The sequence below is a fragment of the Gobio gobio genome (assembly GCF_949357685.1).
Source record: "Gobio gobio genome assembly, chromosome: 23".
NCBI lineage: Eukaryota > Metazoa > Chordata > Actinopteri > Cypriniformes > Gobionidae > Gobio > Gobio gobio.
The window spans coordinates 11,153,250-11,214,197 of NC_137119.1; the positions used below are offsets into that span (position 1 = coordinate 11,153,250).

Consider the following 60,948-nt stretch of genomic DNA (forward strand, 5'->3'; position numbering starts at 1 on the left):
AAGAATATATAAGGTATGTGAAATTTGAGAGTTATGATATCAAATCAACAAAAAAAATCCCACACTTTACCTGACACCAACATACCTGCTTTCATTAAAGTCCTGTAGTTGATTCATAGACTGGTCATTATTCTTACAGACGGGTGTTGTTACGGCTGATCTGGGTGGTGGGATTGACCTTAAACATCATGAAGAGAATCAAAAGTAATACCTATCAAATTATTATATTTTTTTTTACAAAACTACAATTTTCCAACAGACATTATACAAACAAAAGCACAATATAACTTAAAAAAAAAAAAAATTAAATGAAAATAATTTTATTTGGCCATCTTATCTTTGGCCTATTATGCCTACAGGCATCATAATCAAATCATAATCAAATGTTGTTTGTTTGTTCATGAGAGGTTTTGCAAGCCTGTATAACTCAGCACTAAATAAAAACTCTGGGCTGCATTTCCCGATAACGTTGTCCCTTAGCACGCTACGAAGACTCTAAAGGTATAACTTAACTAAAGGTATACCATTTCTAGGTGTGTTCCTCGAACTATACCTTAGGAGGTTGCTTAAGGTAAACCTTCTTAAGTGCGACGTTAGCAGGTGCTGTCCGTGGCGGCGGTGCTGAAGTGGCTTATATCGATAGCTCAAGAATCGATTATTTACTCTATGTGTAATGGGTAGTAGCTACACAGTAGCAGTCAGAGTTTTGTTATATATATAATTCTAGTTTAACATTGTTTATGGTTAAAGGAGATGGAAATGGTAATTAATTAATGAGTTTCCTTGTTTTTATTTGGTCATGTTTATGTTAAGGGTTAAAATGTTATAGCATAGTAGATCCGTTAGGCTTGGCTCCATTGCTCATGTCTCGCTGTATCGCGAGAGTCGCGCTATACGCTCCATTGCTCATGTCTCGCTGTATCGCGAGATTTGCGCTATAATGTTCTCAGGTGAGATCGCGTCATCGCGAGAGGCGCCTCATACGAGTAAATGCCATCACTGACAAAACATCACTCAATCTCTTTTCAATCTCTATTCTCCCTGTCTATTCTCAGGTAACGGATCACTAAAGTGATTATAGTGCATTTAAAAAATGAGTTTAAATGTTGAAGACATGTATAGAGATATATAGTTGATAGAGAATGGAAGTTTTATTGTATGATGTTAGTACGTTACATATAACTTACATGTGGAGCACATGGCAGCCGGGGCTAACGAATAACGTTAATATGGGTTTTACCACCTGGAATAGTTCAAGGGCATTTATATATTTTGGAGTATGTTTCATACGGTTTATCTTGGTAACTGTTACCAGCTTTTGTAAGAAGATACATAGCTGTATTCATGTGTTAGTCTCTAAAGGTGACAAATGAGATGTTGTTTGAGAACTCTTTGCGTATGGTAATACGTTTATATTTCACAACAAAAAGGAGTATGTATAATATATATATATTACTGTGACCAATCTGTATGTGAATGAGATGTGTGTTCAATATGAAATATACGAGTAAATGCCATCACTGAGAAAACATCACTCAATCTCTCGTGATTTATTCTCCCTGTCTATTCTCAGGCGTAACATATGCAGGGGCTGTTTCACTGCTTTATGCGAACAAAAAATGGCAGGGAGAAAGTGTGTATGTCCACAAAAAAGAATGAATGTTGTGTGGTTGCATAAAAAGAAATATAGGGTGAAAAACACATTAACCAAAAACAGTGTGAATGATTTGCTGCCTTGTTTGTACACCAGCAGCGTGTAGGGCATCTCTTAGTTGAGGTGGGTTGTGGACTTCTTCTTCTTCCTCCTCCTCCTCCTCCTCTTCTTCCTCCTCTTCTGGCAAGGCTGCACCTCCACTGACTGCAATGTTGTGTAGCATGGCTGTAACTACTGCTACTGTACAGCATCTTTCTGGCTTCAGACGCAACCCTCCAGGCACCGAAAACGCATCTTCCAGCGCCCGATTGAGCGCTCCACCAAGTTGCGGGTACGGATGTTGTAATCGTGCTCGGCTTGTGTGGTGGGGTTGGTGACTGGATTTAAAAGATAGGTTCTGAGAGGGTAGCCACTGTCTCCTAAAAAAATGCTCTGGCCGAAAACCCCTATTTCTGCATCTTCACCCACCGCTGAATCGGCCCACACAAAGCTGTCGTGTGTGCTACCAGGCCACTTTGCCACCACGTCCACGAACCTCCCCCTGTGGTCCACCACCACCTGGACATTGATGGCCGCAAAGCCCTTACGGCAAATGAAGGCCTGGTCTAGTGCAGAAGGGTTGGTGATGGGTATAAGTGTCCCGTCGACAAGGCCTATTATTTGCGGGATACCAGCAATGGCATGGAAGCCTTGGTGCACCTCCATCACTTTGTGCCTGGCGGAAGGCATGCGATTATACTCATGGCATGACGAAGCAGGATGTTCCTTACTGAATGAACGCACCGCCACACCGAGGTGTTACTCAGCCCATATCCATCCCCAACCACCTCCAGAAAACTCCCCACGGCATAAAAACGGAGAGCCGCCAGCAGCTGGATTTCAGGGCTGAGAGGGTAGCTCCGTCCAGTTTGTCTCGACAAAGTTGGACCAACAAGATCTAAAAGCTGCTCAATTTGCTGTCGTGGCAGGCAAAATTTATTTGGAATAGCGGCTTCTGACATGTTAGCCAGGGGACTAAAGTTTTCACGTATGAAATAGTGCACATACACTAAATGGCTCCGCGGACGGCACCGTCTTTGATTTAGCACAACTATTCGCTGTCTCGCTGCCATAGTTTGACCAAACTCCCCTCCACAATCATTCCCTTTAAATAGGCTCCTAAACTTTTCCTGTCTAATGGTTTGCCAGCTGATGTATCCTACCTTTGGATAATATAATTAAAAAGCTAAAATTAGTGTAATGACAATTGTAATCCTTGCATTAAAAAAAAATTAGCCTGATTGAACATTGGGTGTATATTACAACTTCAGAATTATATTCGTATAGACTGACATGTAAAGAAGCTTTTTGCACAGTGGTGGCCACTAGTGGAATGAACTGTCAATAGTGATAAGGTATAGCTAAGAGTGGTCCAGACCAACCTTACGAAAGTAATACTTACAGAAGGTATTCTTAACTAAGATAGTTTTGGGAAACACGTATTAACGTTAAGGTACACCTTAAGGTATAACTTAAGAACGACGTAGTGTTAAGAAGGTTTCGGGAAATCCAGCCCTGGTGGTTTGAGCAGTGAGTGGAGTCTGACTAACTTACAACATATTGGCCATTGCGTACAAGAGATCAACAACTATGTCATGTTGTAAATGGATACATTTGATGTTCTACAGACACAAATATGCACTGGAGCATTTGCCAATATATTATCACAGTATCAACTGAGGGTGCGCATCAGGTGAAGACAACAATGTCTATTATGAATATTATAAATTCAAATACACCATAATATCAAAATGCCAATCACGTCTTTTAGAAATGTTATACCTGAGATCAGTCTCATCACTCTTAAAATTCACTGGATGACGCATAGACCCGTCACTCTTCATAGACACACAGCTGGGCTCTGGTTCTGATCTCTCCTGCTGAACTGAACTATAACAAAACAAATTTAAATATGTTTGATGATAATCATCATAATGTAGGCTAATCTTCAAAACGTTTTTAATGAAAAGCATTTGAGGAGGGTTTAGACAGTATTTTCAAGAAAGGTAATTTAATACAGACATCTTTTTTATTATATAAAAGGTTATTTAATGTGTTTATTCAAAGTACCTGCATCCAGGAGAAAAATCTTCATCTCTGGATGTTTGTGTGTCATCCATGATGAAGCTGAACAGTTGAAACAGTCTCCACTGACTCTGGATGGAAATGACGAACAAACACAAAACTACAGTAATTAAACATCTTTATCATTGATCTGGCCAGATCGGAGAGTTGGAGACATAATAATTTCACTCAAAACATCAAGTAGTAGCACAAGACTTCACATCTGCTGCACATATAGCCTACACCACGATACACAACAGAAACCTTGTTAATTTGCTTTATGATGAAAAATCCTTTCAGAGAAAATATGAATGTGGAAGACACCTGTAAAGAGTCTCGAGACGCGAAGTCACCTTCAGCCAAATGTATCTACATAGCCACCCGATTCACAAACATCAAGTAGCTACACATACATTCCTGTCTACGATTTTATAAAAGTTTATATTAAACGTTTTGTATTTTGTATCGGCTGTCTATTTAAAATGGCGAAATTCTGATTTTTTTTTTTTTTTTTTTTTTTTTTTATATTCAATGCCAAAAGAACATGAGGTATTACATACTCATAATATCACATTAACTTTAGCTGTCAGGAAATGAAAAACAAAAAACATAAACAAAACATACAAACAAAAAATTACATAAAGTCAAGTGCTTTCAAAGCATTACATGTTTTCATTGCTTTTTTGTTCTTTGCTTGTTCCAAGAGATTTACATACAATGTAAAGTCATTTACAAAGTGTGAAAAATTTGGTTTACATTGAGCCCACTTTTTTTTATGTATATGATATTTTCCTAATAAAATCAATAACTCTATAATATGTTGTTCTTTGCATTCTAAGTTATCATTCTGAGTATAAAAAAGGACATCAAATACACATATTTCTATCATACAATTCATTTTTCTATTAATAAAGTTTTCTAAATCTTTCCAAAATAATCTTGAGTAAATGCAGTGAAAAAACAGGTGCAAAATAGTTTCTTTTTCCAGTGCACAAAATTCACAGGTATATGAAATTTTTAACTTAAATCTTTCCAAAACGTGCTTAGCGGGATAAATTCTGTGAAGTATTTTGTAAGACACTTCCTTAATTTTATTATTAACACAAAACTTATTTGGCAATTTCCATGCTTTGACCCATGAGATATCACCAAATAAAGATGACCAAAAGAATCTTGCTGCAGGAAAAGACACAGAACAAAGAGCATTTCTTATATCCTTATTGCAACATTTTTGTTTTAAAACATTAATATTACCAATGAAAATGTTACTACAAAGATTGTCTATACTGATTTCTTCTGAATTAGAGTTCTTTAAGAGTAATGTCACACTCTTTGGAATCGCGTCAAGAACAACAGCAAATTCTCTCGGTTTAACTGGTAATTGAAACTTTTGTAGAAATTCAGTGTATGATAACAAATATCCATTGGCATTAAGCAATTGTCTTACTAATATAATCCCTTCATTATACCAAGTATGATAGAATAAAGATTTGTTTTTAAATAGTATGTCTTTGTTATTCCAAATGAAATAATTGTGTGGTGAAAAATTGTGCTTATATACCAATCTCCATGCTAGCAGGGCTTGTCTATGAAAATTGGCCAATTTAACAGGAATTTTGTCAACAGAAAAATTACATTTTAACAAAAAGTCTATGCCACCAAGAGTATTAAAAATATAGTTAGGAAATACATTCCAAAGACTATTTCTATTCTTCAAAAAATCTATTAACCATTTAATTTTGAAAGTGTCATTAAGTGTACTATAATCTAAGACCTCAAGTCCCCCTTGCTCTTTGATGTTACATATGACCTCTTTTTTTAAATAATGTGGCTTTTTTCTCCATATAAAATCATAAAGTAACTTATCTAACTCCTTAATCACTTTAGGAGGCACATCTAATGATAAGGAAGTATATACGGATCTAGATATGCCTTCTGCCTTTGACAATAATACCCTCCCAATTATTGATATATCCCTCATTAACCACAAATTAAATTTCTTTTTTGTTTTCTCAATAATTGGTTCAAAGTTCAACTGACTCCTCTGTTTTTCATTGTTACAAATTATTACACCTAGATATGTTAATTCGTGTTTAACAGGGATGTTTTCTATTTCTTTAGAGGAGCAGTCTTTAAGGGGAAACAATACAGATTTATCACAATTCATTCTAAGGCCTGATACAGCAGTGAATGCCTCAATATAACTAATAATTTTTCGTACCTCAAATTTATTTTTCAAAAAAATCACAGTGTCATCCGCAAACTGGCTAAGTTTAAATTCTACACCTAAAGCTGTGATACCATTATATTGATTTCTCTTTACATGCATTGCCAAAACCTGGGTAACTAATAAAAATAAAAAAGGAGAGAGAGGGCATCCTTGCCTAATGCCACGATGAATATCAAACCTTTGTGATGTACCATAAGCAAGTTTGACAGAACTATTACATCCATTGTACAATGTTTTAACTGCATTTAAAAACACATCTCCAAAACCAAACAATTTAATAACTTTGAAAATAAAAGCATGACTCACTGTGTCAAATGCTTTATAAAAGTCAATAAATAAAATTAAACTATCATCATCTATAAAGTGATTATAATCTATCATATCTAATACTAATCTAATATTATTTCTAATATGACGGCCTTGCATAAAACCAGACTGTTCTAAATCAATAATTTTATCTAAACCATGTTTTATTCTTCTAGCAAAAATCATAGCAAACAACTTGCTATCATTATTGAGCAAACTAATAGGCCTCCAATTTTCAATAATTAACTTGTCCTTGTTAGGTTTAGGAATCAATGTTATAACTCCTTGTTTTAATGTGGCAGGCAATTCACCTTTTTCTATAGCCTCTACAAATACTAATAATAGAAAAGGAGAAAGTTCTTTAGAAAATGTCTTATAAAATTCTCCTGTTAGCCCGTCATTGCCTGGAGATTTATTATTTTTTAGCAAGTTAATGCACTCTCTCAACTCATCAATGTCTATTTCTTTATCGCATACATTCTTAAAGGTCTCATCAATTTTGTTGGTATCACGAAAGCTATTTAAAAATGCATCAACATTGGAAGTAGCCAAAGTGGAAGAATACAAATTACTGAAAAATTGAGCAACAAATTTCGAAATCTCTAAATAATTATCTACTATTTTGTTGTTAATCATTAGTTTTGACACTGAGGCAAAATCACTGTTTCTTTTTTCAAGGCCAAAAAAATATTTTGTATTTTTCTCCCCTTTTTCTAACCATTTAAGTCTTGATCGAATAAATGCTCCTTTTGCTTTCTCCTCATAAATATTATCTAATTCAATATGTAGTAAGTTTAATTTTTTTAATTCAAAATCAGTCATGGCTTCTTTTTCCCTTTTATTAATATTTAATATTTCCTCAATAATTGAATTTTCTTTCATTTTTTTATTTTTTGCTTCCACTTTTCCTTGGTTAATAGATGCCGTTCTAATATTAAACTTCATTAATTCCCAGTACTTTCCATATGATTTTTCTATACTTGCAATTGTCCTATATTTTTCAATAATATTCTTAATTTTTTTCTTTAAGCATTCTTTCTCAAGCAATTTATTGTTTAATTTCCAATAACTGTAAGTTTTCTTGACTGGTTTATCCTGCACCATATTTATTCTTATAAATATTCCTTTATGATCAGTCATTATGCAAGGTTCTATCATTACAGAAGCCACATTATTAGTTAAATCATTAGACACTAACCAATAGTCAATACGAGAATGAAGAGATGAGTCTTTGTTACTCCATGTATATTCTTTTCTATCTGGATTCTTATATCTCCACACATCAGTAAGGCCCAATCTTAGACACACATTATCCAGCTCACTCGTAGGGTCAGGCCTGCTTTTTGGGGGCCATCTATCAATAGCTGCATCAAACACAGTATTAAAATCTCCTCCCCAAATAACTTTGGCAAAAGGATACAAGAAAATAAAATGTTGGATTCTAGATTCAATTTTTGAAAAGAGTATTTTGTTGTTCAAATGGTTATTGGTGGCATAACAATTAACTAATAAAAATTGTGTAGTATCTTTATCTATCACAAGTAATATCCATCTACCACAATCATCTTTTTCATAATGTAATATCTGCCCTGTAAATTTATCTTGTAAAATAGCTACCCCTGCTGATCGATTACTGCCAAATGACAACCAAATCTCTTTCCCCCATTGATTTTTCCAAAACATGGCATCTGAAGAACATGCATGCGTTTCCTGAATTAGACAAAAATCTACACATTTCCCTTTGCAGTACAAAAATAAAGCTTTTCTCTTTAAAATATCACGAATACCTCTGGCATTGATAGAAAACAAAGAAAGAGACATCAAATGTAAAAAGTATCAGAAAAATAAACCACAAGAGTAAGTAAATAGCCTAAACTTTAAACTTTAACGTAATGGGGTTCCCACAAACGATCTTCAAAAAAGAAGCTGCAGTTGCAAACATTTAAACCTTAAAGTGCATACATGAACCACCTGATTAAGAACTTTCGTTCCGTTGTCTTCTTCAGGATGAAGCTCCCATCAACGAAAGACAGAAGTATGCATACTCCGCTGAAGTATGCTTATGTCCTCCTTTCTCGTCCTCTCCACAACAGGCCAAAGACGATCCCGTGCTTCTAAGTCGAAGCAGTCAAGTCCTCCGAAAATAACATCAGTTGAAAACATTTAAACCTTAAAGTGCATCCATTTATGAACCACCTGATTTGGAACTTAGACGCAACTGCGTATTGTCTCTAAAGATAAATGTTCTTCATTATCCGGATATCATCAATTGCAAACTCCATAAACGACCACAGTCTATGACGTTCCGTTGTTTTCTTCAAGATGAATCTCTTTACCATCAATGAAAGCCCTCGCTCCGCTGAAGTATGCGCTTTTTCCCTCCTTCCTCGCTCTCTCCACAGCCGGCCAAAGACGATTCCGTGCTTCTATGTCGAAAGCAGTCAAGTCCTCCTTAAACCGTAGCCCCTTGGCGGTCATATACTCGTTGTTTTTTGAGTTTTTCCAGATTAAATCCCTGGCAGTACGGGATATGAATCGTATGATAACGGGTCTTGGTTTCACTCTTCTGGCATCATCCGCGGTTTTAAGTCTGCCAAGACGATGTGCAACATCCAGAGCATCTGCTACCAAGCGCCTGTCTGTGTCCGAACTTGAAGCCACCTCTTTGCATATTTCCATGACTCTTGTTTTCACGTTTTCGTTAGAATGCTCGGACAGTCCGTATAAACGCAAGCACCATCTGCGGCTGTAACGTTCCTGATCGTGAATCTTCGAGTTCATTTCCTTGACCTTTCTTTCCAGGACAGCATTTGCATTTCTTAAGACTTTGTTTTCTTTCTGCAACTCCATTACATCATCATGAACTGAGGTAAGAGATTTGCCCAAAGCTTCAATATTGGAAGAATTCTCCTTCACCATTCTTTCAATCTGGTCGGATCTCTCATTAATCTTCTCAGAGAGAATTCGGATGATATTCTCCTGCACTTCGCTTAAAGAGAGTTCACTTTCTTTGGCAGCGGAGGCCACATGTTTTTGCTTTTTGGAGGGTTGATTTTTACTTGGTGTGTTTGGACAAGAATCACAACTTCCTCCGTTTTTAACTTTACAGGCATACGAGTGGGTATCGTTGAAGTTTCTCTTCTCATTTACAGTCTCAACTTCCATTTCTACACCAATAGTAGTCTCCTCAGCCATTTTCCAAACTGTACGACACAATGCGTTTGTAATTTAATACTGTTTACAACGCTCCAACCTCAAAATTTAACCAAATACCGTATCCTGTATACTAATTAGCAACTTTTACGAAAATTGTATCATCATTTGTGAGAAATACCCGATTTTGCGTCTCAGCTTGCAAAACCACGTCCGATCACGCCGCCATCTTGAGCCCCCCCTCCGAAATTCTGATTTATTTTACTTTCACTCTTATCTGTGACGAGGCAGTACGTGATTGGTTGCGTGATTGCAGAGAATGTCTAATATGGCGAGAAGTTTCACTCTCACTGAACTTCCGGCTTCTGAACTGGTTGCAGTTCCTCTCTGATTCCATATGAGGGCGCTCACAGGACGAGTGCAGAATGAATGGAGGTCTATGGCGCTATACCAATAAAAATCCACTTTTCTCAGGATATAATTTTTTATCTAGTAATTTGAATGTTGTATTCGAAAGGAAATGCAAATAAATTACACATTGCTGGGTGTTAGATTTTTTAGAGTCACTTATTTGCTTTAAAAAGTCTTTTAAAGTGTCAATGACGTCATACACATGTACGACCAGAGATACTGCTTAACGGCAATCCTTCAGTCGCTCTGGTGCTTTCGCGCTCTGCACTTTCTTTTCTCTCGAGGCATCGACAACACAGCTGACACAGGTAAATACACGCGCTAGAAGAGTTTTTGTTTTGTTTGTTTCTGGTCCCGCTTCAGATGACACGATGCCATCAAGCGGGATCTCTGGTCGTAATCAGTCCTTCACTGACCAATCAGCGTTCATTAGCAGAATGCTAGCGTGTTATGGACAACAACAACTCAACCTGTAAGAAATCAAAAGGACATAAGTACTCGTTCATTCAACTTTCGACCTAAAACCCATGTTGAACTTGCAAAATCTACAATCATTTCTGAGATTTCTCAACGGCAATCGGGTGAAAGAGACAAATTTAGCCGTCAAGCCCCATTGACTTCCATTCATTTTGCACTCATGGCGATCGCCCCCAGTGGAACTCTGGTGGTACTACAACCAAAATTCTGTACAACAGGGCTTAATAGGGAGTGGGCAGGCTCTCCGTAGACGGGCTCTGGTGATTGGCAGATAAGGTGAGTTTAATCAGGTAAAAGTTTACAGTTATAACTCCAGTCAGTTTACTGTGCTGAATCTGATAAACTCCAAGCAAACATATGTATGACCACTGATCTATATAAATGACATTTTAATGTCATTTATATAGATCAGTGTTTATGACACGGATTATGCATTTGTAGGAGCCATAGCAGATTATTCATATTTAGCCAGTAGAGGGCGGTGTGACGTGTAGTGAAAGCGGGTGAACGTGACAGACGTGCAGGTCACGTGTCTGTTAAATGTCAGGTAAGCGTTCATCACCCTATTATTCCACGTGCATCTCACCTAAATATAATCTGTCTAGCTTCCCTTGTTATTCAATAAGCTCTGAACCACGCCAACATTCCTCCTCTTCTTCACATCCTATAAATAAATGAACTATAACTGGACATCACAACAGGATTGACCACAAGGATCCTCACCTTCAAGTCTTCTCTTATAACTAAGTTTTCTAAAACTATTGCCTGAACATGAGCATAAGAGGACAGAGACAGTAAAAAAACAATAGTGTATAAATTAAGTGTAACTTAATCATTACCTTTTGAGTACAAATGCTTTATTTCTACATCCTTTCTTTTGAAATTGTATTTAGCCAAAACAGTTTTGTTTGTGTGTTTAAAAAAAAACATTGTGTGCTCTGTTTGGTTTATTGCTAGTTCTAATTACTACAATGGACAGCATGCGTCTGTATCCCACTCTTAGCACAAATTAGTTAACTTTACTATAGAAAATTGCATGGAAACTGTTGCCTTAAACCATTTAAGTTTTTACACAGGGTAAACACTAAACAGATGGTCACTTATATTCCAATGATGATGAAAGTGAAATAAGGTGTATTAAACAAACTCTAACTAGAAAGCCAACTGAGACAGCTAGTGTGCACACACCAACAACAATACCAAACTGAGAACATGAACACAGTGACATGGATCAAGATGTATTAATATAAAACGTTAAAGCAACACTGTGTGATATTTTCCCCCATCTAGCGGTGGAAGAGTATATGACCATCAAGAGTATTTGACCATCCAGTGAATAATAGTTTCTGTTCCTCTCAATTCCGATTTCGTTTTAACTCCTACGGTGGCCGATTTAGTTCAAGATTAACATGGCTTCCAGTTCGACCTCGTCCACATTCGACACGGTGCCATCGAGTGTTAATGTCTTACTTAATACTATTTAGATTTTGTCACATATATTGAATCAGTTATAATTTATAGCGCGCATACATTTCCAAAAAGACAAAAAAGTCCCGACCATAAATGGAGCATTGGTGTTTTGAGCCGATGAGCGCCCTCTTGCGGAACATAGAAAGGACTGTGTGATATAGGAAACAGTTCTGACGTTTTCCTCTAGTCACGTGATGTAATGAAGTACATGATACAAAAAGTGAGAAATTGATGTCTGTGAGTTTGATGTAATGACAAAACATGGTTTCACATTATTTGTATTTTTCTCAGTCGCCGCCAGTGCTACATTTACGGACGAACAAGAATTCTGTGAGAGTGAAAGTTGTAATGATATAGAGTTTGATGCTAAACACTGTGGAGAAATACCACTGGAATTATCACATAAACTACTGGGTAAGATACAAATATGAGTGTCAACATGCTATTTTACACGGTGACTATAATTTAATCACTATCTGTGTGTTTTACAGATGTCCTGCCTGTTGATGAGGTTGATGGTCATTTCATTCGTACTGTGAAGGGATGTGTGTTTTCAGAGTCTCAGGCCACCCCTCTGAAAGAGCCCTTGACACTGGCTGCTGTTTCACAGGTCAATAAACCCATACACTCTTCATAATTTACTGAAAATGTGTGCTTCAGTGCGGTAAAACCTGGACAGCTATTGTTACAGTAACTGTGTATTTATGTATTCAATTTAATAAACAGAAAAATACAATGGAACAGGAACACCACCAGTCAAAAGTTTGGTCACACCTACCCATTCTTAATAATTATATAACAATAACATTGTTGTCATCAGCATCATTCTGAACTTATTCGGGCTAGCGTTACAAAGAAGTAAGCTTCTGCATACTTTTTTGTGTGTAAATAATATAGCCTACTTTAAAAGAACATAGTACTTAGGTGCAAACTGAGTATAATGTTTTAGACGCTTGCAATTAAATGAACATTTATTGTAGTTTTAATGTATATTAAATGCAGTTAGTTGAACTTATGAAATTACTTCTGGTGTCTTTGAAATATGATTAATATCTTGTGGTATACTAAAATATACTTTGATATAATTTCTATTGAAACTTTTACATTTAAATCGTGGAATTAAATTGATTTGTAATTCCACATTTGTAATAATAAAGTTGCAATTTAGTACATTATTTAAATGGAACAAGAACACACTGCAGTTCAAATTAAAGTACTTTTTATGTACTTTAGTCAACACATCAAAATAAGTGTACTTCTTTAAAGCACAATAAAATATTATTAGAACATAATGATGCAAAATATACTTAAAAATAAAGCTTTTAATTGGACATTATTACAAAGTGCACTTTTTAAAAGTGTACTTAAGTTTGTCAAGAAACAGTCATGAAAGTGTACTATTTAAGTGGTCTTTTATTTAACTAATATTATATTATCTGCAAGAAGTTTTTTTAACATTAACTTGTGGTCCACTTGGACTTCTTCACAGAACCACCTGCGGTTTGCGGATCAGTTTTAGAAAACTGCATTAGAACAAAACGTTTTTAAGCTCATGAGAAACATTAATTCAGTCAAGTTTGTTCAAACATTTCACTGGTACTTTAAATATCATCATATTTATGAGAAAACCATGGCATTATCATCTAATACATCACTGGACCATGGTACCACCACAGTACATTTTAGCAAATGTTGTTTTTGCATATATTTAGGCTCTTTTTGTGTATTTCAGGATGTGTTGAGGAATATTTTGGATCTGAGTGATTCTGTGATTCAGAATGAAGAGTTTGTTCGTTGTGTCAGTGGTGGAAAACTGTTTCCTGGCTCTATTCCACTTGCACACAGATACGGGGGCCATCAGGTAAAACTGACAGTCATTTCAAACCTGCGGCGATGGCATAAGACAACCAATCATGTTTTATTATTATTATTATTATTATTATTATAGTTTGGTTACTGGGCCGGACAGCTGGGGGATGGAAGAGCACATTTGCTGGGTGAATACACAAACAGGTAAAATCATCCGTTCCATCAGTGTTCAACTGAGATCATCTGTTGTTATTGCCATGACCAGAGGCGGACAGTAGTGAAGTGTTTTTACTCTGCTTAAGTATATTTTTCAAGTATCTGTACTTTATCAGAGTGTTTATAAGTATAATATTGTACTTTTTACTGCACTTTTAAAATCATTTACATTGAAGTACTGTGAACTTTCACTCAAGTAAAAGTAATCCAAAGTTTTACTTGAGTAAAACAAGTAAGAAATAATTTATAATGTAATTAAGTATAACAGGTTAAAAAAAAAAGCAAAACTTTTCTTTATGAAATGTAGTGCAGTGAAAAGTATGACATCATATATTATGGTTTGGTTTGGAATGTAGTGAAGTAAAAGTTTTCCAAAGAAGTACAGTGATAAAGTACATATGCTTGAAAAATGTACTTGAGTAGAAAGTAAAAGTACTTCACTACTGTCCGTCTCTGGCCATGACATGATCACTTTTCCCATAATGTTGTTTAAGATTAAAGAATGGAAATTGTGATCTACACCTCTTGTTTTTTTAAGTAAATAAACAGATACTGTGATTTTTAAACAATGCAATCTCACTTAATGCTTAAACATGCATCTGAACAGAAATTAAATGTGACAAGTGTTAACCGATAGAATAGACAGTGCATTAGAGCAGTATACAATCTTTTTTTTATCCAGAAAAGGTGAAAGATGGGAACTCCAGTTGAAAGGCTCAGGAAAGACACCATACTCAAGGTGAATATCAGTTCCTGCTGCGCAATATTGTTTATATGATTTTTAAGTAAGAAAGTCTGAGATATACTTACCGGGTTCCTCCGCAGTTTGGAAAAGTATGGAATTTGAATTGAATAATTTAATAAAAAATATTTGTTTCCCCTATTCAGTTTTCTAAAATAGAAAATTAAGAATTTCTAAAAATAAATGTATCATAAGCAGAGTGAATTCATGGCAAAAGTTTAGTGATCATTAAGTGATTTTTCACAAAACTGTTTGTATAACGGAGTCTCTTTTGAACTTCTCTAAACTAATGTGCATGTGCTATTCAAACCAGCCACAGATAAAGGAGCAAACAATCATTTTATTCAGACTGTACTTTGCTGTTTGGTGGTCGTGCAACGTCAAAACACAATGACAGCATCAAACTGATGTTTCAGAGGTGAATACCTGCAGGTTATAAAGCGTTTTAGATTCTTCTCATCATGTAAGTGCATGTTATCACCACCACCACTATATATCAAATTTTATGCTGCATATATCATTTATGTTAAATATAGTCTGAAAAAAATCTACAGAGGTTTGGAAATTTGAGTTTTGGAAAAGTATAGAGATTTTGAAATGGAAAATGTGTAGGAACCCTGTATTTAATTGTAAATTGTCTTGCGTTGTGATTCATAGTGTGTCATTGTCTTGTCCATTGTAAGACTGTATGGCAGTAGTTTAATCGTTATACTGTACATGATGTTTTGTGTGCAGGTCTGGTGATGGACGGGCTGTGATTCGCTCCTCTGTGAGGGAGTTCCTGTGCAGTGAAGCCATGCACTTTCTGGGAGTTCCTACCAGCAGAGCCCTCAGGTACATATATATATATATATATATATATATATATATATATATATATATATATATATATATATATATATATATATATACCGATCATGCATATTATCACCACCTTCCTAATATTGTGTTGGCCCCCCTTTTGCTGCCAAAACAGCCCTGACCCGTTGAGGCATGGTCTCCACTAGACCCCTGCAGGTGTGCTGTGGTATCTGGCATCAATATGTTAGCAGCAGATCCTTAAAGTCCTGTAAGTTGCGAGGTGGAGCGTCCATGGATCGGACTTGTTCAGCACATCCCACAGATGCTCGACTGGATTGAGATCTGGAGAATTTGGAGGCCAAGTCAATACCTCAAACTCGTTGTTGTGCACCTCAAACCATGAACCATTTTTGCTTTGTGGCAGGACACATTATCCTGCTGAAAGAGGCCACACCTCCAGGGAATACCGTTTCCATGAAAGGGTGTAGATGGTCTGCAACAATGCTTAGGTAGGTGTTACGTGTCAAAGTAACATCCACATGGATGGCAGGACCCAAGGTTTCCCAGCAGAACATTGCCCAAAGTATCACTGCCTCCGCCGGCTTGCCTTCTTCCCATAGTGCATCCTGGTGCCATGTGTGCCCCAGGTTAGCGACACACACGGCCATCCACGTGATGTAAAAGATCAAAACATAGCACACCAGGCCATCTTCTTCTATTGCTCTGTGATCCAGTTCTGATGCTCATGTGCCCACTGTTGGCGCTTTTGGCAGTGGACAGGGGTCAGCATGGGCACACTGACTGGTCTGTGGCTGTGCAGCTCCATTCGCAACAAACTGAGATGCACTGTGTATTCTGACACCTTTCTATTAGAACCAGCATTAACTTCTTGAGCAATTCGAGCTACAGTAGTTTGTCTGCCTTTGCTCCCCATGTGCATCAATGAGCCTTGGCCGCCCATGCCCCTGTCGCCGGTTCACCACTGTTCCTTCCTTGGACCACTTTTGATAGATACTGACCACTGCAGACCGGAAACACCCCATAAGAGCTGCAGTTTTGGAGATGCTCTGACCCAGTCGTCTAGCCATCACAATTTGGCCCTTGTCAAACTCGCTCAAATCCTTACGCTTGCACATTTTTCCTGCTTCTAACACAAAATGTTCACTTCCTGCCTAATATATCCCACCCACTAACAGGTGCAGAGATGAAGAGATAATCAGTGTTATTCACTTCACCATCATAATACATGCTCAAGAAGAGTAATATATGTATTTACCACATTCAAATTTTGATGTTGATTTTTATTTATTTATACTTTTGCCATTTTTTGCCTTTATTGTTTGTCAGTCTGGTTGTGAGTGAGGAAACTGTTTGGAGGGATCCGTTTTATAATGGCAGTGTCGTAAAAGAAAGAGGTAAAATACAATCAGAATTGGAAAAATAGAGTAACTAAGTTCTTTAGTTCTTCAGCTTCATAAATCATGTGATTGTTCTCTATATCTATCAGGTGCAGTTGTTCTGCGTCTGGCCAAGTCCTGGTTTCGTATCGGTTCACTGGAGATATTAACTAGAACTGGAGAGTTAGATGTCCTACGGTAAATTAACTTTAACTCGGGTGGATAGTATTTTTTTCTCATTCTCACTGTTATTTGCTTTTAAATGTATTTTAATTTTTTATTTTCAGGACATTGTTGGACTTTGTAATTAAAGAGCATTTTAAATGTATTGCAACAAATGACCCTGACAAGTATGTGGTGAGTATCTGTGTCTCTGCTGTTTAGTTGTAATACAAGATTATTTTATGTTGTCTGACCAGTCTCACTATATTTGAATGGTTTTCATGTTGTGTGAAGGTGTTTTTCTCTAGAGTGGTGAATGAAACGGCACATTTAATCGCCCACTGGATGTCGGTTGGGTTTGCGCATGGTAAGTTCACTCTGCTTTACTAATTTAGTTATCACGTAGATTTATCATTATAGATTGAATTTAATACACAAAATGCACAACCATATGATTTGCATCTTCATGCAGGAGTCTGCAACACAGATAACTTCAGTCTGCTTTCTATCACTATTGATTATGGCCCATTTGGATTTATGGAATCATATGACCCAAGTAAGTATCTCTTTATAACATAAACTGTTTATTTTTTTAAGCTTTTTGTCGTAATAACTTTAATATCATTACACACACACACGCACGCACACACACACAGTAGTGGCCAAAAGTGATATGCCACCTAACATTTTTTTAAGCATATTGTGTAGTTGTGCTTTTTGTCAATTGATTTATTTGTGATAATGAAATGACTTCATTTTTGTCCAAGCTGTCATACAAAGAAATCATGAACACATGAACAAAAAAAAGAGAACCAATGAAATATTAATAACAGATTATGTTGTAGTCAGTGTATGCATTTTCCTGTGAGCTTTTTTTTAAATGTTTTTTTTATTTTTTATAGTAAAATAATTCCTGTAACTGCCAGGGTCCTGTCACCTTGGTTGGTTTTATTTTTAGTTCAGTAAATTAAAAGTTTAGTTTTAGTTTCAGTAACTTTGAGTTTGCCTGACTGTTCTGCATTTGGGTTCTATCAGAAAAACCTGATAGTAACTGTAGTTTGCCTTTTTTGCCAAATAATTTTGTCAGATAAATACCTTAACCGTGTTTAGTGGTTTGTTTTTCCCTTATATTTCAAATATTTAACAAATATCTAATTATCTAATATCTATTGCTCATTTTATGATGGTTTAATGGAACTTGTAGGGCCATTAAAAACAAATATCACCTCTGGACATCACTTCTACACACACACACACACCCATTACACTAATAGTGCGAAAGTTGTATGAATAGTAAGCTACTTTAAAGGTGCAGTGTGTGAATTTTAGCGGCATCTAGTAGTGAGGTTGTGAATTGCATCCCCCAACGCTCACCTCTCCCTTTTGGAGCACATAGAGAAGCTACGGGGACCGACACAGGACAAAAATGTCATCGTCTGAGAGAGCAGAGAGTGACTAGTGCTCTGTAGAGAAGTTTGTCCATTTAGGTCAGGGGTGTGTCCTTGAGGGCCACTGTCCTGCAGAGTTTAGCTCCAACTTGCCTCAACACACCTGCCTAGAAGTTTCTAGTATCCCAAAGTAAGATTAGCTGGTTCAGGTGTGTTTAATTGGGGTTGGAGCTAAACTTTGCAGGACAGTGGCCCTCCAGGATCAGGATTGGACACCCCTGGTTTAGATCAACTGTAGAAACATGACGGCGCAAAATGACGATTTCACTGTAAGGGGACCCGCGGTGTGTGTAGATAGAAATGGCTCATTCTAAGGTAATAAAAACATACTGGTAAACATTATTTAAGGTCTTTATACTTCACTGTAAACATAGTTATGTATATTATATTGCATTTCTGTCAATAGATCCTCATAAATACTACACACTGTACCTTTAAATCTAGTATAAATTATATATAAACATATATAACACGGGTCGAGGGGCATGATTAATTTCATAATTGTTTGAATGCATTATTTTATTTTATTATATTCTAATAAATTAAAGTGAAACTGACAGCCATAATAATAACATAATCATTTTATTGTTATAAAAGCATTATGGCTACAGCATTGTTTTCTCTTTATAGATTTTGTCCCCAACACGTCTGATGACGAGGGCCGGTACAGTGTAGGAGCTCAGGCTAATGTTGGCCTGTTTAATCTACAGAAACTTCTAGAAGCTCTGAAACCACTCCTGACCTCAGATCAGCTGTCACAGTAAGAGTTTGTCTTATTTTCTGTTGGTATTGATCTGGAATAAAGCAGGTGATTCATGTTGTTTTATTCATTTCAGATCTCAGCAAATATTGAGAGAATATCCACAAATCTACCATCGAAGGTGAGCATGTCATTAGACAATAAAGAATACTGTATTCATCTCTGATTCATCTCTAATCTCATTTCACCGTTTCTGTTATAGATTCCATGAGCTATTCAAAGCAAAGTTGGGATTTCTGGGAAATGAAGAAAATGATTCATATGTGATTGCATTTCTTCTGAAGGTAAATATTATCTGGATAGTTTTTTTCTCTAATTTCTGACCCATATAATGTTGTACGGTATATGATGTGTTGATTTAAGCTAATGGAGGACACTGGAGCAGACTTCACTATGACTTTCAGACAGTTGAGTGACGTGACCCTGTCCCAGCTTCAGAAGGGATCCATTGCTCCGGTACATTTCCTCTCCATTCACACCCACAGCAGCTGAAATATCCATAATCATGATTTCAGTCCATTAACTGTGACTGTGTCTCCCTTGACAGTCATTGTGGGCTCTTTCAGACCTCTCATCACATGAGTATTTCAGAGACTGGGTTCAGCTGTATTTACAGCGTCTGTCAAGGTAATGTTGCTGTACTGTAAACTCACACACTTAGAGGATTAAAAATGAACATCACTTGATGTTTTAATGGTATTTTACAGGCTAAAAAGTGACTCGGATGCAGCGCGGCAGCACAGAATGCAAGGTATGTTTCGGTATAAGTTATATGACGCAATGTTACATTTGATGTTTTTGCATATTGTTACAGTTCGCCATGGTACAATGTTTGAGATTTGAAGTCTCTTATACTCACCAAGGCTGCATTTATTTGATCAAAAAAAGAATAAAAACAGTAATGTAATATTGTATTTTTTCAGCATCATTACTCCAGTCTTCAGTGTCACATGCTGCTCAAGAAACATTTGAAAACAGTTGTGCTGCTTTTTGCGAAACGCTGATGCATTTTTTGACTAATAGAAAGTTCAAAAGAACAGTGTTTATTTTTACGATGTGTTATGTTTTATTAAAGTTATTTGTAATGTTTGTTGAACTGATTGTTTCTATTGTTCAGGTGTAAACCCACGGTATGTGTTAAGGAACTGGATGGCTGAATCGTCTATCAGAAAAGCAGAGAAAAATGACTTTTCAGAGGTATTACTACATTTGATGTCAAACTAGTATGCTCTCATGATCATGCTTATGTTCATCTTATGGTAGTATTTGGTTTAATATATTACTTTGAAATGAAGACTTGACAATTATACATACAGTCAAACCAAAAATTATTCAGACACCAGATATAATTTTTTTTAATAGTGGGGGAAGGACACTGTAGTTCATTTATGTAAGTGAGGATAGCAAAATAAAATAAACTGTGACATATTATACCCAAAAATTCTTCATACAGTGGACTACCAGTAAAATTTATTCAAATTTGGGACCAGAATTATTCAGACTCTTTGACCTGACCATGTTTTGCTTAAGTGTTTTTTTTTAAGATGAAGCATTGCTTGGTCATTGGTTGACTTCAAATGGTATTATCTAATTCTGTACTTTAATTTAACAGCTGACCGCTGATTGGTTTATTGTAATCCATTACATACCTTTCTATCAAAGTTATCCGAATCTGACATTATATAGTTCTTGTCATATTCTATTAACATTTTCTAAACTATAGCGGATAAACTGGGATAATGTGAGAAAAGGTTGAAGATGTCTGAATAAATTTTGGTTTGACTGTACAATGTAACATCTTCAGACAGACTATTATGGCTTGTCCTTTTCTAAGGTGACAGTATTGTTGATGTATTTCTAGGTGGCGCTGTTGCAGAAGACTCTAATGGAGCCATTTATGGAGCAGGATGAGGCTGAGAGAGCCGGATATGCCAGTAAACCTCCATCCTGGGCTCAGCAGCTGAGGGTCAGCTGTTCTTCCTAATCTACTCAGGGACGAATTTCAGCATCATTTGAACCAAAAATATTGTTCATAACATTGTGAACACATCTGAAGAACTGAAGCACCTAATCGATAATCTGATTGGATAATGAGCCACATTCGAAATTATATATGCACATATGCATATTATATGGACATGGATGTCTTTTGTTTTGTCACATGTCTGCATTTCTACATAAAGTGCAAAAAACTTTGCATCATGCATCTCCTGTTTACTGTATAAAAAAGAGAACTCAACAATTAGGCATGCCAGAATCTGTTTAACAGTTAACTGCAAAACCTTATTTATTATGAAATTTCATTAGCAATTATGATTTAATATATATGTAATACATACAGTATATAATCTGGTTAGAGGCATAAGAACAAAGTATTTACATATTTTAGTTTGGTGGTGTAATACAAGCATATTGAACAACAAAAGAATTAAAAGATGTGTGTCCTAATGTCACGCCAATAACTGGGTTGGTGGTCAGTTCCTCAGTCCAACAACAAAAGCATGTCAATAAGCTCTGTCTTCAAGATCATTGTTGACTGCGCTTTTTCAGCATTGCTGTCATCAGTTCTGACATGAGGTCTCCACCTGCGGGCGCTGTTAGTTGAGGTGTAGTTCTCTTTGGTGGAGGTGGAGCCGTTTTTCTGACTGAGCCGGTAGATGGGTTGGCAGCCGGTGCGGGAGCTGGTGGTGGAGGCGGGGGCGGAGGTGGTGGTGGTGCTCCACCTGCAGATGCAAAGTTTTGGGGACCAGGAGGAGGTGGTGGAAGGGACGCAATGGGGTCTGGAGGTGGTGGGGGGAGCGATTCTCCTCCGTAAGATGCAAAACTAGGTGGCGGTGGAGGAAGAAAGTCCGGGGGCAGCTCGGCTTCTTCTGGAGGAGGTGGTGGTGGAGGCAAGTCATCCATGGGTGGGGGTGGTAAAGAGGATTGTGGGAATTGAGGTGGAGCAGGAAACTTGTTGACTTTGGCTGGGATGGAAGGAGGAGCAGGGGGAGGAGGAGGCAACATGGGGTCGGGTGGTGGTGGAGGCAGCATTTCCATTGAAGGTGGAGGTGGTGGAAAAGATGTTTGGTTGCCAGGACCCTTCAAAAACAAACCAAAAGTGGCATTCAGGTGCATTTCAAATAAATGATGAAATTACAAGAAGATTAAAACAACTCTCAATGAACTGTCACCCTTGTGAAAAAGTAGTGTGCTTAATTGTACAGAATGTGCTCTTGAAGTATACTGTAAATGTGAATATACTAAAAAGTATATAAAAAATATTTGCACACAATATAATATCAATTAAATAAGGCCAATAAAGGCCACTTAAGTGTACTTAAAGAGAGTACACTTTCATGACTATTTCTTAACACAGTTAAAGGGGCTATATGCGTTTTTCTGAAATTTAAACTCGCGACTGACACCTGTGGCCACCTGTGGTATTTTCTGCTCGCTCTCGCAGCGGTGGTGACGTCACATCCGCAGACAGCGTGGGAAAAAACGACCCGCCAGAAAAATAGGATACAGGCTTATAGGTGCACCCACTGTGAGCGGACAAGGTGTCAGTATGCTCATCAGGAGATGTTTGAGTCATAAATGGTAAAATAAAAAGGGATATTGTTACGTTTATTTTGGGGAAAAAGTTGCATATAGCCCCTTTAAAGGGTTAGTTCACCCAAAAATTCTGTCATTAATTACCCTCATGTCGTTCCAAACCCGTAAGACCTTCATTCATCTGAAAAAACATTGTCCATTGTCCATGTGACTCTAGTGGTTCAACCTTAATTTTACGAAGCAATGAGAATTATTTTTGTGCGCAAAAAACAAAAATAACGACTTTATTCAACAATTTCTTCACATCTGTGTCGGTCTCCTACGCAGTTTACATTGTTGATACTGTGCAGCTCCCGCGTCATCATCACACACGTGTCGTGGTGCTCACGTGAACAGCATCGCCTGCCGTAGAACTCGAAATCGCTGCAGTATTTACAGCAGAAACTGCGTAGGAGACTGACACAGGCTAGAACGAAATTGTTGAATAAAGTCGTTATTTTTGTTGTGCTGTTGTGTTTTTTTGTGCTGTTGTTGTGCGCACAAAAAGTATTCTCGCCGCTTCATAAAATTAAAGGGTTAGTTCACCCAAAAATGACAATTCTGTCATTAATTAATTACCCTCATGTCATTCGACACCCGCAAGACCTCCTTTCATCTTCAGAACACAAATGAAGATATTTTAGTTGAAATCCGACAATAACTTCTGGTTCTACAATAAAAAAAAGCGACGAGAATTGTTTTTGTGCGCAAAAAAACCCTAAATAACGACTTGTATAGTGATGACTAATTTCAAAACACTGCATCATGAGGCTTCAGAGTGTTATGAATCAGCGAGTCGAATCATGATCCGGATCGCGTGTCAAACCGCCAAACTGCTGAAATGCGTGACTTTGGCGATCCAAACCGCTGAATCGACTCACTGATTCATAACGCTTCGAAGCTTCATGATGCGGTGTTTTGAAATCGGTCATCACTATATAAGTCGTTATTTAGGGGTTTTTTGCGCACAAAAACTATTATCGTCGCTTTATAAAGTTATTGTAGAACCACTGTAGTGAGAAGCACTTTGTAACGACGTCTTTAGTACCTTTGATGGGTCTTGTGCCAATGGAGGCCTTTCTGAGCCATCGGATTTCAACTAAAATATCTTCATCTGTGTTCCGAAGATGAACAGAGGTCTACGGGTGTCGAACGACATGAGGGTAAATAATTAATGACAGAATGTTCATGTTTGGGTGAACTAACCCTTTAAGGTTGAACCACTGGAGTCACATGGACGATTTTAACGATGTCTTTACTACCTGGTGTTAATTATGTTGCTGTTTATGTAGGGGTCAGAGATCTCTTGGATTTCATCAAAAATATCTTAATTTGTGTTCTGAAGATGAACGAAGGTCTTACGGTTTTCGAACGACATGAGGGCGAGTAAATAATGACAAAATTTTAATTTTCGGGTGAACTAACCCTTTAAGTACAATTTTACAAAGTGCATTTTGTAATCATGTCAAATTAAGTTTTACTTTTTTATAGTACATTTTAAATTATGTTTTAGTAACCCTTTGCAGTACATTTCAATGTTTTGACAAGCATACTAGAGCACATGTTAAGTTGATTATAGTTTTAACTGTAGGGTTTTATTCATTAATACATTTAAAGTCAATATATTTTAAATGTACTAAATTGCAACTTCATAATGATAAATGTGTAATTACAAACTTAAATGCATGACACAAGTTTCAATATAAATTATATTCAAGTATATTTTAGTTTACTATAAATGCTTGTCAGTACATTTCAACCATATTTCATAGACAATATAAATTATTATGAAATGTCTTAAAAAGATGTACTTAAGTGTGTCAAGAAACGCTCTAAACTAATTGAACTAAATTTAAATGTAAACTATATTTCATTTAATTGCAATTAACGTATTAAGTGTCTGAAAGCATCCAGTCTCTGTAATAAGCATTATTTTTAAAAGTATGCTAAAGTGTACTTTTTCACATTGGAAGCTCTTTTCTGAGGAAAAGTTTAGTAGCGTTTACCCATGCAAAAGTTTTTGCTATAGGGTCTTGTGTATGGTTGCCAGTGTGATGCTACAATATGTGTTTGATATGGTGTTATAGGTGGTTGCTAGAGACATTTTAGATGATTGGTAGGGTGTTCTGGGGTTTAAATGTCAAGTCAAGTCAAGTTTATTTATATAGCGCTTTTAACAATGTAGATTGTTTCAAAGCAGCTTCACAGTGTTAAACAGGAAAATAATGCAACAGAATTTTATCCAGCCGTATAGCCATTCCGGAGAAAACGGTGATGTCATCAGTTCATTTCAATTATCATACAGTGACAGTGTGGGCTTTAGATCAGTAATTAGATCAGTATTTAGTTTATATGGTTAATTTAGTTTAATAATTAGATTTATTTGGATATTTAGTTGAAAAATTTAGTGTCCCCAACTGAGCAAGCCAAGCCAGAGGCGACAGTGTCAAGGAAACCAAAACCCCATCAGGTGACCTAATGGAGAAAAATAAACCTTGGGAGAAACCAGGCTCAGGCAGGGTGCCAGTTCTCCTCTGGCCAATTAACAAGCAGCGTATGATTATTATTCTGGCAACTTTACAGGTCAGAGGTCATAATAGATCGGAATATTCGAAAGATCGGAGGCAACACGCCGGAGGGGTTTATTGAGGATGACATATCGATTTAACAATTATTAAATTGTAATATTCGAACAATCGGAGCCATCACGCCGTAGACGGGTTCATTGAGGATGCCGTGTCGACGAGGCAACTTCATGTGTTGCTATTTGGTTGCCAGGGCACTGCTATGTGTTTTCTAAGGTTTTTGACATTTTTTGAAAATCTTTTTCTCATCAGACCACACAATTTGCAGTATATTCATGTCCAGCTGATGCACACATTAGAAATTTTGCCGGAAGTAGTAGGTCATCCAGGTACTTTTCGCCTACTGTTTTATGAATACTATGATTTCGGACATACTTGGCTCACATACTGCTTTTCGCCTACTAGATAGTATAGTATAGGCATATTCAGATGCAGGCTGAATTGCCACCAATAATTTAATAATTTAAAGTAATATTTCATTTTCTTTTTACATCATGCCATATTTTTATATTCACAATATATTCAAATCATTAACCCCCTTGTGACTTGATCTTAACAGGACTTGACTTGATTGAGCTGAGCCGCTGACGTAACTTGCTTGGTTTGTGAGCACTTGAGAATTGAGAATTGACTTGAACATTTGTGATTTGCTCTCACCTCTGCTACTTTGGGTTTAGGTTTTGTTCAAATCCTTGATGTAGTGACACATGCTTTTGAAAACACCATTAATAATGTAAAGCTTTTTGCTTTTTAACAGTGTCCTTAATTACTAAGGCAACTAATAGATTGAGCGGTACCTTGGTGTCCTTTGTAGGCTGAGGAGCATGTCCATTCGCAGCTTTGGCTGAAAGATAAACACAAACATGTCATCAAAATCCTTTTATATATCAAGATCTGATCCATTGATGATTTATTTAGCTCATTACCTTTAGGCGTAGGGGAGGGTGTCGATGCATTGGAGGAGGCCTGGATAGTGCGGCTAGTCCAGGTTGCAGAGCCTGCGGCTTTCCTCACAGCGGACTTGTAGTTTTCATATAACTGCTTACCATACTATGACAAAGTCATGACAAAACAAGACCGTTAATAAGGGAGAAGAACTTAATACTTTTGACAATGTAGACAGCTCACAATAGGACTCAAACAATACAGCTGCATACATACAGTAAACTACAATTTACTTCATTTAATGTCTTGTTCATACAGTCATTATCTATATTATAAATATTTTGGCAAAAAAATTGTGGCTTGGTTTTTGCTCACCTTTGCAATGCGTATCCCAGTCACCCACAGAGTCATGCTCAACTCATCATCACAACACAGATACTTGATGTATTGTGATTCTTTCTGAATCTGAGGATGCTGAAAGCAGATCACAGCAACCATGAACATGACACAAACCTGATATATACATCTGAGAAAGCCAAGATAATCATTTGGTTGTATTTTGTTGTTTCCCCTGTCATTCCCTGTAGATTTGTGGAACCACTTATTTTTCAGGGGTTGTATCTAATGTTTTTGTTTTGTTTTGTTCTCAAAACAACAAAGGGTTGGGTAACAACTTACTAGGGTATTCAAATTTAGTTCATGCTTTGCTAATATAATTTTTTTCTTCAAATAGACAGTTGGTGATATTAACATTGTTTGCTGACAGATGTTATTGAGCTGCAGTTGCATAACAGAGACAGTAGATGGCACACTAAAATCACAGTTTGATTGCCAATGCCCCTCTAGTGCCACACTTTAAGATTAGTCATTAATATTGGTATAATGGACCAAAACAATATTGTGCTTTATTATGTTGAATTATTGCATACATGCAAATAATGCATTTTTCTGTTGGAGTCCAGTGCATGTACTACATTTATTGCTTGACAAACATAAAACACGGCCCATCCTAACCTAAACAGCCTGAAACACCCTTGATGATTTGTCGTGCTTTATTAGCAAAAGATCAGCATGTCAGTGGACCTGGTTTTGCTATAATCCTATAAGGTATTTTTGTTTCCATTGATGTTGGCAAAATAGCTTTTTACAGTTATCATTACATAGTCCAAAACAAGTCTATAGCTAGTGATATTCTTTCCATGCATCGTTTTAAATTTGGTAGAACAATAACCCAGTATTAACACTTCCACCACATTCATATTCTTAAGAGTTTGTAGACTGAAAAAAACTTGTAATTGTGTGCAAAGACTTTAATTAAAGGAAGGCTCTGCCAACTGCATAGTCTGAACACAAAAAATATCCAGAATGGTTTTTTGACCTTTCACTACTTGTGGCAGGCTACTAAACCATAGTAGAGCGCATGGTCTAAAGCGCACGGCGCAAGTGCACTTAGGGCGTGTCCGAATCCACTTTACTAGTTTAAAAATGGTCGGTGCACCTGGTGCATGGTCCAAAAGGGTTGTCCCTATACTCTTAATGAGTCATTTGCGTGTTTTAGGCGTAACCTGCAATAAACCAATCAGAGTCTCATCTCCCATTCCCTTTAAAAGCCAGTTGTGCTTGCACCGTGGCGGAATCGCTATTTACATGATGGAATATAAACACCCTCAACCTGACAACTCAGTTTAAATACAGGTGTGTATTGCCAAGATTGGTAAAATAAGTAGCCAATTTAATTTGCCATTACTGCAAACAGGTAATTCTAATACATGCAATGACTATCCATTATGACATGGAGGCATTTTTTATCTTTATGTACACAATAATAATATTTTATATTGTAAAATATTATTTTTATTTTAAATATTTGGCATGTTTGTGTGCTGCTGCCCTGTGTGTAATAAGCAGAGTGTAGTACGCATGTTGTACACTCGTCTATAGGTGCATATTACTAACACATCCTTTAAATAATTTAAAAAATACTGCGCTATTGACTTTAGACCAGGTTACTGTTGAAATAGCAACGCACCAACAATGCGTCTGAACACACCTTGTTTTCAGACCAGCATGCCCATGGGCGAACAGATGGATGCGAGTGCATTTGCTATTTAAACAACGGGGCGTTGGACGTGAAAATGATAACTGCGTCGGGCTGAAACTAGCAAAAAACACTTACTTCGTGCCTGGTGCCGCATTGCGCCAGGTGTATGATAGGGCCAAAGTGTCTTGTTCAAACTATAGACTATAATATCATCAAAATCATTTGAAAAGGTTTAAGAAACATGAAAGTATTCTTAGAAGTGCTTTTGATTAGGCCTATATTTATCAGCATGCTACCACCTTGCATGCATAAAAAGATACTGTCTGAACAAATACATATAAGGTAGCAGTGAGTGCCACAAGGCTCGCTCTTAGGCCCACTGTTCTTCACACAAGATGTTGCATTTAAAGTTCTTTACCAAATCTAGAAAGTTTACAGTTATTTTAGTTACACTTTATTGTAAGGTGTCCTTGTTGCAGTGTAAAATTAACTATAAAACTATACAATTATTCAATTAAGTACTGAGTAATATTAATAAACAACTTGTACTTACTGTAGGGTTTGGATTAGGGTTTGGTTTATGGTTAGTTGCTTGTAGCAAAACTTTATATTTAGGAAGACGGTGCACTCTGATTACTTATCAATGGAAGAAACTGCAACGCCCAATATGGCAAATAAGCCCCACCTTCTAAATGAAAGAGCCAATTGTTGATAAGTAAAGTCATTGCGTCACTGCAGCTGCCAAGCTCCGGTTGCTATAGAAACAGGCAGTGTTCTGAGATGCACATTTAGAACTGCGCATTAGCTTTGTCAAAACTGAAAAATGCAGTCATGATTCGAGCGTTTAGAAACAAAATTTATGAGACAGTTGTTGTCATATTTCATTGGTGATTTCAAATATGAACTGAGTGAAAGAGATTTTGCTTGTAGTTATAGTTTACTGTTATTACTATGTAGTATGTATGTAACTGATAGCAATTTAGGGAAATTGTCAGAGTAACCAATAACCAGTATGTAACGTGTAACAAGGACACTAAAATAAAGTGTTACCGGTATATTTTATAAGATGCTGTTTTGTATAAACTATAAAATACTGTACCATTTCTTGAATTTAGCCCCTTGCTACTGTATCTAAGAAAGATTCACTGTCTGGGAATCTTCAAAACCCCATTATGTCCCTTATGTTTCATGTGTCAGCAGCTAACGTCTGCTCTCATCCATGCACTCTAAACAGGAAAAGATGCTTCCCCAACCACTTCCTGCATTCTGGATGTTCAAATGCAACATATTGGCTTTTATCTTTAGGGGTAGTCATTTGGCTAATTATATATTATAGCGCCAGGCATAAAAGAAGCACACACCTTGAAATAATTATTGTACAATTTATGTTTAGCAGCCCAGGGTTTAGGGGTTACAACTACCAGCTTCAGTAGGTCTTTGAGTGGACACTTATGAAAGAGAACCAAGCAGATTTATGGTGCGTAAATTTCAGATAAATGCCCTACAAATTACTTGAAATTCTGGGGTTGCACCTTAACACTGGCCCGAGACTAGGTTTGCCATTTAGTAATTAAATAGGAATATAATTTGGGGGATGTAGTTTTGGACCAATGGAGCATTATGAAGGGTTGCAGAAAGGTCGTCTTTAAGGTTCTAACCTGGTCACGCTATTGTACCACTCCTACTTGCTAAGGGGAAATGGGTGCTTTTTAGAGGGGTGTAATTTACAGCTTCTTGTGCTCTAAGCCTCACGTCTTTTATGTCTGCTTTCATGTCCATGACTAGCCTATACTGCTGATAGAGCAGCATTTCATTGCGGAAATGATGAGAATTCACTTTATGTCCCAAAGTTCAGAAGCAGTTTTTTTTTTGCATTCAGAATGAGAACAGAAAGCTCTTTTCCTCTATTTGATTTCAAGTTAGTAAGCATCTCAACATCTCAGCTGAGACTCTGGAAAAACAACAGGGAAGCAAGTACAACTACAACTACCCTTGTTCTCCTGTTTCTCTCTGTCTGGGTTTTAATAATATCCAACATCAAAATGTTGTATATTTTATAGAAAGAGAACTGTTATTAATATATTAACGTAACTGTTGACTTTTCCCTAACCCCTAAACCCACCCTTAAACCTATACCATCAACCCCATCCCTAACCTGACCCATATCCCACCTCAATAGCAGCAAGAGTGTTTTATAAAACAATATTAACACAATACGTGTCGCGGTTGGGATCTGGTTTGAGTTTGTTCATGTTTAGTGTTTGTTTTGATCTGTTTCTCTGTTCAGTTCATGTCTGAGTTTTAGGCCCTGTCCACACGAACAAGGGTATTTTCAGTCACTGAAATCAAACTTTTTTGAAAACTCATGCCAGGGTGAAGATTTTTAGAAACTCTGGTTGCAGTGTTGTCGTGTGGACAGTAAAACCGGAGATTTTGGCTTGTTACGTCAGAACCTGAACCGGCAATAACCTTTTTTCCAGGCTTCTGATTGGCCAACATGGCTATATGGTTAGGGTTATATAGCCAGCTGTTGGTCTGGCATGCTCTTGACAGCGCTTCATATCGTGTTTTTGCTTTTTCATGTGGAAGCTTTTTTTTTTTTTTTTAATGGAGGAGGAAAAACTTTCATAGTGTTCCTTTGTGTTTGCCCATGTGTTTGTTTGCTATTTCCCTGTCAAATCAAGTCAAATCAAGTCAAATCAAGTCAACTTTATTTATATAGCGCTTTTTACAATGCAGATTGTTTCAATGCAGCTTCACAGTGTTAAACAGGAAAATATTGCAACAGAATTTGATTCGGCTGTACAGCCGCTCTGGAGAAAACGGTGGTGTCATGTCATGGGTAGATCAGTAATTTAGTTAATGTATTTAATTTAGTTTAGTAATTAAATTTATTTGGATATTTAGTTGAAAATGTAGTGTCCCCAACTGAGCAAGCCAAGCAAGCCAAGCCAAAGGCGACAGTGGCAAGGAACCAAAACTCCATCAGGTGGCATAATGGAGAAAAATAAACCTTGGGAGAAACCAGGCTCAGTCGGGGTGCGAGTTCTCCTCTGGCCAATTAACAAACAGTGTATGATTATTATTCTGGCAACTTTACAGGTCAGAGGTCATATTAGATCAAAATATTCGAAAGTAGCTGTCACCTGTGTCTGTTAATTAGTTCAGTTCTCCTCCATTCTCTCCCTGGCTGTGTCCGAAATCGCCCCCTAAACCCTTAAATAGGGCACTATGTGAGGGGACAGCCATTTGTGGTGGAGTCCGAAACCATAGTGGACGTTATCGAGTGCACTCATTAAATTCCAAAATTCACTGCAATAACGAGTGTACAACTGATGTACGCTCAAAAGCTAGAGAATACCCATAATGCACTGTGAGAGTCGCGGATCGAATGGATTCCCACGTTTGAGCACAAGATGCCGCCCGCAGCTTTTCCAAACCGTTTTTCCAATGTGGCTACAGTGTATATACAGGTATACATTTATTTTTTATTGATTATTAAATTGTTTAATTGTGTTTTATACATGCTAGTTTACATAAGAGCTCAATATAAATCTTTTAATTTATCGGAGCTGCAAATTTGCTACGTTTCAACTGATTATTAAACACTAAGCAAACTTTGCAAAAGCGGCAGCCCTTCCGGCACACTAGTGTCCGAATTTACTCACTCGTTTTCATTCACTCCTTCAAGTGGACCATATTCCATGTTCAGTTTGGTTGTCTGTTAATGATGCATTTACCCGGTTGCTTTGTTCCAGTTTCTGTTTAATATCCAAGTGTGTTTTTGTTTCTAGTTCCTTTTCTGAATAAACATTTGACTGCTGCACTTAGATCCTCTCCACTTTATATTTCAACTGCGGTGTGACAAAAAGTACATTGTACCTAACAATTATATTTTGATGTAAGTACACAGTAATTAAAGACTCCTAATAAAAAGTGTGACCTGATATTCCTATGAAAAATCACCATGGAATTACTATGATTATCACAATAGTTTTGCGTTACAGAAGGTGCTCTATAATAGACACTGAAATAATAAATTAGATGGTTATTAGACTTGGAACACATATTTTTGCTCCTGTTTACACCAAGAATGTAATATTTTCCCCCAAAATTTTGAATAAATCAGTGTTACAGAGTGTGAAGGAGAAAATTTGATTAAAACTTGACTTGTGACTACAAAATATAATGCCTCTGTGGTTTAAATTTATATTATACAATTAGCTGAACTTTATTGAAGGTCAACTAAAATATATTTTAATGTTATTTCTATTTAAACTAAACTTGTATGTTGTATTTTATGTATTTAAATGTTTCTGTAATTACACATTTGTAATGATAAAGTTGCAATTTAGTACATTTAAAATAGATTAACTTTAAATGTAATACTGAATAAGACACCTATGTAAAAATAATAATAAAGTACTTTACATGTGCTTTTGTATGTTAGACAAAACATTGAAAGAAGTGTACTTCTTTAAAGCATGACAATTGATTATTAAAACATGATCTAAAAGGTCTTTATACTAAAACTTTTAATAGGACATAATAGTGAAGTGCACTTTTATGCTTAAGTATGCACATTTTTTTAATATACTTTTAAAATGTAAAGTACAAGTGCCCATTCAATACAATTAAGTGCACTTCATTTTTGCAAGGGTGGGCTTTTTTCATGTTTTACTTTATTCATCCTTTTCTGATCCAAAGTCTATATTAATGTTAAAGTAAGAGTGGTTTGCCAGAAGAAAACTGTACCTTGAGAATGAAGCAGTGGTCTGTTGGTGCTTTGTATTTAGTTTTATATTCTTTGCAGTAGTAGACGTTCACATTGTCGAACTGCACCAAGCACACAAGGTCCCGTGATGCCTGATGGAGAGAGAACCCCATAACGCACTAAAATGTAGTTTCTTGACATTTTCACCAAGCCAGTTGTGATTAGTATTCAATAAAATAGTAACCTGATGTACACTGAGCTTAATAAGCAAGTATTTGTCTGAACTCAAAACATACTGTAGGTTTTACTGTCTGTGTTGCCTGAGCTGACCTTTGTCTTGCCTTTGGGTGAGTAATACAATCCAGAGGCCCGCAGCAGGAAGTAGCGCTGTTTCCAGGATTTCTTGCCATCCTCCTTCAGATACAGAACGCCCTCAAGGTCAGGCACAATGACGGAGGCTCCACAAAAATTCTCCTATACCCAGAAATACAGAACCAGAAATTAAGACTTTCATCATTCATTTACACTCATGTCATTTCATGTCAATATTCTGTTTACCACCGGACACATATTGGAATGACATGAGGGTGAGTACATGATGATAAAATGTTCATGTTTGGGTCAGACTTGTTTAGACTGGTTTAAATGGCTTCAAGTTGACATGAAATCTCTCAATTATATCAAAAGTAAAGCCAGACGCACCTCCAGAAGTTGCTCTTTGTCTTTTTCTTTCATGTCCATTAGAGATTTCTTATCCTTTTTCCACATATAAAATAACTGTAAAAGAAATTGAAATGGACTTCATTTTAATCAGCATTCAACAAAATTTCAGTAATCATGTTGGTCATGAAGACATTCTCTAAGTCTGCTAGACTTCTACTTAACAGAAAGCTGTCAATGTGCTGAGTATAACAGTTTTTTTTTCTGTTCCATTTTTATTGAACTAGAAATAGAGAAGTCAGTGAGCAGTTTTTGCACTGGAAATGTCACAATTCTGTAGGCAGAGGAAACGGTATACTGTAAGTGAAAAGCAGTATGTTTAGTGCTTTTGTATTTTAATTTGATATTATCATAAGCTGTCATTCAAATTTTATTGGCAAGAAGCACAAATAGCTATCCAAACACTTGCCTGAGGGTTTCTGAACACTTCATATTTGTCTTTTTTCTCAACAAAAACCACTTTGTTTTCACTGTCCCTGGTCCATGTAGAAAGAGGCTCCACTAGATTCTCATGGTCCTCGAACCCCCGTTCTGTGGAAAGGTCAAACTCAATTCAAATATCATAGTTTTTGTCCACACTGCATTCTCCTGTTTTCATAAATATTGATAATCGATATTGCCCCTTTGAACTTATGCACACTTTGTGTAAAGATTGATATGACAGACACTTTTAAGCTACTAAAAATACAATAAATGTATAAATGTGTGTATTCTCAAGGAACTGAACCCATGTTCTTAGGGTTACCTTGCAGCTTACCAACAACAAGCACTGATGGAAAACAAGGTTTAAATTAATATAATTGCATACACATAGGTCATGAAACAATCATGAATTTCTTCAGAGCAGCTGATTGGTTCTCCTAAAGCCAACTATAGCAAATACAAATTTTGTTCTGTGTAACTTATTTATTCCCGTCCCGACTTGCCGACTTTTCTTAGACCTCCTCCTTCCCCAGCACCACCTGCCTAGATCTACTATGGGTTTCTCCTTACTTTGCTTGCAACAGCTTATATCCTATCCGATGGGAGTGGAAAGTTCAGCGTGTGTATTATAGAACACAGACGCAGTCGGATCTTTTCAATAATGACCTAACTCAATCTACCTGTTAGCGTCTGGTTTAAGACATGCTATTTTTGGGCGGTAAATAATGGCGCAAACACCAGTAAATTGACAAGAGCAAACCTAAATCATCTTACATGATTCATTTAAATTCTCCCCTCCCATAAATTTTGCGTCTGAAAGGGAAACTCCTACAAATGCATTCACAATAAGGTCAGCCGCAAAAATAACGCCTTTTCAGTGCTAATTTTTCACTGCGTGTCTTTAGCAAAACCTGACTTTGTTTTTTAGCGTCAAAAGAAAGTTTGCACTGCCACTGACGCAAGCTGTTAGTAAATCTGGCCCATAGTCCATATAGTACATTACATTCTTATCAATAAAATAGTGTTACAATTTCAAGAGTTGTGATTGAAATACATACATGCATAAATACTAAATAGCCTACATACATACAGTTTTAAATGTGTTTATTTAATAATGTTTAACTTTATTTGCACTCACATAAATATATAAGTAAATAAATAATAATGTTTGTTTTCATTGATAATATAATTTGAATTGTAAATTGTAAAAAATTACATTGTGCATCTAAACTACTCTGAAAGTATTAATTAAAAGATAGAGTAAAAATACAGTTTTTAATAATAATAACTTCAGTATCAAATGGGAGGCCTCCCATTGCTAAACTGTATTCTAATAAGCATAAAAGTACACCGCAAACACAAATATAAAATAGAAGTTCCTCAGAAGTTCCTCTGAACTTCCTTTTTTATGCCATTAGCTTAACTTGACTATTGAACTGAAGCTGAAAGTATTACAAAGCAAAGTTACAGTTTACAGTTTTTAAAAATAACTATAAAAAACTTGAGAAATTATCATGATAAACATATTAACAAAAGGTAGTTTTTACTGTATGCAGCTCCCATTGCATTGAGGCAAAACTAGACACTGTGGTCTTATATGCATATGCTGTATGCAACCTCTCAGGTTTTCAGTTAAAGACTACATATACTAATTAAAAACTGGAATTACGAGAGCTTATGGGTGGTCTGACGTTTAGTGTGGTTACTGGCATTCATAGGCAGTAAATGGAAGCTATTTTCCCTGAGCATATGTATGATTTCCTGTCCTTCAACTCGATGAGAGCACACTAATGGATGCAAACAGGGACAAACAACAAGAGAGTATGTGAGCATCCACCTTATTTTGAAACACAGAAGTGTCATTTTCTGTGAATGTTTGAGACTTCTGATTCTTTAGCCACTATAGGCAAATAACTAGAAGAATATCAAAGCGCAGTAAACTGTAAAACTATTTGCAGTAACAGTATAGAATACTGTTCCGTCATTACACAGGAACAAATGAATAACGCACTATTAACATGCTAGTACCTACTATTAACTAACAAGAAACTCTTATTAGCAAATTAGTAAGTATTAGCGATCAGTTGAATGAGGCAGTTCACTATTAGCTAATTAGTAACTACTATTTTTTTCATATCTTCCAGAGGACTACTAAAAAAAAAGAGTAATGCATAATGTATAATAGAATGGTAACCCACTAGTAATGACTCAAGCATGGGCGTCGGAACCATTGTGTGTGGGTAGGACAAGACCCACCCACTTTTTACGATCAATGATATTGGACCCACTCACTTTTATCGTCTCTAATTCAGCACATGTCTATTTATCTACCCCTAACCGATAAACACTTATTATTAAACACATGTTAGATGCTCTATTTCCACTTTTCTAATATTGTCTTTATTTTTATTGAAAATAAATGCCTTTCCGATCTGATATGTGATGGGAAAAGGGAGTAGAGCGAGTTCGGCAAAAGGAGGATTCGAACCCCGGGTCGATTTGCGTCAAAACTTGCTCACTATTGCCACTCTGAATGATACAGTGATTTCCGTAATTTTGTCTTTCCCAACCAGACTTTTAGTAAACAAGGCGGTATATTTGTACTTAATGTAAATGGCATGTACTCCAGTAAAAATTTTCTGAGAGAGAAGACCCACCCGACACCCATGAACTCAAGTATTACCAAATCCTTCAGAAGGAATTACTAATTGTTTGAATCAGTGTTCTAAAGTGAAAAGCATAATAGATAACTCTCTAGTAATGATTGAAATCATTGTAAGCTTTTGAGGTTTTTGTAAGGTTTTGGATAGTAATGACTCAAATGTTACTACAACCTTCTAAAGGAAATGACTAATTATTTGGAACAGTACTCTAAAGATCATTGTAACCCACTAGTAGTGACTCAAGTGTTGCCAAGGAAGGAATTACAATACAAAACTTTACAAAAACTTCAAAAAGGATTTCAGTATTGATTAGCTAGAAGTGAACTCCCTCATTCAACTAAGCGCTATTACTTACTAATTTGTTAATCAGAATTTATTGTTAGTTAATAGCAGTTACTAGAGTCTTAATAATGCGTTACTCATTTGTTCATGTGTTATTCATTAATAACAGAACAGTATTCGAAACTGTTACCCTGTTTGTAAAATGAATCAGCATAACAAGCTGTTTTATACAGCTAAAAATAACTGGAAGCAGATGACTGTCAGCAAGAGGTTGGATCAAAGATGGAAATGAAAGGCTGAATCTATTCTCAAGCAGTTCTTTAACCAAATCAAGCTCAAAATTACACTTCTTTAGGATATTAGGAGACAAAAGCACAAGGAACAGAACAACTACTTGTAATAGACGAGGTGACAAAGACTGCAACAAACACAGAACTATATACAAGGACAAGATAATTAACTAGACACAGGTGGAACACATGGTAACTGATGAGCTACTGAACAGGGAACCGTGCAAATCAAACAAGATCACAATTCAAACTTAAACCCAGAACAGATGTGACAATGACACCGGAAGCCATGCAGTCACATTCAATTTACAAGTAGCAGGGCTCACTACTACATTACAAATAATGTGGATACTGTGTGTGTCAGAGCTGTTTAGATGTTCTCTCATCAGTACTTTTCTCATGATTATAAGTCACTCACAGTAGGAAGCATCATCATGCGAGGATGATGCTTCTCTAAAAGTAACTTGGGTGTAACAAATTTCCAAAGATCTTTAACATAGTTAAACATTGACTCTGTTTCTAAAAGGTTTGGTTAGTTGCTTCACACTCTTAGGTAACTTGCTTTTAAAGAGGAGACACACCGCCCACAGTATTAAGATTAGTGGTCAGCTGATTTAAAGGTTTTACATTTAAATCATTATATTTTAAATGCCTTTTGAAATGCTTTTAAGAATTAATATTTTGAAGAATGGAAGTCATTGGGGTCCACTGTTTGGTTACCCAAACAGTTCATCAACATATCTTCTTTTGAGTTCAGAAAAAGAAATTCATACAGGTTTGGAACAACTTGAGGGTGAGATAATTTTTTGGGTGAACTATCCCAAGTGCAAACTATGTTGTGCCATTGCATGTTATTTACAATTCAATGAAAATGTATTTCATTTTAAAATAATTTTAAATGCAATGAGCTAAACTTAAGAGCTTTAGGGACTTAAGTGCTAAAGACTAAAGTGTACTGTTGAATGTCATTTCTATTGAAACTTGTATGCCTTAAATATTATATTTAAATGTAATATAAAATAAGACACTACAGTTAAAATTATAATCAAATACTTTACCTGTGCTTTAGTATGTTAGTCAGCACATCAAAATATATTGATATTAAATTGTTATTGATATTAATTGATTTCAAATGTACTTTAAAATAAAACGTACACTGTAAAAAAAATTCAGGTCTCCAATTGAATATTTTTCAGTTGGCCAAATTGAATTTCTGTGAATTGATGCAATTTAATTCACAGAAATTCAATTTGGCCAAACTAAAAAAATTAGATGTGATCAGTCACTTGAAAATTTTCAATCGGAGACCTGAATTTTGTTTACAGTGTAATTTGACATTACAAAGTGCACTTGTTAAGTGTATTGAGAAACGTAGTCATGAAAGTGTACTCTCTTTAAGTACACTGATGTTACCTTTTATTCATAATATTATATTTTCTCTTTAAATATATTAAATATACTTTACAGTATAATATACATTGTAATAAACCGATATATATGGTTTGAAGTACACTGTCCAATACAATTAAGTGAACTTCTTTTTCACAAGGGAAAAGAACAAATGGAATAAGATAAAGTCTCTTTAAGTCTATTCATCTAAACTTTGGCAGCCAGACAGCAAACATAATAGCTGTAGATGAAGCCTCACTGCAGCAGATGGAGAAAGAGAAATGGGGGATTTCGATCATAAGGACTGTATTTCCTCATGATAGGGAGGTTGAGTGACAGTGTCTGGGACAGTAAATTAAACCCACCTGTCGTTTGGTGTGTGAGAGTGAATGTGTATGGTGATACGTCAGCTCTGTACTGTGAGCTCATTGGAGCCTGCCTGTCAGCACGCCAATGAAAACACACTTCATCATCTTCGCAAAATCCAGTCTTGTAAAGCTGATGACGACATGTAGGTGTGTGTGTGTGTGTGTGTGTGTGTGTGTACATGGATGATACTCACCAGTCTGTAATTCAGGGTTGGTCTCACACACACACCAGTCCACATTGCAGTCACAGTGTGTCTTCTCAAACAGGTTGTCCATCACCTCTCTGACTGTTTGTCTCTCATCCACCATCAGAGTCTTTGAGCTGCCATCCATAATCTCCACTTTCACAACCAGCTATCACAACAAATGTTACATAACAAGGTGAAACTCAATTAACAGGATAACCACGTTTTTTCTGCTTTTCATGTAATTATGGCATGATTTATTGACATCAGTGTGATAAAATCTTTGAATGCCCAAAAAGAAAACAAAATAAAGTTATAGCTGCAACTTTTATGTGCACTTTGAGCACTTTAACTAACCAACTTCATTCAGTGGTGACATTAAGTCAGAGTGGGTCAGGCGACATGACCCACTCTGACTTAATGTCACCACTGAATGAAGTTGGTTAGTTAAAGTGCTCAAAGTGCACATAAAAGTTGCAACTATAACTGCAATAATGCAAACAGACTTTTTAGAGCAGTCTGACCCGTGACACACTTGATTTTTACAATCTATTGAGAAGAATGCAAATGACAGCTTATTGTAAAAAATAAAGTATATATAAGTGGAAACAATTTTGGTGCAAAGCTTGCTCGTTTATTGCTGAAAGGCTATTTAGGCTTCATGAGATTTAGATGTTTATCCTAACATTCCTCACGAGACATAAAACTAGACATATTTTGCATTCATTGACATATACTATGATTATGGATCTATACATTTGTTACAACCATTTGGACAGTTATGTAGCCGAAACCTACGGTGGCCCAGTAGTGCACAACACAACAAAATATTAAAAGCAAACATAAGTTCACAACACAACGAAAACAAGCCACAACACAACGAAAAAGCCACAACACAAATAAATCAAGCCACAACACAACGGAAACAAGCCACAACAAAACCGAAACAAGCCACAACACAAATAAATCAAGCCACAACACAACGGAAACAAGCCACAACACAACGAAATCAAGCCACAACACAACGAAAAAGCCACAAGACTTACAAAGAAATCAATACCAATTAGTTTTAACAGTATGTAGGCTAACCATTGTTTATCGATATTAAATATTAATTTAAAATCACCTACATGCATTATAGCTGCATATTTATGATCGAGAATGCTTTGGCCCGATACCACGGCGCTAAGGGAACGTCTGCCAATTCCACCAATTGGTTGAAACGTATAATTTGTATGAATTAAAATTGCTTTTAACATTTAAAAACAGACATGTTAACATTCCACAGCTTGATTGTATTGGTAAAACTGACTTAAAGGGTTAGTTCACCCAAAAATGAAAATTCTGTCATTAATTACTCACCCTCACGTCGTTCGAGACCCGTAAGACCTCCGTTCATATTCGGAACACAAATGAAGATATTTTTGTTGAAAGCTGATGGCTGAGAAAGGCTTCAGATAGGCCTCCATTGGCATTCAGTACACTTATACTCCCAAGACGGATAAAAGGCACTCAAAACATCGTTACAAAGTCCATCTCACCACAGTGACTCTACAATAATCTTACGATGCGACGACAATAGTTTTTGTGCGCAAAAAAAATCTAAATAACACCTTTTTCCAACTTGTTACTGCCTTCCGTGTGTGCCTCCACGACGCATGCGCGAGAATATGACGCAGATCCGGCGTTCGGACAGATGACCCAGAAGTGATTTGTTTACAATCAGAGGAAGACGCGCGTATCTCAGCTGTTGGATTCTACATTGATCGTGCTTTAGGTCTCGGCGTAGTGCTCAAAATGGGGTTAGAGTGTGCATTTCATGGATTCCCAAACCCCGCCGCTACGTCATATTCTCGTGCATGCGTCGTGGAGGCACACACGGAAGACAATAACAAGCTGGATAAAGGTGTTATTTTGATTTTTTTTGCGCACAAAAACTATTGTCGTCGCATCGTAAGATTATTGTAGAGTCACTGTGGTGAGATGGACTTTGTAACGACATTTTAAGTGCCTTTTATCGGTCTTGGGAGTATAAGTGTACCTTTCTCAGCCATCAGCTTCAACAAAAATATCTTCATTTGTGTTCCGAATATGAACGGAGGTCTTACGGGTCTCGAACGACATAAGGGTGAGTAATTAATGACAGAATTTTCATTTTTGGGTGAACTAACCCTTTTATAATGCACAACACAACATTGGAATTTGAAAATTAAACAAAAAGTCAACTTTCAATTTGGTGGAAATTGCAGATGTCCCTTAGCGCTGTGGCAGCGGGTAAAAGCGTTCTCGAGTATAAATATGCAGATATAATGTACGTAGGTGATTTTGAATTGATATTTAATGTCGATATACAACTGCACACTTAAAACTGATCATAGTGTTTAAATATTTGTAAGATTGGTGAATCGATAGAACAATGCAAGGAAAACTAACTTTACTGCACTCCGAGAGTCCTCTAGTGGTCGGGAGCATTTCCGTTGTGTTGTGGCTATTTCGTTGTGTTGTGGATTTTTCGTTGTGTTGTGGCTTGATTTCGTTGCGTTGTGGCTTAATTTCGTTGTGTTATGGATTTATTTTGTTGTGTTGTGAACTTATGTATGCTTTTTAAATTTCGTTGTGTTGTGCACTACTGGGCCACTGTAGAAACCAGCTCTTTTGAGTCAAGGTCAAGAGTAGGTTGTGTCAGAGTTAAGACAGACCTGAAAAGGGCAGAATCTAAGTCAAGACATAAGCCGCGTTTCCACCGCAGGAACTTTCCCCAGGAACTAGGAACTTTGGGGTGGTACTCGGTGTGTTTCGACCGCAGGAACCAGAATCTAAATGAAGTTCCGGGTAAATATTTCCCCCTCCAAACGGCCCTGCTCCCGGGGTAGTACTTTTTCAAAGTTCGGGAACTTTCGGGGGTGGGACTTGAGCACTGAACATGCTCATTGGTTGAACTCACGCAGCATTTTATTTCAACCGGCATTTTTAAAAGTCTTTTGCGAGGTTTGTTCGTTCTGCGTTCAGTAAATATCAGTCTTGCTCTTTCTGTCTGATGGCACGCGTTCGTCTCAGCAATCGTACGGTCAATGTCCGTAATAGCTGATAATAACAAACGTTGTCTTATTTTAAATCTAGCTTTACAAGCTTTCAGAATACGCTTTAGTATCAGTGCTCGTCTCTTTTCCGCCGTTTTGTTAATGACCTCTACATAACTACCAAAAGCAGCGCTGCTTGCATCTCCTCCACTTGTTATTGTTGCAGACAGTGTCGCGCAAAAATGATTCCTGTCCGTCTCTGACTGGGAGGAACAGTTACGCTCAGTCCCACGTCTCTGGACTAATTTGCCTAATCTACCCGGTACTTTAGACGCAGTGGAAACGCAGACAGTAGGAGGTCTGGGGGGAAAAAAGTTCCCGTAAAAAAAGTTCCTGGTACAAATTGTTCCGGGTAATTTCGGTGGAAACGCGGCTATTGACATTTAGAGGGTTGAGTACAACTCATGACAGAGACCTGAAGAAGATTGTGTCCAAATCAAGACTGAGACCTGAAGGGGTCGAGTCAGAGTCAACACCGAGACCTGAAGAGGTTTGAGTACAAGTAAAGACAGAGACCTGAAGGGGGTCGAGTCCGAGTGAAGAACAAGACCTGAAGAGGGTAAATTCCGAGTCAAGACAGAGATCAGAAAAGGGTTGAGTTCGAGTTCAGCATATTGTAAAAGAAAACAAAGTATATCTAAATGGAACAATTATTGCACAAAGCTTGCTCTTTTATTGCTGAAGAGGCCATTTAGGCTTCATGAGATTCAGATGTTTCTCCTAACATCATGAGACATAGAAATAGACACATCTTTTGCAGTTGTTTACATATAGTTCAACTGTGGATCTATACATTTCTAACAACAATTTGGACAGTTATGTAGCTGAGACAAGCTCTTTCGAGTCAAGGTCAAGAGTAGGTTGAGTCAGAGCTAAGATAGGGACCTGAAAAGGGTCGAGTCTTAGTCAAAACTGAGACCTGAAGAGGATTGAGTAAAAGTCAAAGCTGAGACTTGAAGAGGGTTGAGTCAGAGTCAAGATCGAGACATTAAGAGGGTTGACTCCAAGTCAAGACAGAGACCTGAAAAGGGTTGAATGCCACTCAACACAGAGATCAAAAGAGGGTTGAATCCAAGTCAAGACAGAGACCTGAAAAGGGTCGAATGCCAGTCAATACAGAGATCAAAAGAGTGTTGAGTCCAAGTCAAGGCAAAGACCAAAATGGGGTAAAGTGTGAGTCAAGACTGAGACCTGAAGTGGGTTGAATCAGAGTCAAGAGCGAGAACTAAAAAGGATTGAGTCAGAGTCATTACAGAGACCAGGAGAGGGCAGAGTCCGAGTCAAGACCAAAACATGAAAGCAGGACAGAGCAAGACAGAGACCTGTGGCCGGTTGGTCAGACTAGTTCTTAAGACACTAGTTCAAAAGTCTTAACTCAGCATGTTGACACAATTGGCTCCTGAAGAGGGTTGAGTCAAAGTCAAAACAGAGACCTGAAGAGAGTCGAGTCCGAATCTGGTCTCCAGTATTACAACATTAAATTGGGAACAATCTTGATTAGAAATGTGTGAGTCAGACGTTGTTGATATTTCCTTTCAGACTTATTAGACAGTTGTGGTACTATGGAATTTTTCTCAGGAGAAACATCTGAGAAGTATTTGACCTCAGTGAAAGTCTCTAATTATTCTTATGGATGTCTAGGATGTCCTGTGATTTTTCTTAAGGGATGTTCTATCTAAGTCCTCTCTGGGTTTACATGAGGTTGTGCATGAGCATGCAGCAGATTCCTGGCATGTTTTTCATTGACATCATTACTGTTTTAGAAATGGATTAGTGGTGGATGTCTGCTCATCCAGACCAGCTACAACAGCCAGCCATTTCTACCGCACAGCAATGATCGATGCCATGAAAAGCTCCTATATTTTTGCAGTTAAATGGCTCACAGTCTAGATAAAGGGATTTAATGCTCTCCAGCTGTTTTAGAATAGCCAAAGTCAGCATGAATCATCATGAGGATTGTCTGTCTGCATAATATTCTTCAATGTGCATTCAAGATCAAACATTTATTAAAATGAATTCATCGCTCACCTTTTTCACTTTGGCCTCCTTTAACTTCTCCAAAGCAAGCTTGATTTTATCTGCTTTCATCTGTTCCTCTTGTTCTTCCTGGGGAATACAAAATAACCATTACTTAACTGACATAATATAGGTTTATATCAATTCTTTTTCGATATGATCTTTATTAAGGTTTTGTGGAGTCAACGTGGCGTCAAAAAAGGCTCCACTCTTACAAAAATAAGAGAGTATTGTGCATCTTAACTGAAACGGAACTTCATAAGTGACTGATTTGGAATGCTTCGCACAATATACAAATAGTGTTGGCTTATAAAGTTTGACATTAGTATGATGCTAATGTGATTAACTAGAATACTGTACATGCAAACAAATATTGCTAAAACAGTTCATTGTAATTAGACTAAACTATATATATCAATACTTAATTGGCATTTAAATAATTAAATATATTAAGTAGGCCTACACTTTAGCATACATTTTAAAAAGGAAATTAGGACCCACTTTATATTAGGTGGCCTTAACTACTATGTACTAACATTTTAATTAATAATTTGATACAATGCACTTATTGTGTACATACATGTTTTAACATTGTACTTACATTTAAAAAAATACCTGCATGTAATTACATCTGTAATTAATTTCTGTAGTTACATTTGTAAATACACAGTTGACACTTCCCTTACGCCTAACCCTACCCTTAAACTTAACCATACTACCACACCTGTCCCTAACCCTACCCGTATCCCACCTCAATATCAGCAAAGGTGTTTTGCAATACAATTTGAACACAGTAAGTACATTGTACTTATTTTTTGATGTAAGTACATAGTAGATAAGGCCACCTAATATAAAGTGGGGCCGGAAATGGAATAGGCTACTTAAACAATGTACTTAAGTGCGAACCAAATGCAATGTGCAAGTGTGTAAACTGTAAGAAAAAAGTGTAAACAACTATTTAGGTAAACTTAAGTGGCCTTTCATTACATTAATATTATATCTGAAAATTTTCTTTTTTCAAATAAATATACCTTTTAAAGATTTGAAGTACAGTACAAATGCGCATGCAATACAATTAAGCACACTTCTTTTTACAAGGGTATAGCCTGTATCTCACAACATGGCATCCATCTTGAATATTTATTTTTTTAACTGAGCATGATGCAAGGCATTCTAGGATTCAAAGAAGGATGTGCACAATACTAGCCATCTAAGAAGGCAATATATTTATTATTCCCAACATGTTAAACAGCCTTTGCATATGAAATATGTCTGCAATGCTTTAAAGTGCTTGCTAGGTTGGCATCTCACTTAAGGTTGTGAAACAGAGCTGATCTACATTAGAAAGCCGTCTGGATATCTCCTGTTGTACTTTCCGTCAAGCACTGGGCTAGACATAAAATAACATTCAGTGAATATCCGGCTCAGCTAACATTGCAATCATGAGGGTAATTACATTTTATGGTTGGGATTTTTTTACATGCAGAGAAGAAATGGATATTGTAGACATTCATAGGGTTCATACTTTATAAAGTTAATGCCGTTTTATAGTGTTGGCTGCACTTAAATTCCATCATATCCGTTCACATCTGTAGTTTGGCCTGGTTTGTGTTAAAATAAACCCTGTAACCTTTAGCTTAGGATGTGTTAACCACACGAGGCCTGTGGGTGTGGACCATTCAGAATGATACTTACTTTTGATAGTTTAGAGACGGGTGGTGGGGGTGGAGCTGCAATGGAGTTGGAGGAAGTTGCAGGTTTTGAGGTATCAGTTGACGCTGGAAGGCCAAAGTTACTCTGAGGCTGTATGGGTATTGGTGTAAATGGAGCTGACCCCTTTGACGTATCTCTTTCTGTCGCAAACTTTTCCTCTGTGGCACTGATATCTGCCACCAGGTCAGCCATCAAGGCATCTAAGTCATTGTCTTCCAGATCATGCAGGGATGCTTTAGAAACATATAGGGTAACAATGTGAAACAAAAACATCAAATTGTTGACAACCTACGGAGCCCCCAAAGGTGGGGGGCGGAACAAGAAATTACAATCTGATCTCATGGGAAAATATACAGTAATTACGAGGTGGAAAATTCATATGAATTTGTACAATGTGATTTGTACAAGACTTGAGTTCCTTCAAAAAACCTTAAGGCATCATTTCAATGGTCTAGAATCCTAAACTAGTACCTGTAATCCAAGGTTAATGCATCACAATGATAATTTACATAGACAACTGAATACATTCTGGTAGTATCTCCCAATTCCTGTGTTGTCACTGAAACTGATTAATTGAAAAACAAACCATGATATTTCTACCTTCAAACCTGTTACTTAAAATGTTTTGGGGTTGAATTGTAAAAATGTCTTATATACGACGTCTTATATAATTGCACCATACCACATTATTACACTGGAAAAGTAAAAAAAAAAAAAAAAATGATTTAACATAATTTAACCGACCTATATACAAAACAAATTTGTGGGTTAAATCAGGTTAAAACATATATTTTTTTATATAACAGAGTTGAACTTTTGAGCTTGACAAGGCCAATATATAAGTGGGTTATTCAGTCTTTAATCGCAGACATACTGTAGAGAAACATTCTTCACTTCAAACAGCCCCATCTGTGCACATTTGAGCTGCCCTCAGACACAATTTTAAGCAATTTTATGGTTAATTAATCACTAATTTTCTCAAAAAATTCTCAACACACTTGATGAATTGAGCATTTCAGGTTAAATAACTTGGTAAGAAAGCAGACATTGGTGAAAAATATTAGGTTGAAATATTTTTTTACCATTCAAGTCTGTAAAACCAATGGAATAGTTCATTTCCTGATTGGCAGGAATGGAGGGAGGTTTAGGCAAAGGCGCAGACTCTGCTTCTGCTCCCAAGCTCTGTGAAAAGACAAATGAGGAACAAGCCAAATGATAGTTAACAAATATGGAAGCTATTTTTGAACTACTGAAATAACATCGAAAGAACTATAATCGTATTAGCATGCATATGTGACATATAGGGGTTGGAGAGGTTTCACACCTAGAAATATGCGGCCTAGTGGCCAATCTTCACTTATTTAACATTCCATCAGTATGAACAGAGTGTGAAGGTTGAATTTGCAGAGCAACAGCACAGCTGTTCATAAAATATTGCAATTCATATAACATGATGGGAGACATAAGAGTTCATGAGAGTTCAAAAGAGGACAAATTGTTGCTGCGTGTCTCTCGGACTCATCTGTGACCAGGACAGCAAGTCTTGCAAGTGTATCGAGAGCTATGGTATCCAGGGTAATGTCGGCATACTACCAGGTAGGACTAACTACATCCAACAGTAAGTGCCAACGTAAGAGGAAGCTGTCTGAAAGGGAAGTCCAGGTACTAACCTGGATTGTATCCAAAAAACATTAAACCACAGCTGCCCAACTCACTGCAGAATAAAATGCGAATGTGGGATCTCCACAAGGTCAATATTCATGGTCGGACTGCTACAGCCAAACCTTTGTTCATTCGTTCCAATGCCAAATGTTGGTTTCATTGGTGCTAACAGTGCAATCTTGGGCTGTGGACAAAGTGAAACATGTATTGTTCTCTGATGAATCCACATTCACTGTCTTTCCCTCATCCATGGGAGTTATGTTGTGGAGAAGCCCAAAAAGGCTTAGCACATGGACTGTTGCATCCCTGAGTAAGGCCTAGGGATAGATCAGTGATGGTTTGGGCTGCAATATCATGGCATTCCCTACTTGATGGGCATGTCACTGCCAGGGTCTACCAAACCATTCTGGAGGACCATGTGCACCTAATGTTTCAAACATTGCACCCTCAAGGGAGTGCCGTGTATCAGCATGATATTGCATCAATACACACCACAAGACTTGTGACAGAATGGTTTGATAAAAGTTGAACATCTGCCATGGTTTGCACAGTCACCAGATCAATATATTTAGTGCCACTTTTGGGTATTTTGGAGGTCAGAAAATGTTTTCCTCCGCCAGGATCACATAGTGACCCTGCCACTGTTCTGGAAGAGGAATGGCTCAAAATCCCTCTGGCCACTGTGAAAGTCTTGTATCTGTAATTCCTAAGACAAATTGATACTGTATTGGCTGCAAAAGGAAAATCAAAATTTGGGTAAAGCTTCATGTTAGAAATGTTACTTTATTCATGTATTAGCTAGGCTGTCTGTCTGGAGGATATGAGACTTATCCACACAGGAAACATACCTGCGTTAGGAGATCCATCTCCTGCAGCATGTCGCTGAACATGGCATCAATGTCATCCATCTAAAACATGAGAATTAAACATCTTTAGGATAATTCATACAATAGGATTGTGAAAAACTCTGCTTAAAGACTGTTAATAATGAAACTAAAGCACAGAAACCAAACACAATTAAATGCAAATACAAATAAAATGTCACTGTAATTTCATTTATTATGTATTACCATGTCCATATTTAATACTTTCTGGAATAATGAATTCTGTTAGGTCAATGGACCATTTCTTTTCATATTTCCAGGATTCTCAGACGTGGAAGTCGTCATAGTTGGGTTAACTGTGAGTGGTGAATGGAAATATACGAAAATACAACAAATATATGCATAATTAGAGGTAACTAACTCACTCTGAACCAAACCATAACCTTATTATAAGTATATACAACAAATATATGCATAATTACAGGTAACTAACTCACTCTGAACCAAACCATAACCTTATTATAAGTATATGTTGTTAATTAATGTTACTCAGTACTTAACTGTGTAATTACACTGTAACAACGTCACCTTAAAATAAAGTGTAACCAAATATTTTTATATAATGACTACAAAATTTTTGTTAGATTTTTTCATTGTCATCCTTGGCAATACACCCGTACTACTTTCATGTCACTATGTGCTCTCTCTCTCGCGTTGTATATCAATAGAGTCATATTGTGAATTCAAATGCTACTACGAATATGACTGGAGAATAGTGTTAATTCTAAAATGTATCTTTTTAAACTTGGCAATAAGCAGGGTTATCCTCCACTTTATGCTGGGGTCCTGATCACCCTGTCTATTTTGCGATGACTGTCCGACTGTACAATACTGTATAGTGTACCTTACATATTGTCTTAGACGGGCTCTTGAACTGGTGACCTGTGAGGCAAATGTGCTGTGAGAAAATTTTTGCAGAACCATCAGATTACGATTAAATTGTCCCTCACTGCTTTGAGTGTTACACCAATGTGTTTCATGAGTCTATAGTGCTTGTGAAAAGTGATAACATGAAGCGCTACTAAACATTTGTGCAAGCAAACATTTGTGCACGCAAACATAGCTGTGTCCAAAATCGAATACTTCCGTTCCCTTACCATTGGATTTTGCTTCCCAATTTTTATTTTTTATTTTATTAAATCACTTGCCCACCGCGGCACCACCCCCACCGTTGTTTAGATTTTTATATTAATAAAATAATTTAGTTCAGTTAGAGAACAGACACTACAATTAAAAACTGAACGTGTCTGCTCAATACAGCATGAACCGAACGAGAGTCGCCGCAAAGATCAGCAGCAGGAGTCAGATTTCATTCATCAGAGAGTGAGGAGCTGACAGACCAGATGATCGCAGAAGATTTGGGTTCAAACCGAAAGAATAATAGGCTAATGAACCCACAATTCAAGCAACCCACCCCGAATTGGTGCTAATTCAAAAACAAAACTACAACCCCAAATCAGAAATAGTTGGGACAGTATGGAAAACGCAAAAAAAAAAAAAAGAAGAAGTGATTTCTAAATTTACTTTGACTTGTATTTCATTGCAGACAATATGAACACAAAATATTTAATGTTTTGTCTGGTCAACCTCATGTCATTTGTAAATATGCATCCTTTCCTGTCATTCAGACCTGCAACACATATTTAAAAAAAAAGTTGGGACAGGAGCAATTTAGGGCTAGTAATAAGGTAAAATGGTTAAATAATGATGTGATTTGAAACAGGTGATGTCAACAGGTGATTGTAATTATGATTTGGTACAAAAGCAGCATCCAAGAATGGGCTAATCCTTTAGGAGCAAAGATGGGCCGAGGATCGCCAGTTTGCCAACAAATACGTGAGAAAATTATTGAAATGTTTAAAAACAATGTTCCTCAAAGAAAGATAGGAAGAGATTTGGATATTTCACATTCAACAGTGCATAACATAATTAAAAGATTCAAGGAATCTGGAGGAATTTCAGTGCGTAAAGGACAAGGACGCAAGCCTAAGCTGAACAACTGTGATCTCCGATCACTCAGGCGGCACTGCATCAAGAATCGTCATTCATCTATAAGCGATATCACCACATGGGCTCAGGACTACTTTGGCAAACCTTTGTCAAGTACCACAATACGTAGTTACATCCACAAATGCCAGTTAAAACTGTACTGTGCCAAAAGGAAGCCCTATGTTAACAGTGTCCAGAAGCGCCGTCGACTTCTCTGGGCATCTGGGCTGGACCATCACACAGTGGAAACGTGTACTGTGGTCAGATGAATCAGTATTTGAGGTATTTTTTGGGAGGAATGGACGCCGTGTGCTCCGGACCAAAGAAGAAAAGGATCATCCAGACTGTTACCAGCAACAGTTCCAAAAGCCAGGGTCTGTCATGGTATGGGGTTGTGTCAGTGCCCTTGGCAAAGGTAACTTGCACTTCTGTGAAGGCACCATTAATGCTGAAAAGTACATTGAGATTTTGGAGCATAATATGCTGCCTTCAAGAAGACATCTTTTCCAGGGACGTCCATGCATATTTCAACAAGACAATGCAAAACCACATTCTGCACACATTACAAAGTCCTGGCTGCGGAGGAAGAGGGTACGGGTACTTGACTGGCCTGCCTGCAGTCCCGACCTGTCTCCAATAGAGAATGTGTGGCGCATTTTGAAGCGCAAAATGCGACAATGAAGACCCCGTACTGTTGCCCACCTTAAGACTTGTTTGCAGGAAGAATGGGACAAAATTACACCTGAAACACTTCATCACTTGGTGTCTTCAGTCCCTAAACGTCTTTTAAGTGTTGTGAAAAGGAATGGCAAAATTACAAAGTGGTAAATGCTTTACTGTCCCAACTTTTTTTTAAATGTGTTGCAGGTCTGAATGACAGGAAAGGATGCATATTTACAAATGACATGAAGTTGACCAGACAAAACATGAAATATTTTGTGTTCATATTGTCTGCAATGAAATACAAGTCAAAGTAAATTTAGAAATCACTTCTTCTTTTTTTTTTTTTTTTTTTTTGCGTTTTCCATACTGTCCCAACTATTTCTGATTTGGGGTTGTAAAATAAGCACGGCCGCCCGGAATTCATTCATGGCTTCATTGTCGTTCATTCATTCTCGGTGCGTGTCCATTCTGCCGCGTTTTCAGTTCATGCCAATGGAAGCTTAACTTTCATAGGAATTCATTGAAAACACTCGCATTGTTCCGACCGCTCTGTTATCAGTGCTCATTTTACATTCTGTGAGTGAGATCCCACCCCATGCAGAACTAACTTCTACTACTGTAGTCTCTAGCCTCTGGTCAAAAAATCCTCCGATGATGACGTCATCTGAGGCTTTTTTCCAGACATAAGATACATAAATCTCTTGTCTCAGGGGGATATAAGGGGGAGAGCAGGATCATTTGAATATACTACCGGGTTTCTACTGAAACAAAGCTTAATGCTAATCACTGAAGTAACAATTTAAACACTGAGGTTGTGAAGTACACAGCTGTTCTTTTTTCTTAAGGAATTTATGGCCAGACCTTAAAAAAGAAAACCCTTTATTTGAACACCTTAACAGGTAACATTCTCAGAACTCCCCCAACATTCTGGATAGGTTCTCTCTTTAAGTTATATATAATAAAAACATTCTTCCAGTAATATCAATAGAACGTCTGTGTCACAGTTGTATGGTTGAATCCAATCCTCTGTGGTGGAGGCGGGGGCCTGGCAGAAAGGAGCAACACCGGAGGGAGCAAGGACCAAGGTGAAACCGGAGGGAAGGAGGAACCTGGTGGATCCATTAGTGGCGGGATTAGGTGTCTTCATCAGGTGTGTGGCGGAGGTTTTCTATTGCTGTCCACGAATCTACGGGCTAGGACGGCGAAAGGCATTGAAAGTCCCTGGATAGTCGGAGTTGATGCTGTCGTCGTCCGCTACTCCCACAGTGAAGGAGGATCCACAAACCCATATGGCATACTCCACAAACTCAGCGAAAGGACGGTGCTCCTCCCTCATCAGCAGCATCTATCCAAGAATGTTGTCCATTCCACTGAAAAGCTGTTTAAGAGTCTCATTCTTCCAGCGTGCCTCGTTGTAGAGATCTCCAGAAACTCCACATGTTATTCCTCCAGCTAGCGACCATTCTGCAGGTGACAGTCCCATTCAGTTTTACTCCGTTTTTGGTTGAATCCAACACAAATGAGTCAAGAATACACTCAAATAGTCTTTAATCCATGAACAGAATTACACAGGAGACTCTCAGGAGAATAAACACATTAACCACACATTAGCAACGACAATAACCCAGAAGGAACAGAACAAAATAGGGTGTACTTATACACAGTTAATAAGGGAAACATAATGAACAACAGCTGAAAAATAACAGAGCCTCAGCTTTTAAACAATAAAAAAATACATTTTATTCTAGCTTATTGCATTATTTTTTTTTATCAACACTTGAATGTGGGTAAGTTTAAAAAAAAAACTTTTTGTCAAAGACTACACCCGGATTGGATTCAGAATGATGATCAAAACAGATGGAGTAGATTGAGTCCATCAACACCCCCAAAGATTCACAGTACCTTGTCCTGGGTCGACATTTCATTCAGTAACATTAGGCAGTTTTAATTTATATGCTGTTTAATGTTGATGATTGCGTTATTTTACATGCATCTGCTTACATACACCGATCAGGCATACCATTATGAATTTCTAATATTGTGTTGGTCCCCCTTTTGCAGCCAAAACAGCCCTGACACGTCAAGGCATGGTCTCCACTAGACCCCTGAAGGTGTGCTGTGGTATCTGGCACCAAGATGTTAACAGCAGATCCTTTAAGTCCTGTAAGTTGCGAGATGGGGCCTCCATGGATCAGGTTTTTTTCAGCACATCCCACAAATGCTTGATTGGATTGAGATCTGGAGAATTTGGAGCCCAAGTCAACATATCAAACTCGTTGTGCTCCTCAAACCATTGCTGAACCATTTTTGCTTTGTGGCTGGGCGCATTATGCCTCTGAAAGAAGTTTCCATAAAAGAGTGTACATGGTCTGGAACAATGCTTAGGTAGGTGGTACATGTCAAAGTAACATCCACATGGATGGCAGGACACAAGATTTCCCAGCAGAACATTGCCCAAAGTATCACTCTGCCTCCGCCAGCTTGCCTTTTTCCCATAGTGCATCCTGGTGCCATGTGTTCCCAAGGTAAGCAACACACTCACCAGGCCATCCATGTGATGTACAAAAAAACGTGATTCATCACACCAGGCCACCTTCTTCCATTGCTTTGTGGTTCAGTTCTGATGCTCACGTGCCCACTGTTGGTGCTTTCAGTGTTGGACAGGGGTCAGCATGGGCACCCTGACTGGTCTGCGGCTATGCAGCCAACAAACTGTGATGCACTGTGTATTCTGACACCTTTCTATCAGAACCAGCATTAACTTCTTGAGCAATTTGAGTTACAGTAGCTCATCTGTTTGATCGGACCACACAGGCCAGCCTTCGCTCCCCACATGCATCAATGAGCCTTGGCCGCCCTTGACCCTGTCGCGGTTCACCACTGTTCCTTCCTTTTTTGACCACTTTTGATAAATACTGACCACTGCAGAATGGAAACACCCGATAAGAACTGCAGTTTTGGAGATGCTTGGACCCAGGCATCTAGCAATTTGGCCCTTGTCAAACTCGCTCAAATCCTTATGCTTGCCCCTTTTTCCTGCATCTTACACATCAACTTTGAGGCTAATATATCCCATCCACTAACAGGTGATGTGATGAAGAGATAATCAGTGTTATTCACTTCACCTGCCAGTGTTATGTCTGATCGGTGTATGCTATCACTTGTTTCTGCTTCTTCTTCAAATGTCTTATGATCTGGAGATTCAGTACTCTTTCAGAAGTGCCCACTAGCGTATAAAAGTGAAAACACGTAAAGTTGGAAATTTCCGTCAATTCCGTCGAAAAGAGTTAAATGTTATGACTTGTTTTAGAATGTTCAGAGAACATTCAAAAGTAACAATCCCATCATATTTGCTAAATTGAATGTTCACTTAACATTTGCATAACCAAGAAATTAAGTTTTTAAAACATTAAACATTTTTAAATAACTTGATAGGAACATTAGCAAAACGTTCTTAGAATATATTTTTGTTAGCTGGGGATGTTGTCATCTGGATAATCTGGCCTTGAACTAGTTTTGTAACTGCTGTGCAGAATTGGTCAACTGGATGGAGTAATTTTCCTGGTTACAGCAGCGTACAAGATGGTGATTGGTAATATAGTGCAGAGTACCTGTGCACATATAAAAAGAAAAAACATAACCCAAAGCTAAACATTGCACAATATCCATCCAGAGGGTAGAGATAAAAAGCATGGCTTGCATAACTCTTTTACACATTCAGTCTTTGCCAAGACATGCAGAATCCTGCCCATGAACGCTTAGCACAGCCTGAGCATACAAAAATAACAAAGTATGTCTTACATGGAAATAGATCATTCTTTGACTCATTATATTGTAATGTTGCTACAGTAACTGTATAAATCAGGTAATGTTCTACAATTAACGTTCCTTTTCTCACAGTTAATGGACAGTATATGAGCCAGTCAGATTAAAGACAGATCTGTTCACTTCTCTGCTGATTATTCCAGCTACAATATAAGACAAACAGTATCTGGTAATCGTGGTCCAAAATACCCAACTCTGTCCTACTTCCTTCTTATTCGCCCACATTCAGCAAATCGTTTTTGCAACAGCTTTTAATTAATGCACATGTTAACATTTTTAAACACAGTCGTCTATCTTTGTTTCCCATGGTCTGTACTACAGAAATGAATGATTTATCAAATCATGTGAAGTGATGCATTTAGAAGAAGTGTACTTTTCTAAGTGAGATTTAAGTTTTTCCTCTGGTGGATAATACATTGGACAAAAATCCCATTGAATTACACTGAAGGAGGGACTCAAGCCATATTAAAAGCATAATATCATAGAGTACTATGCCAAACCCACTCAAAACACCTTAACAAACATTTAGCAACACCCTGGCGACCACCAACTACAGCTTAGTATCATGGTGAGGCACAAGCACCATTCACATTTATTTCATAAAATGTTATATACAAAGTTATATTAGCATACTAGCAACCACATAACAACACCTAGTAACCACCAAGAATACCAAAGCAACCACACAGCAACAACCTATCAACTACCCTGAATACCCTAGCAACCACATAGAAACACCATAGTAATCCACCATGAGTAACCTAGCAACCACATAGAAACACCCTAGCAACCCCCCAAGTACCCGACATAGCAAACAATTTGTCGGAGAGACTTGAAACCTTGAGACTTTGAGTTTTTAAAATTGATTCAAACTTAAAACCTCTAAAAACAAACTCTCTCTCTCTCTCTCTCTCTCTCTCTCTCTCTCTCTCTCTCTCTCTCTGTAAAGTATGACACTTCAAGATTTTACAATAAGGCCTACTTCAAACTTTCAGACTATGCTTTCTCAAGCCAACATCAATGTTGATTCACAAACTTTACTCATCTAGTTTTAGTTTTTCTGTTATTTAATCTCAAGATATTTACTTCATTTTGTGCATTTTTAAATATTTTCTTTTCTTTTCTTTTATTATGTTTTTTTTATTTATTTTGATTTTAAATTAACACCACAATACAACACAAGTGCATATTCATTAAAAGATGAGCAGAGCTGCAAATACTTTCTTCAACTGATACTATGTCAAACCAAACTGGCAGAGTCTGTACCACCAGCACCTGTGAGTGTAACAATGCTGTGCCTTCTTGTTTAAATGAAGCACTGCCATGCAGCCAATCAGAGAGCTGTATGTGTGCTGCTACACTTGGGGAAGTGGTTACAGCAACTTCCCCCTCACAAGATGTTGAAAGCATCGAAGTTTCCAACAGGAAACAGATGACACTCTCTATCTCTCTGTAGCCATCACAATACGGTTCTTCTCATACGTCTCTTATGTATCTTTTTTCCAAACATTTGACAACTGTATTCATCAATATATCGTCAATACACACTTACATTAAAATATAAGCATGTGTTTTGTTAGATTTATGCTACATAGATTTAATGTGCCACTACAGAAAGAAATGAAAGAATAGTCATGTTGGGACCTTGTGTCAGAGTAAATCTTTATTTAACAGAAATGTTTGAGGTGATGATGTCAGGCATTATATTTGCGGCGGAATATCCTCCTCGTTTCTACTTCCAGAAGAATTTTGTTTTCATTTGTTAAGTGTTATGGTAACTATAATATTCCATATCAAGGGCATCTCTAGATTTTAGGTCTGGACAAGAAATTAGCTCATTGTTTCCATTTGTTTCACAAGTGCATGTGTTTTAAATTAAATATCGAGGAAGTTATTTAATCATACTGCAATCAAGCCGGTTTTACCTTGCAAGATAACTGTAACATTCTGTCTCTTGAAAGTTCTTAATTTTGTCGATGGAAATGTTTGATTTTATTAACTCTGTTTAAAATAATATACTTAAGTGTGAACTGAAAGTTTTCCAAGAGTTAGCTGCTTGTTATTTGCAATCAAATGGAAAATGTATACCATTTTAAATGTATAATAAATGCAGTCAGCTGAACTTTAAAGTGTTTATCTTTATATCATGTCTTTTCATTTCTTCTATTGTCTTTGAAATATGGTTGAAGTTTACTGTCAAATGTACTGATAAGCATTTGTGACAAACTAAAATATACTTTCTATTTGTGAAGTTTCTATTGAAACTATTTGTTATTTGTATGTTACATTTGTAATGATGAAGTTGCAATTTAGTACATTTAAAGTATATTAACAATATAAGATTAAATAAGATAGGTGGATTAAATATACTTAGGTGGCCTTTATTTCATTAATATATTATCTGCATGTACAGTTTTTTTATCTTTCAAATATACACTACAAGTACACACTCAATACAATAAGTGTAAATCCTTCTTGGTGTTGCTAGGTGGTTGCATACTGGCCAAAGTCAAAAGTCAAGTCAAAATGTATTTCTATAGCACATTTAAAAGCAACAGAGTTGCACCAAAGTGCTGTACAATAAAACGTTGGGCATATAAAAAGAAAGAGTCCACTCCAAATGCTCTGTAATATTCCAGTCTCAAATATATATTCCAGTCTAAATATAGCTTATGGGGATTTTTTCAATAGTATCAGGAAATAGTATCATGTGAAAGTCTGATCACTGAGAAAAGTACATCAAAAGGGACATCTATCTTCAATATATGGACAAACAATATGAGGTCATTCATATCTGTGACATGAAAAGTGTGTGCCAAAGTTTACTTTGGAGTTTGTTCAAATCTCTCTCAAAACTAATACAATAGTAATAGTGATGCTTGCTTTAGCAGGCACTATTAATAAAAGTTGATTCCTGTATAAACAGACTAAATATATAGGACTTTTTGACATTGAAATGTCACTTGTGAGGCTACAATCTTGTTAGCATTTACCACTTTACTAAATGCTAGTTTTAACAATGTGCCTTACATGATTCAGTAAAAAGTAACTTAACAGTTCATTCCTAGTTCTCTGAATAGCCTAGCAGCTAATGTTGTCACAGTAATGCTTTTTAAAATCACTGAGATGCTATCATCCTTTAGTAGTTATTTCAGTCTGAGGAAAACAGTCATTAAAGAACCAGGCAGACTGTTGACTTTAGGGTAACCTGATAGAAAAGCAGTCTCCTGTTTGTTTCCTCCTCAAACACTTGGACAGTGTTTTAGTTCAGCCGGTATGCCGTTCTATCATTCCTGTCACAGTGCTGGTATACTTTAATCTGTGAGCTGTTGTACTTGAAACACTAAACCTCTTGATTATATATAAAAAAAAAGCTAAAATGTATGCTTTGAGGCTAAAACTATTGCATAAGCAGGGGTTCACTTTTAAGTGCGTTATTCAAAGTAGTGAATGACAATATTACACTAATATGGGTGTGGTGTTATTTGTGCTGTACTAATGACAGTGTAAATATAATAGTATATCTGGCCAGTCACAACAATATAATGAATTTCTTTGCTAATTAATCCAGTTTGAAGACAATAATCAGTCTGGGATATTCTCCACAAAGCACTGCAAATCAGCCTTTGTCCTAACATATTAGACAACATATCAGTCAGAAGCAAATCTGCCCATGTCTTCTTCATTTCTGATCAATAATTAAATATACTGACTCATATCCTCACTACAGACAAATACAGCTACAACATCCTGGTTGTAGCATGTTAACTTTTTTTTCTTCATAAAATTAAGTCAGTAAAGTCATTAAAATTACTAATTCATGAACACAGATTATATAACAGTGGAACTACACAAGTCTTAGGCACCAGAGACACCACCATATTCCCACAAAATCGTCCTATTACTTGATTATTGTCAAATGTAACAGGTATATTTGAACAAAATCAAAAAGTCTTAGTTGTCAACCACACTATTTGTTTGAGGAAAAACATAACTTACCTTTGTTTATCTTTCAGCTTTAATGACTGGGTGATGGAATCATAAATACGTTTTCAGTAAAATGCCCCTCTTTCCTGTTTAACGGTGGACACCACCCAACCCACATGCAGCAGGCTGCTGAGCTGTAGCACTTGTATGTTAGTCACTGACAGTTCACTTACTTCCTGCCTGACACGGAAGTTCAGGTCTAAACCTGTCTCTGCATTCCAATTGACGCTGAAAAGCAGCGGCACACAAGTGCAGAGCTGAGATTGTGTATGGGACAGGCCAACCGGTGCTAGTTTATTATTTCTCCGTAGATTACATATTGGTCAATGATTGATAAGCATTTCTTTCTGTTAATGATTAATGTCATTGTTATGCATGTTGGCTTTTTTTCAGTAATGTAATGAAGCTAATGTTATAGTGGATATTTGTTGTGAAGCCAGTTGCACATCTGAATGAAATATTAAAGTTAAAGGTGTACTTAGTATTTTTTTTTCTTAAATTGCCTCTATTATGCTTTTTCAGGTTTTACCGGATTAAGAATATGTAGGGCCCTGGGGCTATAACAAACCCAAGGGCACCCATAGTAGCTTTCTACCACAGAAATAATTAGTATTTTTAAAAAACTAAATCTTCAAAGCACAGATATATGAGTATATACTGTCTGAATACTCAATTTTAATACTAGTAGGCCTATATATAAATATTCCAGGCTGCAACACATTAACAGCATAAATGCATTAATTCCAGATATGAGGTCAAAGCAAACAGGTTTCCAGAAACAGCAACACGGTAACACTTAGAATAATGGTCATTAGTTAACATTAGTTAATGTATTAACTAACATGAGCAGTACATTTGTAACTGTATTTGTTCATCTTTGTTAACGTTAGTTAATATAAATACAGCTGTTCATGGTTTGTTCATGTTAGTTCACAGTGCATTAATTAACTAATGTTAACAAGATTTGAATAATGCATTAGTAAATGTTGAAATTTACATTAACAAAGATTAATAAACGCTTTATAAGTGCAGTTCATTATTAGTTAATGTTAACTAATGACCATTATTCTAAAGTGTTACCGCAACAACCGAGGTATGCAGCAAAGCATTTGTGAAGCCACAACACATACAACCTTGAGGCGGATGGGCTACAACAGCAGAAGACCCCACCGGGTACCACTCATCTCCACTACAAATAGGAAAAAGAGGCTACAATTTGCATGTGCTCACCAAAATTGGACAGTTGAAGACTGGAAAAATGTTGCCTGGTCTGATGAGTCTCGATTTCTGTTGAGACATTCAGATGGTAGAGACGTAAACAGAATGAGAACATGGATCCAACATGCCTTGTTACCACTGTGCAGGCTGGTGGTGGTGGTGTAATGGTGTGGGGGATGTTTTCTTGGCACACTTTAGGTTGGCTTTTTTTCAGTAATGTAATGAAGCTAATGTTATAGTGGATATTTGTTGTGAAGCCAGTTGCACATCTGAATGAAATATTAAAGTTAAAGGTGTACTTAGTATTTTTTTTTCTTAAATTGCCCCTATTATGCTTTTTCAGGTTTTACCGGATTAAGAATACGTAGGGCCCTGGGGCTATAACAAACCCAAGGGCACCCATAGTAGCTTTCTACCACAGAAATAATTAGTATTTTTAAAAAACTAAATCTTCAAAGCACAGATATATGAGTATATACTGTCTGAATACTCAATTTTAATACTAGTAGGCCTATCTATAAATATTCCAGGCTGCAACACATTAACAGCATAAATGCATTAATTCCAGATATGAGGTCAAAGAAAACAGGTTTCCAGAAACAGCAACACGGTAACACTTTAGAATAATGGTCATTAGTTAACATTAGTTAA

General features: G+C 37.0%; 3 protein-coding genes across 4 annotated transcripts in view; 1 reads left to right on the forward strand and 2 right to left on the reverse strand.

Annotated features, from left to right (window-relative positions):
• The window catches only part of LOC307119970 (NACHT, LRR and PYD domains-containing protein 3-like), a 333,135-nt gene extending 328,883 nt beyond the window's left edge, over positions 1-4,252 (reverse strand). Inside the window, exons 1-4 of the mRNA XM_079806747.1 lie at positions 4,082-4,252; positions 3,764-3,849; positions 3,476-3,583; positions 86-178 (exon numbers count right to left, since the gene is read on the reverse strand). Coding sequence (XP_079662873.1) covers positions 86-178; positions 3,476-3,583; positions 3,764-3,813 — 251 coding nt within the window. The 5' untranslated portion in view covers positions 3,814-3,849; positions 4,082-4,252. The remainder of the gene's footprint in view (positions 1-85; positions 179-3,475; positions 3,584-3,763; positions 3,850-4,081) is intronic.
• Positions 4,253-11,729: 7,477 nt separating this feature from the next.
• Positions 11,730-21,596, forward strand: LOC307119973 (protein adenylyltransferase SelO-like). 2 transcript variants are annotated; one of them, XM_079806751.1, is made up of 20 exons: positions 11,990-12,024; positions 12,096-12,218; positions 12,296-12,414; positions 13,537-13,665; positions 13,753-13,817; positions 14,517-14,568; positions 15,307-15,405; positions 16,720-16,787; positions 16,880-16,967; positions 17,057-17,126; positions 17,226-17,298; positions 17,404-17,487; positions 19,010-19,139; positions 19,216-19,260; positions 19,342-19,423; positions 19,503-19,595; positions 19,687-19,766; positions 19,847-19,890; positions 20,257-20,336; positions 21,001-21,596. In XM_079806751.1, the coding sequence occupies exons 4-20, from the start codon at positions 13,583-13,585 to the stop codon at positions 21,121-21,123; spliced, it is 1,359 nt and encodes a 452-aa protein (XP_079662877.1). In that variant the 5' UTR covers positions 11,990-12,024; positions 12,096-12,218; positions 12,296-12,414; positions 13,537-13,582; the 3' UTR covers positions 21,124-21,596. The 2 variants fall into 2 exon arrangements, with proteins under 2 accessions (XP_079662876.1, XP_079662877.1); XM_079806750.1 differs by having other exon boundaries at positions 11,730-12,218; positions 14,512-14,568.
• Positions 21,390-59,255, reverse strand: apbb1ip (amyloid beta (A4) precursor protein-binding, family B, member 1 interacting protein). Its single transcript, XM_079806748.1, has 14 exons — positions 59,092-59,255; positions 48,580-48,639; positions 47,152-47,251; positions 46,052-46,302; positions 44,369-44,446; positions 39,270-39,429; positions 34,070-34,191; positions 33,643-33,717; positions 33,271-33,414; positions 32,982-33,092; positions 26,561-26,659; positions 26,227-26,350; positions 26,098-26,144; positions 21,390-22,220 (listed from the first exon to the last, which is right to left on the reverse strand). The coding sequence occupies exons 2-14, from the start codon at positions 48,637-48,639 to the stop codon at positions 21,666-21,668; spliced, it is 1,926 nt and encodes a 641-aa protein (XP_079662874.1). The 5' UTR covers positions 59,092-59,255; the 3' UTR covers positions 21,390-21,665.
• Positions 59,256-60,948: the final 1,693 nt, after the last annotated feature.

What these genes read in the sequence shown, in the direction of transcription:
- apbb1ip (XM_079806748.1), bottom strand. Translation starts at nt 48,639, where the DNA reads ATGGATGACATTGATGCCATGTTCAGCGACATGCTGCAGGAGATGGAT. An exon ending in TGGTTTTACAGACTTGAATG is followed by an intron (nt 46,303 to 47,151) that starts GTAAAAAAATAT and finishes ATGTTTCTAAAG; the next exon opens with CATCCCTGCATGATCTGGAA. An exon ending in ACCACTGCTTCATTCTCAAG is followed by an intron (nt 26,660 to 32,981) that starts GTACAGTTTTCT and finishes ATCTGCTTTCAG; the next exon opens with CATCCTCAGATTCAGAAAGA.
- LOC307119973 (XM_079806750.1), top strand. Translation starts at nt 12,056, where the DNA reads ATGACAAAACATGGTTTCACATTATTTGTATTTTTCTCAGTCGCCGCC. An exon ending in GGAAAGACACCATACTCAAG is followed by an intron (nt 14,569 to 15,306) that starts GTGAATATCAGT and finishes TTTTGTGTGCAG; the next exon opens with GTCTGGTGATGGACGGGCTG. An exon ending in GGAGAGTTAGATGTCCTACG is followed by an intron (nt 16,968 to 17,056) that starts GTAAATTAACTT and finishes TTTTATTTTCAG; the next exon opens with GACATTGTTGGACTTTGTAA.